The following is a 63,562-nucleotide window of genomic DNA, read 5'->3' as shown; positions in this document are numbered from 1 at the left end:
AGACATCTGAACCTATTATGGGGTAATGTGTGTGGAGAGCAAAACACCTCTCTCCTATCCGATGATTGACTGGGGCATCATTCTGTATCTCTCTGGTCTCAGAAAGGATCAGAAGGGAAAATCAACGAGGGGGCTATGCGTTCTCTGGAAAATAATGAACCATGTGGAAGGTGTGTTCCATGACACACTTTCGGAGTGGAACTGACCTTCCACGGAGTTGCTTTATTTCCCAAGTAACACAAAGAGCCCCGAGCTTGATTGTCCCTTTTATACCATGGCTATAATTTTAACAAATGTATAGCTAGAAATGTGTTCATTTGCGGGTATAAATGTGTTAAACATCCACTGAAGTAGCTAACAAGTTTACAAGATAGTGACCGTAACCAAACCAACAGACTTGCTAGTTTAGCTAACCAAACTATAAGTCCTAGCTTGCTATTATGGAAATCAAATTCACCGATGCCAATAATGTTTTCAATTTGACTTTTGCTTTCAAAAGCAGCTCAAACATAGAACATGCAAGAACTATATCCATTGAATTCATGCTCTAGAATGCCCTTCAAGCCAATCAGAAACGAGTATTCAACAATGCCATGGTATAAGTAATATTAATGAACCCTTCTTCTTCTCACCAACCTAGCCACATGATGCACTTTTTATTTATCATTATCAAAGTTAGCTGACGACACAACAGTGGTAGGACTGATTACCAACGACGATGAGGCAGCCTACAGGGAGGAGGTCAGAGACCTGGCAGTGTGTTACCAGGACAACAACCTCTCCCTTCAACGTCAGCAGGACAAAGGAGCTGGTCGTGGGCTACAGGAAATGGAGGGGCGAGCACGCCCCCATCCACATCGATGGGGCTGTAGTGTAGCGGGTCGAGAGCCTCAAGTTTCTCTGTGTCCACATCACCAAGGAATTAACATGGTCCACCACACGCCCACACAGTTGTGAAGAGGGCACGGTAGCTCCTCTTCCGCCTCAGGGGGCTGAAAAGATTTGGCATGGGCCTTCAGATCTTCAAAAAGTCATACAGCTGCACCATTGAGCGCATCTTGACTTGTTGCATCATCGCTTGGTGCGAAAACTGAAACCACTCGATTGCAAGGCGCTACAGAGGGTGGTGAGTACGGCCCAGTACATCACTGGGGTCGAGCTCCCTGCCATCCAGTACCTCTGTCTATGCCAGGGGTCAGAGGAAGGCACAAAAGATTGTCAAAGACTGCAGCCACCCAAGCCATTGACTGTTCTCTCTGCTACCACACGGCAAGCGGTACCAGTGCACCAAGTCTGGAACCAACAGGACCCTGAACGAACCACAAGACTGCTAAACAAGACCCTTTAAATAGCTAACCAAATGGCTACCCAGAGTACCTGCATTGACCTTTTTTTGCACTGAATCGATGCACACACACTGGACTCTACCCACACATACAGTGCTAGTCAAACGATTGGACAAACCTAATCATTCAAGGGTTTCTCTTTTTGTACTATTTTCTACATTGTAGAATAATAGTGAAGACATCAAAACTAGAAAATAACACATATGGAATCATGTAGTAACCAAAAAAAAGTGTTAAACACTGGTTTGAGACTTGTTTTTCAACAGGACAAAGTTGACTGCTTTTCCTTCACTCTGCAGTCCAATTCATCCCAAACCATCTCAATTGGGTTGAGGTCGGGTGATTGTGGAGGCCAGGCCATCTGATACAGCACTACGCCTTCTTGGTCAAAAAGCCCTTACACAGCCTGGAGGTGTGTTGGAACAATGTCCATTAAACTCAAACCATATGTGATGGTGTATCCCTGCAGAAGTGATTGTGATTGTCCTGTGTGTTATATACTGTATATAACTACAGTATGAGGTTGGAATAATACAGTGAAATTGTGAAAATCCTGATAATGCCCTGATAGTGTAAGAGCTGTTTGAAAAGACCGCCTGAAATTTCTGCCTGCCTGGTGACATTACCAGGTGGTAAATTAGTTAATAGACCAATAAAAAAAGTGAGTTCCAAACCTCTCTGCCAATAGCAGCTAGTAGCAGAGAGGTTTGGAGCTTCATTTCCACTCAGACCACCCCTAGACAGTCCTAGCTAAATTCTTGCTTGAGAAATTGCTCTTTACTAAGAAGCTATTTTTGTTTCTTTGTGACCATTTTATTTTAAAACAATCACAGTAAGATACTTAATTGTTACCCAGAAATGATTTGTATTGAGATAAAAAAAAGTCTGCTTTGGACTTAAAACTGTTGTCTTTTTTGTTTTTCTTTAATATTGTAAAATTACATTTAGCCCTTCTGAGAGTGTTTCCCAATGTATGACTCAATGTATGAGTCAAAAACAAAGACTTCTTGGTTGGTGAAAGGACAAACAGTGAATTGAATAATTGTTTAAAAAAGCACAAATGCCCCTTGTCTGAATACTTTAACTGATGTATTTGAAGGGTGGTATTTGAAGCACTCCTCTGTCCTGTCAGGAATTCAGGAATTCAATGTCCTTCAGGAATGCTCACCAAGGATTCAGGAGCCAACTTGTCTATCATTCCGCGTTCACATGCTGGTCGGAACTAGGAAACTCATAAATGTCCAACTTGCTAACTGGTTGAACGCGACATGTTTATAACTACAACCGTTTAGCAAGTCTTAAATGTCTGAGTTTTCTAGTTCCGACTGGCACTTGAACGCGGCATCATTCCCTCTGCCTGCTGCAGCTGAGCACTTCAGCTCAGCTTCAGCTTCTGATCAATGATTGGCTGGGCAAATAATGGGCGGACTTGAGAAAAAAAATTGGCATTGCCACTGTAGTCCAGCTCCAGTGCAGCTTTTCACTCTTTTACAGTTCAGTTTGGTTGCAGAACAGGGTACTTGTCTTTCTCTCCTCCTCTCTCTCTTTCCTTCTCTTCCTCTGCCACCAACCATGAGGATCACCTTTGTGACAATGGCCACGGCGATGGTGTGTTTGATGGGTGTCCATGGAGACGTGCAGCCTCAGAGAGACTTCGACCTGCAGAGGGTGAGACCAGACTCAAATCAAATCAAAGTTTATTTCTTGCATACACAGAGCGCAATGTTAAAACGTGTTTCGCTGCACCTGCTTTATCTCCAGCAGTGCAGTAAATGTCTAACAGTACAATACTAATACGCACATAATCAACAACAACCAAAAGAAACAAGAAATATCCGAAGGAGCCAGAGTCATGTCAGAGTCCGTGCTGCTTCCTTCTTTCAACTGCTTGCATTAATTACCCAGGGTGCATCAGTGAAGGGCCTGCTCTGCTTCCACAAGACATTTCACATCACATAATCTTTGTGGGAAAGGATTAAGCTCATTTTTAGAGGGCAATGGCATACTGTTGTATTGGTTTTTCATTAGGTGACGCATAACTTTAAAGGGCAACTTCCTGATTTGGCATTGTTTTAGATTTGGTTAATTAAGAAATGCTAGAGGTCATGACTGAATTCAAACATTAGTTGCTTTCAGGGTGTGTTTTGATGTGGTGTCTCGTGTGTGTTCGCAGGTGGGAAGAGTTTTCCAAATTATTAAGCCAATCAAGCGAATTGGCAAAATTGGTTTGACTTTGGATAGCTTGTTATGGGCCGTCAATAAATTACAAAATATAAATGTGTCAATATTTTCATGATGCACAGCTTTGAGCTTTCTCATGAAATGCTTTCAAAATGTGTATATTAATTTCTACAAGGTTGAGGTTTTAAGCCATTGAAATTTGGAGCTATTGGGTTATTTACATATTGTTCCACAGGCAATACAATCGGGTTGTGTGCAGCTGCACTCCGAATTGATGATTACTTGTGTGCTGCCAGCTGTGGGCTTGTCGGCAGGATTGAAACAAACCCAACCTTCATTTATGTTGTGATTCAATCCCGACCACAAAACTGTTTTGGACAACAGTGAATTTATGACCAAAATTATCCTATTTACACGTTATACTCAATTCTGACGGTGGAATACATGTTTGACTCATGTCAATGCCACATAGGCAGTTTCCTAAATGAGAAGTTGTTTTTTAGGGGCAGTTTCTCTTCAACCTCGACCTCTAGTCCGTGAGTCTATTATTTAAATAAGTCATAGACATGTTCCCCGTCCCCACATGTTCAGTACTCATTGGCTGTCTGATAGGGAACGGAACGTTGTATCCGTGTGGTTGGGACGGGACCGCATTAGGACAGAGGCAGAAGCTGAACCCAAAGCAAACAGTGCTAGGGTCAAAGGTCAGGCAGACGGCAGGGTTGCAAAACAGATATAATGACTAGCAATGCACGCTAAGTTCCCATGGCCCATGGACAGACACAGATATAGAACTAACTTCCTTATTAGATAATTATCTACTGTACCAGTCAAAAGTTTGGACTCACCTACTCATTGAAGGGGTTTTCTTTATTTGTACTATTTTCAACATTGTAGAATAATAGTGAAGACTTCAAAACTAAAATATCAACACATATGGAATCATGTAGTAACCAAAAAAAGTGTTAAACAAATGAAAATAGGTTTTATATCTGAGATTCTTCGAAGTAGCCGCCCTTTTCCTTGATGACAGGTTTGCACACTTGGCATTCCCTCAACCAGCTTCATGAGGTAGTCACCTGGAATGCATTTCAGTTAACAAGTGTGCCTTGTTAAAAGTTGTGTTGTGACAAGGTAGGGGTGGTATACAGAAGATAGCCCTATTTGGTAAAAGACCAAGTCCATATTATGTCAAGAACAGCTCAAATAAACAAAGTGAAACAACAGTCCATCATTACTTTAAAACATGAAGGTCAGTCAATCCGGAAAATGTCAAGAACTTTGAAAGTTTCTTCAAGTGCAGTCGCAAAAATCATCAAGCACTATGATGAAACTGGTTCTCATGAGGACCGCCACAGGAAAGGAATACCCAGGGTTACCTCTGCTGCAGAGGATAAGTTCATTAGAGTTACCAGCCTCAGAAATTGCAGACCAAATAAATGCTTCACAGAGTTCAAGTAACAGACACATTTCAACATCAAGTGTTCAGAGGAGACTGCGTGAATCAGGCCTTCATTGATGAATTGCTGCAAAGAAACCACTACTAAAGGACACCAATAAGGAGAAGAGACTTGCTTGGGCCAAGAAACACGAGCAGGAGGTCGCGGGAGGTCCATGGGACGAAGCACAATTGGCCTAGCGTCGTCCAGGGAGGGTTTGGCCGGCAGGGATATCCTTGTCTCATCGCGCACTAGTGACTCCTGTGGCGGGCCTGTTTCCTCCAACACATTGGTGCAGCTGGCTTCCGGGTTGGATGCGCGCTGTGTTAAGAAGCAGTGCGGCTTGGTTGGGTTGTGTACGGGAGTTGTAGCGATGAGACAAGATAGTAACTATACTACGAAAACGGGGTAAAAACAAAAAAAGAATGTTTACATAATGTTTTACCCATTTCATATTTATATACTGTATTCATATACAAGTATATGCAAGTACTGTATCTATATACAAGTACATCCTATTCAACTATTCTATCCACGTATTCTTCAGGCAGGTTTGACTCCCTTTGTGTAGCCTACTATCTCTATGTTATGTTCAGTTTGCACTAAATGACGTATGACTGGATAGTGTTACTCTTATAGAGTAGCTCTGATAGAGCAACTCCAGTGGGTTTCACTCCCTCTGTGTGTTTTTTAAAATCTATTGAACCTGTATTTAGGCAGGGAAGTCCGGTTGAGACCCATGTCTCTTTTGTAAAGGAGCAGCAAACAGTACAAACAGTACTGTCTGCGTGTGGGCCTGGTGTATGACTCCCCAGGCTAGGGCTCTGTTACAGCCACTCTGCTAGGTAGACTTGTGGGTTTGACTCTGTCTATGTGTTCAGTTTGCAGGGAAGTGGTACCGTGTGGGCCTGGTGTATGAGTCCCCAGGCTAGGGCTCTGGTACAGCCACTCTGCTAGGTTGACTTGTGGGTTTGACTCTGTCTATGTGTTCAGTTTGCAGGGAAGTGGTACCGTGTGGGCCTGGTGTATGACTCCCCAGGCTAGGACTCTGGTACAGCCACTCTGCTAGGTTGACTTGTGGGTTTGACTCTGTCTATGTGTTCAGTTTGCAGCAGGAAGTGGTACCGTGTGGGCCTGGTGTATGACTCCCCAGGCTAGGGCTCTGGTACAGCCACTCTGCTAGGTTGACTTGTGGGTTTGACTCTGTCTATGTGTTCAGTTTGCAGGGAAGTGGTACCGTGTGGGCCTGGTGTATGACTCCCCAGGCTAGGACTCTGGTACAGCCACTCTGCTAGGTTGACTTGTGGGTTTGACTCTGTCTATGTGTTCAGTTTGCAGGGAAGTGGTACCGTGTGGGCCTGGTGTATGACTCCCCAGGCTAAGGCTCTGGTACAGCCACTCTGCTAGGTTGACTTGTGGGTTTGACTCTGTCTATGTGTTCAGTTTGCAGGGAAGTGGTACCGTGTGGGCCTGGTGTATGACTCCCCAGGCTAGGGCTCTGGTACAGCCACTCTGCTAGGTTGACTTGTGGGTTTGACTCTGTCTATGTGTTCAGTTTGCAGGGAAGTGGTACCGTGTGGGCCTGGTGTATGACTCCCCAGGCTAGGGCTCTGGTACAGCCACTCTGCTAGGTTGACTTGTGGGTTTGACTCTGTCTATGTGTTCAGTTTGCAGGGAAGTGGTACCGTGTGGGCCTGGTGTATGACTCCCCAGGCTAGGGCTCTGGTACAGCCACTCTGCTAGGTTGACTTGTGGGTTTGACTCTGTCTATGTGTTCAGTTTGCAGGGAAGTGGTACCGTGTGGGCCTGGTGTATGACTCCCCAGGCTAGGACTCTGGTACAGCCACTCTGCTAGGTTGACTTGTGGGTTTGACTCTGTCTATGTGTTCAGTTTGCAGGGAAGTGGTACCGTGTGGGCCTGGTGTATGACTCCCCAGGCTAGGGCTCTGGTACAGCCACTCTGCTAGGTTGACTTGTGGGTTTGACTCTGTCTATGTGTTCAGTTTGCAGGGAAGTGGTACCGTGTGGGCCTGGTGTATGACTCCCCAGGCTAGGACTCTGGTACAGCCACTCTGCTAGGTTGACTTGTGGGTTTGACTCTGTCTATGTGTTCAGTTTGCAGGGAAGTGGTACCGTGTGGGCCTGGTGTATGACTCCCCAGGCTAAGGCTCTGGTACAGCCACTCTGCTAGGTTGACTTGTGGGTTTGACTCTGTCTATGTGTTCAGTTTGCAGGAAGTGGTACCGTGTGGGCCTGGTGTATGACTCCCCAGGCTAGGGCTCTGGTACAGCCACTCTGCTAGGTTGACTTGTGGGTTTGACTCTGTCTATGTGTTCAGTTTGCAGGGAAGTGGTACCGTGTGGGCCTGGTGTATGACTCCCCAGGCTAGGGCTCTGGTACAGCCACTCTGCTAGGTTGACTTGTGGGTTTGACTCTGTCTATGTGTTCAGTTTGCAGGGAAGTGGTACCGTGTGGGCCTGGTGTATGACTCCCCAGGCTAGGGCTCTGGTACAGCCACTCTGCTAGGTTGACTTGTGGGTTTGACTCTGTCTATGTGTTCAGTTTGCAGGGAAGTGGTACTGTGTGGGCCTGGCGTATGACTCCCCAGGCTAGGGCTCTGGTACAGCCACTCTGCTAGGTTGACTTGTGGGTTTGACTCTGTCTATGTGTTCAGTTTGCAGGGAAGTGGTACCGTGTGGGCCTGGCGTATGACTCCCCAGGGTTTACTGCCCCATACAGAGACAAGCTGAGAGTGTCCATGGGCATCCTGAATCCACAGACCAACGGCGACGTCAACCTCACCATGTGGACCCAGAGGTGGGCAGGAACACATCATTAAATACAACACTAGAATGGACATTGTCATTCTGGCAAAATAACCACAGGACTGACATCCTGGTCAGGGCATTGAAAATGTACTAAAAATGGGCATGCACATTCATATCGTATGTTCTTTTTTTTTTGCTTGTGTGAAGATCAACAGGTTGCCGCAGTAAGCTTTACACGTATGAGAAGACAGCGATACCTGGCGCCTTCACCTATTTCAGCACCCGTGAGTCCTCTGCCTGCCAGCACTAATGCTATGCAGCTCAATAACAAACCAGTAATTATACCCCCCCCCTCCCCCGACCATCCGCTCCAGACTAAATCGGCCCATGGCTGAATGTAGTTGGGGACCCCTGCTGTACAGAGTCGCTGATCTTTGCGTCAGTATCGTAGTCTTCTCTTCTTTTTCTGTTTTTGTTGTTGAAAATAATGAGAAAATATATTTGTGTTTTTCCAGGCCATAACAAAGTAAAGGACATCACAGTAGTGGAGACCAACTATAATGAATATGCACTGGTCCTGAAGCACAAGAAGATGGACAGAGAGTACACACAGGTGGCCCTCTATGGTAAGTCTACTGTTTGTGGTAGAGGGGTGACTGACCAGGTTTAAACCAGGGTCTCTCATGCGCCAAAATACCATTTTTTTCTACTTGCCCAGAGTCAGATAAACTCTTTTGTATGTCTCTATGTGAAGTTTGAAGATAGCTTATTCTTAGCTATCGCAAAGACTGGAGGGCAAGGTTCACCTAACCATCTCTGTTGCATAGGCTTAGAATGGGGCAATATGCTCATAAATCAGGCACATTCGAAATTGGACGTCTAGCCATGTCCTGAGGAAAATTCCTTCAAAACCGGACACTTTTGACAACAGTGAGTGCTATTACCATCAAGTAGGCTTGGGTTTTGCTAGGGCACTGTGGACCAGGGTGATGGACGAGCGTAATCCCTTAACTTCAGATAGACTCCAGATCAGAAGGTCAGGTGTTCAATCCCAGTAGTGGACACTCATATTTATTACAAAACGTTTCCTATTCCAAACCTTAACCCTTACCTAAAACATTCTGAATGAGTGCCTAAACATATTGTTTTAACCCTATCCAAAACCTTAACCCTTAACCCTTAACCCTATACCTCGACATTTTGGAGAAACGGAACAGGAGTAAACTCAGTGTCAAAAACACATGGAGGAGTAAACTCAGTGTCAAAAACACATGGAAATGTAATGTTTGTAGCAGCTTTGAAACTTGACATTTGGAAAAACATGGATAAATGTCTAATTCTGGAGTGAGACTGTACTTTTGCTTGCATCAAACGTTGCCATTTCGTCCGTCTGCCTGCAGGTCGTTCTCAGAAGGTAAAGCCTGAAGTGATTCAGAAATTTAAAGACTTTGCCACATCTCATGGATTTCCCAAGGACGCCATTCTGACCCCACCACCTGCAGGTAGTAGCCTAAGTATGGACACACACACAGACACAAACAGTCCCTACATTTCACGTCTCTCAGCTGTACGACTGAAAGCAGACCGTGTGTAACACAATGTTGTCGTGCTCTTTGTTGTTTGCAGAGAACTGTCCTCCATATGGACGCTAAAGGTGAGTCACTGGAAATCCTTCCTACAGACAGTCTATGTTGTGGTCGACTGACTACCGGAACACTTGATATTTGAATAAACTGCAGGTTTTGTTTTTGTTCTCTCCTTCAGATCAGAGCAACATCATGATTACTCATGGATTCGCTTCGCCGCACCAGTTTCCCGGCACTCTCCTTTACACCACACGGTTCCACTGGGCAACAACAGAACCTCAACACGCTTTACCTCACAAGGGTGAAATAGTATAACCACTAATGACAGATGCACTCTTAGACAGCCCGTCTTATTTGATTACCAACATCCTCTCTGATGTCTGTCTGTCTCTTGTCCCCTCGGTACAACGGACAGTTAAATTCGCCTTCCTTTCTGAATCCGATAAACAAGGGACGTCATTGTCTTGTATAACACTGCTATGGCTGAATAAATTCTAGTGTTCCTCTGCCTATGGTGCTACGTGGTGTCTGTGACCTCATTGTCTTTTTCTCTGCCTATTGGATCGCAGCCCTGAGCGCATAAGAGTGTTTCGAGCGATTAAAGGGAGAGAGAGATAGAATTGGAGAGAATGTGAGATAGAGACGGGATACAGAAGAAACTTGGGCGACATATACTTAGAGCATTGTTCAACACAGAGTAGGAACATCGATCAATCAGAGCGGGCCAATCAGGATCCAGAACCCAATAATCAATATTGTTACCCATGGAGAGAGAGAGAGAGAGAGAGAGAGAGAGAGAGAGAGAGAGAGAGAGAGAGAGAGAGAGAGAGAGAGAGAGAGAGAGAGAGAGAGAGAGAGAGAGAGAGAGAGAGAGAGAGAGAGAGAGAGAGAGAGAGAGAGAGAGAGAGAGAGAGAGAGAGAGAGAGAGAGAGAGTGTTAGAGAGTGTGTTAGTGTGTGTGTGTTAGTGTGTGTGTGTTAGTGTGTGTGTGTGTGTGTGTGTGTGTGTGTGGTAGTGTGTGTGTTTGTGGGGGGGGTATGGTAGTGTGTGTTTATGTGGGTTTAGTTCCATATGTTTATCTGAGCAACTCATGTTCATACCACATACATAACAGGTTACATGTTTTTGTGATGAAGAACCACAGGGTTCAGCCCTTGAGCAATAATTGATTTCGCTATGCATGCTACAACTCTGTGGCGCTGAAATGTAATGATTTTTTCCCTCGTTAAATTCCACTTTGATGTCCAATGTTTCAGAAAAAGGGACAAACAGTCAGATAAAGGAGAACTTTGCTCTGCTTGCTGTTTGTTTTCTGCTGGAGTTTGAGGGGGTACAGAGAGGGGTAAATACATATGGGTCAATGCTCTCTGGTTTGCTAGCCTAGTCCAGTGGAGGGATGGAGGGATCTGAGGGTTGGAGGGGTGGGTGTGATCTCCCAGCAGATCCAGGGGCTCAGAGGAAACTCAGTCGGAGGTTCGTATCGGAGACACACAGACAGAATGCAGCAGGGTGCCATACTTGTGGTCCTTTTGGTCCTGGTGAACTCCCTCCATGGTGTGCCAGTGCTTGCCGAACCGCTCTTCCCCACACAGGAGAACTTTGACCTGAGCAAGGTAAGAGTTAGTCTCTTAGTCATCGCGGTTGCTCTTTCTCCCTTTCTCGTAGCCTTCCCAAGGAGTTTGCTCTGTCTCTCTTGCGTTCTCTCAAATATTCTTCAATAGCACAGCCGTAACCAGTTGCACGTTTACAAATGGTGCATACTGGATGGGTAGTTGTCTGATTCAGTTGAGAGGTCAAAATGTGTTTGCTTTTGATCAGCTTGTGCGGTCTAAAGTGTTTCTATGGGTGCCTGTTAATATCAGTAAATACTGCATTGTTGGTCTGTAAAAAAAAAACTCCATCTTGGAACCCAGAACCAAATTATGTTTTGGTTAATCATGCCACATGACCTGGATTTTAACCTTTATTTTAAGCCTTTTCCGGAAATGATAATTAGACCAAAAATGAAAGCAATAATTTGTCTGAGGATAACAAGAAATCAAGAAATGGGGACAGTTTGATGAAAAAGCTTTAAATAAAAGTTCAAATCCAGGTGTCACGTGAGCCGAGTAGTGCATACATATTATGTCTCTCCTTCTCTCTTTCTCTCTCTCTTTCTCTCTCTCTCTCTCTCTCTCTCTCTCTCTCTCTCTCTCTCTCTCTCTCTCTGTCTCTCTCTCTCTGTCTCTCTCTCTCTCTCTCTCTCTCTCTCTCTCTCTCTCTCTCTCTCTCTCTCTCTCTCTCTCTCTCTCTCTCTCTCTCTCTCTCTCTGTCTCTCTCTCTCTCTCTCTCTCTCTCTCTCTCTGTCTCTCTCTCTCTCTCTCTCTCTCTCTCTCTCTCTCTCTCTCTCTCTCTCTCTCTCTCTCTCTCTCTCTCTCTCTCTCTCTCTCTCTCTCTCTCTCTCTCTGTCTCTCTCTGTCTATCTCTCTGTCTCTCTCTCTCTCTGTCTCTCTCTCTCTCTTCCTCCCCCCTCCCTCCATGGGTCAGTTCATGGGGAAGTGGCATGATATTGCGGTAGCTTCCACCTGTCCCTGGATGCAGCGCCACAGAGGAGACTCAGCTATCGGCATACTGGAGCTGCGTGCCGGGGACACTGAAGGCAAAGTCAGCATGAAACGCAGCATGAAAAAGTGAGGTTACACACACACATGCGTGTGTCTCTGAACAGCCTCTAACAGTGCTACTGGATTCACCATAGCTTGACTAAATATATTATGGATGTACGTGTGTGTGTGCGCGTGTGCCTGTGTAGGCACGGGACATGTAAGCAGATCTCCGGTGATTATGAGCTAACAGACACACCTGGAAGATTCACCTACCACGTTGCCAGTGAGTCTTTAATGTCTGTTCATACCCTGAATCCACGAATCAAGTCATATCCCTTACCTCCTGGGCACTTGTAGTTCTGAAAAAAAAACATGTCCCCTCTGATATGCAAGATGGAATTGCAGCCAATGGCTTACACCATTCTAATACTCTCAGAATGGGAGGTAAGGGCCAGAGATTTTAAAACAAAATGTATACCACTGTCTTACCAGCCATATTTATGAAGTCAAAGATGGCAGGTCATTGACAGTATTATGTACTGTATGTCTGTGTTCTCCTCCATGCAGAGTGGGGGGCTGATGTTGATGCCTATGTCGTTCACACTAACTATGATGAGTATGCCATCGTCATGATGAGTAAACAGAAGACAGGTGGCGAGAAGAGCAAGTCTGCCAAGCTATACAGTGAGTGTCACTACTAATATGGAGCAGATAGCCTAGCGGTTAGTGTTGGGCCAGTAGCCGAAAGGTTGCTGGTACAAATATCCGTACAAATCTGTCGATGTTCCCTTGACCTAACCCTAATCCTAACTTGCTCCAGGGGTGAACGGGCTACTATGGTTGACCCTGTGAAGCGACACGTTTAACTGCACCTATCCGGTGTTTCTAACAAAACTTTTTAAAAATATAGATTTTTTTTACTAATGCACCTGTATAACACAACACCACTGAGACAATGGGCGGATTCGATTATGCTGGGCCGCAGGGCCCCGGGCAAAGGCCTGTCACATCATCCAGAAAAAGCAGGGAGGGAGGTGCTCTCTTCTCAAATTGAACCGTAATCTGTGCTGCTCTGTCATTTTTTTCAGCGAGGCATCGTCCAGCATCATATACAACATCTCTTTGCCCTGTGTAAATGTTTGCACTTGTCATTGGGAAGGCACTTTTGCATAGGAAAACACAGAATCCTACTAATTACTACCCATGCTTAATTACATTGCTTTTGTTTTGAGCCAACTTCGCCGAGGCCTTTGAACAGAGCACCTGGCTCACACCTGGGAGGTAGCCTGGTTCAAAATCTGATGCAATCAACTTTCAGCCGATGCAAAACACGCCTACACATGCGCCTGGGTGAGATTAGGAAGGCCCAAACAGAAATAAACAGAAATATGACAATGACTTTAGGAGTTGGCAGGACCACAAACAGATCTGGGACCAGGCAATTCACAACTATAATGACACAGCTATAATGTTATTATCGTATAAATATATATATTTTTTATGGTTAGTCCTGTATATTCTGCAGCAGAACTAAATTAAAATGCTCCCTCCTTCAGGCCGCACCATGGAACTGCGGACCACTATCTTGGACGACTTCAGGAGGCTGGTGAGGGAGCAGGGCATGGCTGACGACACAGTCATCATCAAACAGAACAAAGGTACAGACACACAAACGTGAGCAAAACACATGCGTACACAGGCAGGCAATGTGTGCACACAGGCACAAACACACACACACCTGTGACATCCACTATGTGTCTGAACATTCTTTGACCTTTGAACCCCTGCTGTCTCTCTCCACAGGCGAGTGTGTACCAGAAGCAGAGCCTGTAGCAGCAGAGCCTCCATCTGAGATTACGGCACCGGTACTTCCTGTATTCAATGATTCAAGTTTCAATGTTGAGTTTATACCCCGTATCAGAGACGGAGATTTCATTAAAAAGTGGATTTGGTTAAAGGAATTGAAGAAAGTTAATCAAATTCCAATTCCACATTTTCTTCATTGAAAAGCTTTGAAGATAATTTGAATTGGATTTGGAATTTCAGGAAACTTCCTGAATTGACTGGAATTGAAAGGGAATTGACCCCAACCCTGCTAACTTCTCACCTGTCTGTCTCCAGAGAGCTAAGAGGAACATAGTCCTCCCTGATCCTGCCCCTGTGGAGGGCTCCGGTATGGGTGATGACACCATGATCTTCCGGAGTGCAGGTGAGAGTGCATGATGGGCCTGCTAGCTATGCCATTGACCTCTAAATTGAAGGTTTAGCCTGCACTTTGTGTGGGTCTAGTCTGTGAATCTCTGGAAGCTGATAGAACCAATTATGTATATTACATATACAGTATATTGCATACATAATGTATGTCTATGCAGGGATGGACTGGCCATAGGGAAATTCTGGCAAATTATAATTATTTGGCTAATAACAGGGTCCTCGGAGGGGGAAATTATCCGGTGTTTTAGAAATTCCAGATTTCTGGTCCCAGTCCACCCCTGTGTCTATGGTTAGCACACACAATGCACTGCACTTACCAGACTGTCTGACTAACAGTGCTACACTGCTACCGTGCATCTCTCCTCAGAGTCCTGTAAGGCGGAGCCAGACGCAGGTCCCTGTTTCGGGATGGTGCAACGCTACTTCTACAACTCCACCAGTATGAGCTGTCAGCTGTTCACCTACGGAGGCTGTATGGGCAACCAGAACAACTTTGTAACCGAGAGGGAGTGTCTGCAGAGTTGCCGCACTGAAGGTGAGGGGATAGAGTGTAACAGAGGCGGTTATTCTGTAGGCAAACCACACTCGAGTGATGGGTAATCTTGTGGAAGACCTCAAGACTTCCGTTAGCTCCCCAGAGCTAATGCCTTGACTTTAGCTCTGTGGGCTAATACAGTCTTGTATAGATTACCTCAACTAGCCTGTAGCCCCGCACACTGACTCAGTACCGGTGCCCCCTGTATGGTGCCTCTTTGTTATTCTTGTTTTACTTTTAATTTTAGCCTATTTGGTGAATATTTTCTTCTTCTTGAACTGCACTGTTGGTTAAGGGCTTGTAAGTAAGCATTTCATGGTAAAGTCTCCACTTGTTGTATTCGGCTTAAGGGCTTGTAAGTAAGTATTTCATGGTAAAGTCTACACTTGTTGTATTCGGCTTAAGGGCTTGTAAGTAAGTATTTCATGGTAAAGTCTACACTTGTTGTATTCGGCTTTTTATTTATTTATTTATTTATTTATTTCACCTTTATTTAACCAGGTAGGCAAGTTGAGAACAAGTTCTCATTTACAATTGCGACCTGGCCAAGATAAAGCAAAGCAGTTCGACAGATACAACGACACAGAGTTACACACGGAGTAAAACAAACATACAGTCAATAATACAGTATAAACAAGTCTATATACAATGTGAGCAAATGAGGTGAGAAGGGAGGTAAAGGCAAAAAAGGCCATGGTGGCAAAGTAAATACAATATAGCAAGTAAAACACTGGAATGGTAGTTTTGCAATGGAAGAATGTGCAAAGTAGAAATAAAAATAATGGGGTGCAAAGGAGCAAAAAAAAAAAATTAAATACAGTTGGGAAAGAGGTAGTTGTTTGGGCTAAATTATAGGTGGGCTATGTACAGGTGCAGTAATCTGTAAGATTGACAGTTGGTGCTTAAAGCTAGTGAGGGAGATAAGTGTTTCCAGTTTCAGAGATTTTTGCAGTTCGTTCCAGTCACTGGCAGCAGAGAACTGGAAGGAGAGGCGGCCAAAGAAAGAATTGGTTTTGGGGGTGACCAGAGAGATATACTTGCTGGAGCGTGTGCTACAGGTGGGAGATGCTATGGTGACCAGCGAGCTGAGATAAGGGGGGACTTTACCTAGCAGGGTCTTGTAGATGACATGGAGCCAGTGGGTTTGGCGACGAGTATGAAGCGAGGGCCAGCCAACGAGAGTGTACAGGTCGCAATGGTGGGTAGTATATGGGGCTTTGGTGACAAAACGGATTGCACTGTGATAGACTGCATCCAATTTGTTGAGTAGGGTATTGGAGGCTATTTTGTAAATGACATCGCCAAAGTCGAGGATTGGTAGGATGGTCAGTTTTACAAGGGTATGTTTGGCAGCATGAGTGAAGGATGCTTTGTTGCGAAATAGGAAGCCAATTCTAGATTTAACTTTGGATTGGAGATGTTTGATATGGGTCTGGAAGGAGAGTTTACAGTCTAACCAGACACCTAAGTATTTGTAGTTGTCCACGTATTCTAAGTCAGAGCCGTCCAGAGTAGTGATGTTGGACAGGCGGGTAGGTGCAGGTAGCGATCGGTTGAAGAGCATGGATTTAGTTTTACTTGTATTTAAGAGCAATTGGAGGCGACGGAAGGAGAGTTGTATGGCATTGAAGCTTGCCTGGAGGGTTGTAAACACAGTGTCCAAAGAAGGGCCGGAAGTATACAGAATGGTGTCGTCTGCGTAGAGGTGGATCAGGGAGTCACCAGCAGCAAGAGCGACCTCATTGATGTATACAGGGAAGAGAGTCGGTCCAAGAATTGAACCCTGTGGCACCCCCATAGAGACTGCCAGAGGTCCGGACAGCAGACCCTCCGATTTGACACACTGAACTCTATCAGAGAAGTAGTTGGTGAACCAGGCGAGGCAATCATTTGAGAAACCAAGGCTGTCGAGTCTGCCGATGAGGATGTGGTGGTTGACAGAATCGAAAGCATTGGCCAGATCAATGAATACGGCTGCACAGTAATGTTTCTTATCGATGGCGGTTAAGATACCGTTTAGTACCTTGAGCGTGGCTGAGGTGCACCCATGACCAGCTCTGAAACCAGATTGCATAGCAGAGAAGGTATGGTGAGATTCGAAATGGTCGGTAATCTGTTTATTGACTTGGCTTTCGAAGACCTTAGAAAGGCATGGTAGGATAGATATAGGTCTGTAGCAGTTTGGGTCAAGAGTGTCCCCCCCTTTGAAGAGGGGGATGACCGCAGCTGCTTTCCAATCTTTGGGAATCTCAGACGACACGAAAGAGATGTTGAACAGGCTAGTAATAGGGGTGGCAACAATTTCGGCAGATAATTTTAGAAAGAAAGGCTCCAGATTGTCTAGCCCGGCTGATTTGTAGGGGTCCAGATTTTTCAGCTCTTTCAGAACATCAGCTGAATGGATTTGGGAGAAGGAGAAATGGGGAAGGCTTGGGCGAGTTGCTGTTGGGGGTGCAGTGCTGTTGACCGGGGTAGGAGTAGCCAGGTGGAAAGCATGGCCAGCCGTAGAAAAATGCTTATTGAAATTCTCAATTATGGTGGATTTATCAGTGGTGACAGTGTTTCCTATCTTCAGTGCAGTGGGCAGCTGGGAGGAGGTGTTCTTATTCTCCATGGACTTTACAGTGTCCCAGAACTTTTTTGAGTTAGTGTTGCAGGAAGCACATTTCTGCTTGAAAAAGCTAGCCTTGGCTTTTCTAACTGCCTGTGTATAACGGTTTCTAGCTTCCCTGAATAGCTGCATATCACGGGGGCTGTTCGATGCTAATGCAGAACGCCATAGGATGTTTTTGTGTTGGTTAAGGGCAGTCAGGTCTGGGGAGAACCAAGGGCTATATCTGTTCCTGGTTCTAAATTTCTTGAATGGGGCATGTTTATTTAAGATGGTTAGGAAGGCATTTAAAAAAATATCCAGGCATCCTCTACTGACGGGATGAGATCAATATCCTTCCAGGATACCCCGGCCAGGTCGATTAGAAAAGCCTGCTCGCTGAAGTGTTTCAGGGAGCGTTTTACAGTGATGAGTGGAGGTCGTTTGACCGCTGACCCATTACGGATGCAGGCAATGAGGCAGTGATCGCTGAGATCTTGGTTGAAGACAGCAGAGGTGTATTTAGAGGGGAAGTTGGTTAGGATGATATCTATGAGGGTGCCCGTGTTTAAGGCTTTGGGGGGGTACCTGGTAGGTTCATTGATAATTTGAGTGAGATTGAGGGCATCAAGTTTAGATTGTAGGATGGCTGGGGTGTTAAGCATGTTCCAGTTTAGGTCGCCTAGCAGCACGAGCTCTGAAGATAGATGGGGGGCAATCAGTTCACATATGGTGTCCAGAGCACAGCTGGGGGCAGAGGGTGGTCTATAGCAGGCGGCAACGGTGAGAGACTTGTTTTTAGAGAGGTGGATTTTTAGAAGTAGAAATTCAAATTGTTTGGGTACAGACCTGGATAGTAGGACAGAACTCTGCAGGCTATCTTTGCAGTAGATTGCAACACCGCCCCCTTTGGCAGTTCTATCTTGTCTGAAAATGTTGTAATTTGGAATTAAAATTTCAGAATTTTTGGTGGTCTTCCTAAACCAGGATTCAGACACAGCTAGAACATCCGGGTTGGCAGAGTGTGCTAAAGCAGTGAATAGAACAAACTTAGGGAGGAGGCTTCTAATGTTAACATGCATGAAACCAAGGCTATTACGGTTACAGAAGTCATCAAAAGAGAGCGCCTGGGGAATAGGAGTGGAGCTAGGCATTGCAGGGCCTGGATTCACCTCTACATCGCCAGAGGAACATAGGAGGAGAAGAATAAGGGTACGGCTAAAAGCAATAAGAATTGGTCGTCTATAACGTCTGGAACAGAGAGTAAAAGGAGGTTTCTGGGGGCGATAAAATAGCATCAAGGTATAATGTACAGACAAAGGTATGGTAGGATGTGAATACAGTGGAGGTAAACCTAGGTATTGAGTGATGAAGAGAGAGATATTGTCTCTAGAAACATCATTGAAACCAGGAGATGTCAGTGCATGTGTGGGTGGTGGAACTAATAAATTGGATAATGTATAGTGAGCAGGACTAGAGGCTCTACAGTGAAATAAGCCAATAAACACTAACCAGAACAGCAATGGACAAGACATATTGACATTAAGGAGAGGCATCCTTAGTCGAGTGATCAAAAGAGTCCAGAGAGTGGAGTGGTTGGTTTCGGGGTCAAGGCGATTTAGACAGCTAGCCAGGACATCGGTAGCAAGCTAGCATAGGAAGGGGGTCTGTTGTTAGCCACCTCTTGCGTTCCGTCAGTAGATTAGTGGGTTTCCGTGTGGTAGAGGGGATTAGTCCAAATCACACAACAACAAAAATAAAATAAAAACAATAGATATAGTTATAGAGGCCTAAGAATAAACATAATAATAATAATAAAAATAAATAAATTGTCCGATTGTCTATTCTGAGAGCAGCCGGTAAGACAGCTAACGGTTAGCAGGCCGCAGATGGGCGTTCAGGTAACGTCGAGACGGAGGAGCCAGCCGGATCTCCTTCGGGTAAACAACGTCGGCAGTCCAGTTGTGAAGGCCCGGTGGGGCTCCGCGTAGGCTGTAAAACGGGTCCGGGTCCCATAGGCTTAAGGGCTTGTAAGTAAGCATTTCTCAGTAAAGTCTACACTTGTTGTATTCGGCTTAAGGGCTTGTAAGTAAGCATTTCATGGTAAAGTCTACACTTGTTGTATTCGGCTTAAGGGCTTGTAAGTAAGCATTTCTCAGTGAAGTCTACACTTGTTGTATTCGGCTTAAGGGCTTGTAAGTAAGCATTTCATGGTAAAGTCTACACTTGTTGTATTCGGCTTAAGGGCTTGTAAGTAAGCATTTCTCAGTGAAGTCTACACTTGTTGTATTCGGCTTAAGGGCTTGTAAGTAAGCATTTCTCAGTGAAGTCTACACTTGTTGTATTCGGCTTAAGGGCTTGTAAGTAAGCATTTCTCAGTGAAGTCTACACTTGTTGTATTCGGCTTAAGGGCTTGTAAGTAAGCATTTTACGGTAAAGTCTACACTTGTTGTATTCGGCTTAAGGGCTTGTAAGTCAGCATTTTACGGTAAAGTCTACACTTGTTGTATTCGGCTTAAGGGCTTGTAAGTCAGCATTTTACGGTGAAGTCTACACTTGTTGTATTCGGCTTAAGGGCTTGTCAGTCAGCATTTCACGGTAAAGTCGACACTTGTTGTATTCGGCGCATGTGGCAAATAAAGTTTGATTTGATTTGATAACCTAGTTGATAATGTGGCAATGCTCAACCCACTTTTCTGATACATTATGGTGCTCATGACAGTATCCCATAGGCTGTGTGTAAGACTAGATGGTCTCTAATATGTTATCCTCCTGTCTGGTGGGGTGTGTCTCTCTACAGCTGCCTGCAGAATGCCCATGGATGCTCAACCCTGCACCGGGCAGCCCAAGATCTGGGCCTTCGATCCCAACTCTGGACTCTGTCTGGAATATAAAAAGGACTACTGCCAGGGAAACAGTAACAAGTTCTACTCCAAGGGGGAGTGTGACGAGTACTGTGGGGTGATGAAGGATGGTAAGAGAGATCTATATACATGCTCACACGCATACATGCATCCGCTAGTGACTGGATCGAGTTGCAACAAACACAGTTTTATCTCAATTTCTTCATTCAAAGACTCATTCATGGACGCTCTTACTGACAGTCGGGGCTGCTTTGCGTGATGTAGTGTTGTCTCTACCTTTCCCTTTGTGCTGCTGTCTGCGCCCAATGTCGTCTGTACCCTGTTTTGTGCTGATACCATGTTGTTGTCATGTTTTGCTGCTACCATGCTGTGTTGTCATGTGTTGCTGCCATGCTACGTTGTTTTATGTAGTGTTGTGTTGTCTCTCTTGTCGTGATGTGTGTTTTGTCCTACGTTTTCATTCAAAGGTTAAATTAAAAATAATTGTTTTTTTAAATATACAACTAAAAATTTAAATATGGCAATATATTTTCTTTTGACTGTGTATTTGTGTTACAGGAGAAACTGAGTTCCTGAAAGCTAACTGAAGGAGATTAGAGGTCATAAGGAAGAATACATCCTAACACATGAACACACAGCACAGATCACCGTCTGGGTTAGTCGTCTGACAGAATACGTAGATCATTCAATACAGAATAGAACACAACACAATAAAATGATGGATTAAGCTGCTTGGATTCATGTCTTTATGTGAGCTTTGTCTTTTTTTTTTTACATCAATAGTTGTCATAAAGTGCCTTACATTAACACAGTCTTCATGAATACATTTCATTGAGTTTATATGTGGTTGACCAACATTGTGCTTCTCTTGCTTGGAACACCGAGTGCTCAATTCAATCTGTGGCGCTGAAGAGCTGCGCTACAGTGCGATAGCACTGTAGACCTAGATTCAATCAGATTCAGCTTTAATTGGCGAGAACCAACACCAGCATGGCTGATGGTTTTAGCTGTGTCTGAGGTGGAACTGCATTGGAGCTGTCAAATCATTGATCAGCTGGCTGCTCTTGTGATCAGAAGCCACACCCCTCCCACTCGCATTAGAAGTCCGAGCGAGAAAGTGTGCGCTCTATAGAAATATAAAATATAAAATAATTTACCTAAATAATGAGGATTTCTAAAAGCCTAATTGAGGTGTGTATTACATCCAGGGGTGAGAACAGATTTCATTTCTTACAGATACAGGACACCCAATTGGGCGCACACTTTTTGTTTATGTAGAACAACAATTACAGGGTAGCCTACTCTGCTGACACTGACAAACGGATCAATACAATGTTTTCTTATTTTGACAAAAAGGGTTACACGAACACAATAGCATGTCTATCTACCTTGGAGGAGGAAATATTGTCCAAAAACAGTTTTTCCTTGATTGTATTTTTAAATGATTGCGACATGCCTGGCTGGGTCTCTCAGCTTGTCCCTGACAGTCGCAACTCAACAATCCTCTATTTGGGTAGCGAGTGCTGCAAATACCAAATGGTGGGCCCTTCCGACTGTAGGCTATGTGATGTAAAAACATTCCACAGCTTTAAAAAAAAAAAAGGAAAAGAAGCTAATGATCCTCTGTGGTCAAATCATGCTTTCTGGTGTTGTAGCCTATTATGAATAATTGTATTTATTTCTGTATTTAAGTCTGGCAGCCCAACTGATTGGCAAAGGTACTGCAAATTAAGAAATGTGACTAAACTAAATAAAAAGAAACTACACTATGAAACAAATAAATAATATAAAGAATTGGTAGTAAAAAAAAACTTTGGGGCACCTTAAATGAAATTTTGGTTAAAGACGATAACTCGGCCTCTTCATTCATTGAATCAGATGACTCATTCATCACAAAGCCCACTGATAATGCAAACTACTTTAATGACTTTTTCATTGGCAAGATAAGCAAACTTAGGTATAACATGCAACAAACACTGACACTACACATCCAAGTATATCAGACCAAATTTGAAAGACAAGAATTGTACTTTTGAATTATGTAAAGTCAGTGTGGAAGAGGTGGGAAAAAAATGTCTATCAGCAATGACAAGCCACCGAGGTCTGACAATCTAGATGGAAAATTACTGAGGGTAATAGCAGACGATATTGCCACAATTTAAGCCTAAAAGAGAGTGTGTGCCCTCAGGCCTGGAGAGAAGCTAAAGTCATTCCGCGACCCAAGAACAGTAAATATCATGACACAAGGCGAGACCCAGGTGCAGACACAGGAGGCAGATGGTTGGAGTACAATATTTCTTAATCCAATAGCGTAAGGCAAGAGAATAGTCATGGACAGGCAAAAACGGTCAAAACCTGAGTCCAAACGGTATTATTAATAAGCAACACCTGGAGGAGGTGGAGATAATTACAGGAACAGGTGAAACAGATCAGGGCGTGACAGTAAAGCCCCCTTTACTGGCTCAAATAGCCGACCAATCAGCCTGTTACCAACCCTTAGTAAACGTCTGGAAAATATTGTGTCCAGATACAATGCTGTTTTACAATAAACAAATTGACAACAGAATTTCAGCATGCTTATAGGGAAGGACACTCAACAATCACAGCCCTTACACAAATGACTGATGGCTGAGAGAAATTGATGATAAAATGATTGTGGGGGCTGTCTTGTTGGACTTCAGTGCAGCTTTTGACATTATTGGTCATAGTCTGCTGCTGGAAAAACATTTGTGTTATGGCTTTACACCCACTGCAATAATGTGGGTAAAGAGTTACTTGTTACTTTAATGGAAGCCTATCAAATATAATCCAGTTAGAATCAGGAATTCCCCAGGGTAGCTGTTTAGGCCACTTGTTTTTTTTTCATTTTTACTAACGATATGCCACTGACTTTGAGTAAAGCCAGAGTTTCTATGTATGTGGATGACTCAACACTATACACGTCAGCTACTACGACGACTGAAATGACATCAACACTCAACAAAGAGCTGCAGTTAGTTTGAGTGGGTGGCAAGGAAAAAGTTAGCACTAAATATTTCTAAAACTAAAAGCATTGTATTTGGAACAAAACACTCACTAAACTCTGATGCAATAAATAATGTGGAAATTGAGCAAATTGAGATGACTAAATTGCTTGGAGTAACACTAGATTGTAAACTGTCATGGTCAAAACATATTGATGCAGTAGTAGCTAAGATGGGGAGAAGTCTGTCTATAATAAAGCGATGTCCTGCCTTCTAAACACACTATCAACAAGGCAGGTCCTACAGGCCCTAGTTTTGTCGCACCTTGACTACTGTTCAGCCATGTGGTCAGGTGCTGCAAAAAGGTACTTAGGAAAATTGCAATTGGCTCAGAACAGGGCAGCACTGCTGGCCCTTGGATGTGCACAGAGAGCTCATATTAATAATATGCATGTCAATCTCTCCTGGCTGCAAGTGGAGGAGAGATAGACTTCATCACTACTTTTATTTATGAGAGGTATTGACATGTTGAATGCACCGAGCTGTCTGTCTAAAATACTGGCACACATCTCGGACACCCATGTATACCCCACAAGACATGCCACAAGAGGTCTCTTCACAGTCCCCATGTCCAGGACAGACTATGGGAGGCACACAGTACTACATAGAGCCATGACTACATGGAACTCTATTCCACATCAAGTAACTGACGCAAGCAGTAATATTAGATTTCAAAAACAGATGTTCTTGTTTTAATTTATTTATGGAAAGCCAGGGGCACAGTCTAACAATATTTTACAAACCAGATCAGAGGCAGTAGGGATGAGTTCTCTTAATAAGTGTATGAATTTGACCGTTTTGCTGTCCTGCCTGAGCATTGGAAATGTAACGAGCACATCTTTTCTTTCTGAATGTTGTCAAGTAGAAGTAAAAGAAATAGAGTAGAGAGAGAGTAAAAAATATATATACCTTCTCAAGTAAAGTACCAGTAACCACAGAACTGTTGTATGATTTTTTAAATGATTTAAAAACGTTTGAATGAAGTTGTATAAGCTTTTAATTCAGCTACTGCTGGTTCTTATGTTGCGTTTTAAATGAAAATGCAATTTAGCCTAATTTTATAGCGCATTTTAAGCTAGCCCTCCAGTCAGTCCTGACATAGAAGAAGGCCTGTATGCTCCCCACTTCAAATAGCGATTATAGGCGCGCAAATATTCGTCCCCAGGCCAAATGCGCATTATTGGAGTAGATTGCTGAAGTGAATTCACTAAAGCACAATTTAGGGGGAAGAATAGTCTGCTGGTGAACGAGATAAGCGGGAGCCTGACAGAGCTGCCAATATAATTTGACAGACCATTGATATCCATGCAAAACACTCGCCAGATACATGTTATTCAGCCACGAAGGACAGAAATGTAACGCCGTGACGTAACAGACACTCAGAGGTTATTTCGTTTTCAAATTATTGAGCTGGGCTGTATCAAATATGAGGCAAATTTTATCACGTTGAACGTCAGACTTTATTTATTTGTTTATTTATTTATTTTTGCCAACATCAAATGTATAATCTTTCACAAAATCGCCTCTATGACATACGTCTTTATTACGACGTGGAAACTCGATTTCAGAACCTTGGACAATTCTGATGGTCACAACCATAACAGCCTTGAACTCAAAGCACTGGACAACCCGTCTTTATCTTTCAATTAACAAAAATATACAAATATCTTTTTTACATATCAACTTGAAATCAGTGAGTAATATTTTTGTTTCACTTTGGAATGTTATATTGCTCATGTTTATGAACACAGAGCACTAATGCCTATGCTTAATACTGTGATTTAGAATCTGTCCCAAATGGAACCCTGTTTCCTGTATAAAGCACTGCTTTTGACCAGACCCTTTTGGGCCATGGTCAAAAGCAGTGCACTTTATATGGAATAGGTTGCCATTTCAGAGACAGCCAGAGGTGTGCTAGCTAGGCCAACCGAACTGATGCCATGCATTTCATTTTGCTAATATTGAAGCATTTTGTTTTCCACAGGCACTATTGACCATGGGAACCGCAATGTCTATCTCGCTCCGCAAGAAGGCAGTCCTCTTCAAAGATGGGCCGGACACTGTGGGCTACTTGATGGAAGTCCAGACCGGTAAGAGCGCAAAAGACAAGACTCTGAAGCGCTACTCACCATGGAGGCGGAGTGTGAAGAAGAAGAGCTCCAAGAAGGTGCAGGCCCATGAGAACACCAACCAAAACAACATTGCCCATCTGAGAAATGAGAACCTGGAGAAGTCTCAGTCCTTCTCCAACCCATCCACCCTCACCCTGGAGAAGTCTCAGTCCTGTGACAAGCTGTCCACCCAGGACCAGAGCACTCCAGCCATCTCCAACAGCTCCAACAACGCCGCCTTGTTGGTCGAGACGGCCCCCTTATCCAACTCAAACATGGCCCCCAACACGCCCCAGATGGTGACCATCCAAGACCTCGACACTCCCAGGAGGCTGGTGATGGTCCACGCTACAACCGGCGAGCTGCTGCGCTGCCTGGGTGAGTTCCTGTGCCGGCGCTGCTACCGGCTCCAGGACATGTCTTCCATGGACCCGGTGCTGTGGCTGCGGGTGGTGGACCGTTATCTGCTGGACAACTGCTATCAGAACCAGAGCTGCATCAATCCGGCCGCTGTGGTCTTCCTCTACATGCTGTGCCGCGAGGCGGTTTCCTCCGAGGTGGCCACCTTGCACGAGCTGCATGCTGTGCTGCTCACCTGCCTCTATACGACCTGCTCCTACATGGGCAACGAGATCGCCTACCCCCTGAAACCCTTCCTGGTGGACACCTGCAGGCAGACCTTCTGGATCCGCTGCATGACCATCACCAAGCTGATGAGTGTCAAGATGCTCCAGATGAACACAGACCCTAACTTCTTCTCCCAGGTGTTTGCTGACCTGAAGAACGAGAGCCAGAAGGAGGAGAAGAAGAGTCGCCTGCTCAGCGGTGTGTACAGCACTCAGTGAGGGGCCTTGGGTATAGGGGCCAGGGGAGGGCGGGTGCCAACTACAGTCTGACATTTCAAAATGGGAGGGAGGAGGAATGGTTGAGGGAGGGGGCAGAGGGTTAGCTTTGATGGGAAAATATGATTTATAGATTTTAAGGGTTAATGTGAGGGTTAAAAAAACACCCTATGGAACAACAGGAACTGTGAAGCAAAACAAACATTATCACACACACACACACACACACACACACACACACACACACACACACACACACACACACACACACACACACACACACACACACACACACACACACACACACACACACACACACACACACACAACGTACGCACTATACATACACATGGATTTAGTACTGTAGATATGTGGAAGTGGTGGAGTAGGGGCCTGAGGGCACACAGTGTGTTGTGAATATTTTGTAATGTTTTAAAATGGTATAAACTGCCTGAATTTTGCTGGACCCCAGGACGAGTAGCTGCTCCTACAGAAACTAACATGGATTCATAATAAATACAAATACAAATGATATTCTGCGATTGTCATTAGGCCTACACTTGTAGCCTGAATTGATGCATCATCCACTGTTGTCCACGCGCACCTTGGTCTCGGCCACTCATATCCGCCTCCACAAAATGTAAGTGTTCCCCACAAACCACAATGCAATTTGGAGAGTATGCCAACCGGTTTCCGATCAATTCACTAATCTTAATCTTAATTGCGTCTGACATGCAGTAATGTTAAATAATGGTATAATAGCATATAGTCTTCTGGACATGTTGTATTAATTGTGAAAGGCTCACGTTTTACCGGTATGGCATACCCACATAATTTATTTTACGGGACGCCATACCGGACCATATCGCCTTACTTTCACCCTGTCACGAATGTTGTTCCATGAATCGGACCAAAGTGCAGCGTGGTTTGGGTTCATCATCTTTCATTATGAGAAGCGGCACAAAAACAATAAAGAGCAAAGAAACGACCGTGCAGCTTTGTCGTGCTCAAAGGCAACAATACAAAAACAAGATCCCACAAAAAAAACAGTGGGAAAAGGCTGCCTAAATATGATCCCCAATCAGAGACAACGATAGACAGCTGCCTCTGATTAGGGACCATACCAGGCCAACATAGAAATGAAAAAACTAGACTACCCACCCTAGTCACACCCTGACCTAAGCAAAACAGAGAATAAAAAGGATCTCTAAGGTCGGGGCGTGACACACCCCTGATTACATCTCAGATTCAAGTGTTTGAACTTGTAAACAAGGCTGCATAGGATTTCTCTTATTGAAACTCCGTGCAGCCAATGTCAGTGGCGACACATTTTTTGTTGTTGTTGGTGTGCCTGTTGTGCCTGTTTTGCATGTTTTTTGGACATTAATATATGTCACATATCAGTTTGCAAACAGTTAATAAAGCTGCATACAAACATGGTCACTTTTTTTGCTTTCTTGAGTAAGGCATCCCCAAAATGCAAGTGTTTCAGCCAAGCTCAGTGCTTTCTGTGGTGGCGATTGGTAATGTTCTCTAGTTACGACATGATTGGCTCAGTGTTCTGTCACTCATGGGGACACTCCCTCACCACAAACTCTATGGGGAGAGCTCAAATATTTAAGCACATTGGGTGCAGCCATAGAGTTACATTAGAGGTGCCCATCCAAGAAGGATCAAGGTCATTGGCCACAGAAAAAAATAACGTCAAATCACATCATATCTACTGTAACTTTGATTGGACTGATTATGTCAACATAAAACTTTCAAAATCTTCATCATCATGAATCAAGTTGACAATCTACTGGGAAATCCTTTTAAATCCTTGTCACATGAAGAGAAATTATGAAGAGAAATTATAGATAAATCGTATAGTGATCATCGGCCATTGGATATAAACATTACACAACAATTTGGAAATCGCAAATTCAACAATGAGTGGTTTGGAAGGACTCAGTGCCTAACTGCAAGCATTGCAAAGCAATCACTAGACTGTGGTCCAAGTCTGGGTTTAAGGGTCTCTTTTCCAAGCTTAAAAGGATAAACATTCAACATAGGCCATGCTGTCAATCCAGCATGACCTCTGTCGCGTTCAAAACAACTGGAAACTCGGAACAGGGAAATCTCAGACTTCATTGAGTTCAAGACAACTGGGAATTCTGAAAAAACGAGGTCCGACTGGGAAAATACATTTTGAACAGTCACCCAACTCTGAGTTCCAAGTCGAGAACTCGGGCCTCTTTCTAGAGCTCCGACGTCATGATTCCTACCTGTTTTTTTCTGAGTTCCCAGTTGTCTTGAAAGCACCATAAATCCAGAGAATGCCAGACTTTGATGTCAAGGTTTGATGACAAAATGTGCCCACGAAGAACCGCCGTGCCACCTTCCTGTTCAAATGAGCACAGCACAACAAGGTGAATCCAAAGCTTCTCAATTCACATCACAAATAGCATGGTAAGTGCAGTTAGTATGAGTATTCAAACACAGCTATTGTCTTACTTTTGTATGACATCATCACTGTGGTCGGGCACCTTGCTGGAGAGGGAGGCGGAGGGTAAAGGAAAGCGAGACGGTGGATGGTGGTTGGAAGAGCGCTATTGATAAATACGAACATCAAGACAAAGCAGCTGCTTTATAAGTGGGATGCACTGTTGAGCGCTACATCCCGAGGGGTTCGTGCTGATTGTACGGAGATTGTGACAGCCAGTTAAATGGCTTCCCTTAAGAAGGCAGGAACAAGATATATGTCAGGAGAACTGCAGGATTATCATAAGGAGACGTCTACTTGGAATACGGAGGAGGAATGGACGGAAAAAGAGAGGCCGAGGAGGTCTAAGAGAGAGAGGGAGGAGGACGGTGAGCTTGAAGTCGGTTAAAAATGTCAGGGAAAAGGGAGATGGTTTGTAAAAGAAGATTGGTACAAAGAATAAGCAGGGTGAGAAGACAGGAGGAGAAATTGAAGTGAATGTATGGGCGAGGTATGGGTGTTGTGTGGTGAAGCACCGGGGGTGTCAGGATAAAGATGAGTCTGTGACAGTAGGAGTGAAGTTTCTGGGAAAAGTGGACCCTTGCCTTTTGGCAGATCCATTTGTGGTTTTGGGGTGGGCGAAAACAGAGTGCTGGAATTGGTGAGGGTAACCAGAGCTGGTCTTGTGATAATTGTTTGTGTTTCTGTTGGTCAGAGGGAGAAGGCGCTCTGGGTTAAACTAATGGTGGCAAGAGATGTGAATTGTTTTACGCTCAAGAAAAGGGTGCCATTGAAAGGAGTGAGTTCTGACTTGGTGTACAGGGAGAATACTGTAAGAACAGCCCATGTTCTGAATTCTGTCACTGTACATTCCAAAAGTGTTGAACAAATAGTTATATTGACCACACTCGTCCTAACTCGCTCATTCATGTCTTAATCGAAATTACGGGTTGCCTAATATACGCCAGTCGTCCCCTTATGCCATAGCTTGTACATATGAATTGTCAGTAGAACCCACATTTGTTTAAGCAAGTCAGCCATATAAGCTGTTTTTTTAAAGGCAATAAATGAGGCTGAATGAGCTGTTTCGCTGATAGCCAGGTGTAGCATTGGTAAGATTTTGGGACTGCTGTTGGGACAGCTTTATGTAGGCCCTAACAGTTAGTTGGGCAATGAATGTATTGTTTAGTGCTGTGTTGTGCTTTCCTGGCATGCATCACATGTTTTTGTTTTTGTTTGCCCCACCAAGATCTACATGCTAAAATCACCAGTGGTATTGGTCATAAGGCTATTGCAGATGATTCATTGATAGCCAACAACTAACATCTCATTTAAAAGTCAATTAAATATTTGATTGTCCCAGTAGAGGAATTCATTGTTTACAAACTATAAAGAAACTACAACAACAAAAAATACATGTGGGTCATTGTGGGTTTAGGTCTGACGTATGTGAATCAATAATCAGCAGAGGGAGATGTGGCTCCAGTAACAATTGAAGCCCTCGAGTACTCCCACCTAGCCCCAGCATCAAGCCCTCTCCGCCACCTCTCCTCCCCGGCTCTGCTTTGCTCCGATTGGTCCAACCAAGGAACAACTGGAGCGGTGCTAGCTTCCTGCTCCTGGTTCCCAGAGTTCCCGGCTCCTCTCTGCGCTGCGTTCCGCTGGCCCGTAGAATGCTGGGAATATCCGGAGAGGAAAAGGGAACTGACAGCATCGAGTGACCTTCCGTACAAGGGCACATCACCTGGTTGGACTGAGAGAGGTGCCAAATAAATACACCACTGGCCCAGCTCGGGGCTTTTTCACAGACAAGTCTCACACAACTACTAGCACGTACACATGGCTCAGGAGACCCTTGCAGTTTAGCTTTCACATCGAAATAGAATAGAATACACGTTCACTCTCAGGCTCGAGACAATGATGCATTCACACAGACGTGCACAGTCAGTGCTTTAGCATAGTCTCTCACTTTTGCATGCAAACATGCTCTCAGTGTACGTGTGTGTACATCCAGTGCTTTCAGAAAGTATTCACACCCTTTGACCTTTTCCAATTTTTGTTGTTGTTACAGCCTGAATTTAAAATGGATTAAATGTAGATTTTGTGTCACTTTGCCTACACACAATACCCTATAATGTCAAAGTGGAATTATGTTTGCATCGACTGTGTGTGCAATAATAGTGTTTAACATGATTGTTTAATGGCAACCTCATCTATGTACCCCACACATACAATTATCTGTAAGGTCCCTCAGTCGAGCAAACACAGATTCAACCACAAAGACCAGCGAGATTTTTCAAGAAGGGCAACTATTGGTAGATAAAAAAAAGGCTTCCCGAGTGTACGCAGCAGTCTAAAGAGCTGCAGTGCTTGAGGCATCACTACAGATCCGGGTTCGATCCCGGGCTGTGTCACAGCCGGCTGCGACCGGGAGGCCTATGAGGCAACGCACACTTGACCCGGGTTAGGGGAGGGTTTGGCCGGCTGGGATGTCCTTGTTCCATCACGTTCTAGCAGCTCCTGTGGCGGGCCGTGCGCATGCACGCTGACACGGTCGCCAGTTGTACGGTGTTTCCTCCGACCCGTTGGTGCGGCTGGCAGTGTGTCAACAAGCGGTGCATCTTGGCCGGGTCGTGTTTTGGAGGACGCATGGCTCTCGACCTGCGATGGGACAAGACTATAAATACCAATAGGATATCACGAAATTGGGGAGAAAAAGGGGTAAAAAAAAATAAAAAATATTGAATATTCTTTTGAGCATGGTGAAGATGTTACTTACACTTTGGATGGTGTATGAATACACCCAGTCACTACAAAGATACAGACATCCTTCCTAACTCAGTTGCCGAGAGGAAGGAAACCGCTCAGGGATTTCACCATTAGGGCCAATGGTGATTTTAAAACAAAACAGTTTAATGGCTGTGGTAGGAGAAAATTGAAGATGGATCAACAACATTGTAGGGAAGGAAGCCTGTACATAATACAAAATATTCCAAAATATGTGTCCTGTTTGCAATAAGGCACTAAAGTAAAACTGCTAAAAATGTGGAAAAGAAATGTACTCTATGTCCTGAATACAAAGCACTATGTTTGGGGCAACACATCACTGAGTACAAGCATAGTCGAGGATGCATCATGTTATGGTTATACTCGTCATTGGCAGATAGTTTTAAGGCTAAAAATAAACTGAATAGATCTTAGCACAGGCAAAATCCTAGAGGAAAACCTGCTTCAGTCTGCTTTCTAACAGACACTGGGAGACAAATTCACCTTTCGGCAGGATAATAACCTATAATACAAGTCCAAATATACACTTGAGTTGCTTACCAAGACAACGTTTAATGTTCCTGAGTGGGCGAGTTACAGTTTTGACTTAAATTGGCTTTAAAATCTATGGCAAGACTTGAAAATGGCTGTCTAGCAATGATCAACAACCAACTTTACAGAGCTTGAAGAATTGTAAATATAATAATGTGCAAATATTGTACAATCCAGGTGGGCAAAGGTGTGGAATAAGTCAAGGGGTAAGAATACTTCTGAAGGCACTGTACACACACACACACACACACACACACACACACACACACACACACACACACACACACACACACACACACACACACACACACACACACACACACACACACACACACACACACACACACACACACACACACACACACACACACACACACACACACACACATATATATATATACACACACACACACAGAACAGAACACTTTCAGACTGACCAAATATGCCAAGATACACACTCACAGAGCACACATACTAGACATACATGGTGAGCAAACATACTAGACATGCAGTTTCGGGACTGTCTTTTTCAAGTTGAAGTACCTACCCATTTTATGTGTGAATATAAGTATATCGGGGATGGGCAACGGGCAGCTTGCGGGCCAAAGGAATGCGGAACCCTTTTGACGGCCCTTGGATCAATGTTTTGCGGGAACTCAGTTGGGCTCTCAACTTACTGTTGCATGTTAGAATAGTAGAATACACAAGGTGTCATTTCGAAATTTGGTTATGGATCAGCGCTTTTTCTCTTGTTATGTCACTCAATTAGCCCATGTCATCAAAACGTTTTGGTAAGTTAGGCTAGCAGTCAGCAGTGCAAGTATTCATGGATGCCAAGGGAAGCCAGTCTTCCCCAAGCAATGTACCAATAAAAAAATAAAAAAATAATTGACCTTTTGTCTCTCTGTGTTTCATACATTTCCTTAAATTCGCAAGAGTCTGAGTGCATCTCACAGGAGAATAAATCAGAGAGAGCAGAACAGCGCCCCTCTGTCTCTCTATGTGTAGACCATCTATCTGATGCTGTCTGGTCCAAACTAGCACAACATCGTTGCTGTCTGTAGCATTGAAGGCAAGGGAAGCCAGTGAGTTAAAAAAAAAAGTACATTTTTTTTTTCCAATCGGCATTGATCTAAGCTGAGCGAGCTCAACTGTAAATGGTCAAGAAAAGTGTCAAGGGAAGCCGGCTTGGATTCGGCGTCACTCCTATCAAATTCCATTGAGAGCATACGTCATTGACAGGAAAAACTTGAATTACTGCATCTCGTTGTGTTGTTGTACTCCGGTGGCTAGCTAGTAAGCTAGCTAAAATTGGCCATTTCCTAAATTAGCTATGGATTGAGATAGGGATTTGAACTTGTGGTTTTACTTAATTCTTCATACTGGCCAATGATTATAACGGTGATTCTGATCCAACCATTAATTCATACATTGTTGTGTCCCTGGCCTGAGAGGATGGAAGTTCAATATGTAGCTAGATGTAGAAGGTTAATGTTAACTAACAGTGCCCATTAATGGAAATTAGGCTAGCGAGCGAGGATTTTAGCCAGGTAGCCTCGGACAACAAAAAAATAAAAGCGTGTACTGTATGGTAGAGTGATAGACGTTTTGTCAACAAGAAAGAGAGGAGGATGGCATTGGTGTTTCTCTACAAGTAGGGTGAATCAAGATGTTTTTCTACTTGCACAAACGTGCACGCACACACACGCGAAAACACAAAAATCAGAACCATGGACAGCCACTTCATTTAGCTTATGTTGATTGGACTGAGTTGTTTTAGGTATCTTTTAGTTGCCACTGTATTAGACAAGCAAAGGTGATTTGATATTGTTGAAATGTTGAAGTTGAAATGGTGCTGGAATAGCGGAGGCAGCTCCAGTTTTCTTTGCGACTTGCGGTAACTCTCTTTGGTTCTAAATCAATATTTGTTTCGTGGTCCAAAAATGTAGGAAACATTAACTTGCTTGACCGTGTCATGAAACTGTCTGTTACTGCACATGCAATATGCTTTGTGGACTTCACTGGACAGAGGTTGCTATCAGGTTTTGTGATAAAAACAAAGGTGTGGTTGAATTTATTCTGCCACTGTGTCTTGATATTGTCTCGGCCTTTAGGACTACATATCATGGTCGAAAGGCATATGAATTAGCAAGTTATAGAGCAAACAAGGCAATTATCACAACACACAGGTTGTAATATGGCTTCTTTTCTTTTTGATGGGGCGGAGGACATCCCCAGTGATTTTACGCACATGTAGGTACGCAAGACCTGTGAGCAACTGTGGCCCCTCACGATGAGTTTGGATTTTTTTGTGGCCCCCACCCCCATCAAAGTCGCCCATCCCTGAGGTGCTGTGTATGAAAACAACCCCTCCACGCTGATGTATGCCTCCTTTATAACACTATTTCAGTATTAGCTATTGCACTCGAACGTTTCGGTCATTGGCATTAAAGTAGGCTATTTCATTGTAGCTGGGCCCCCTTTTTCAACACTATTTCAGTGTAATGTTTTGAGTGAAAAGAGACTGTGAAGGAAGTAATGAAAGTGCCGTGTCCCCTCTCGGTTTACAGTAGCCCTGTTTCTCGTGTGAGACTGGCACACAAAGTGGCACAGGCAGACATTAACTGACAGATATGCCCACAGTATTTGCTCTCTGGCAGAAAGAAAGAGTTCCCATGGAAATTCTCAAGATGTTTTCTAACAGCTTGAGCAAGTGGGACCGGCAGAAAGCAAATACACATGAAACTGTGAGACTGAGACATTTTGGGCAGAAAGTGCCCCTCTTATCACCCTTGTGGTTGCTTTCTCACGGTAGCCTGATAAAGAGTCTGTGTCTGTTTGTCTGAGTTGAGGAATGGTACGGCAGTGTAATGGTGGGCAAATATCTGTGGAAAGAGAGAGGAGAGGATCCAAGACCAGTAGACTGGATCAAAAGACTGGGCTATCTACTGCTTGCCTGCCTGGTCTATCCTGCCTACACACACAAGGGTTCCCTTGAGTTCTCCAAGGCACCGAGGGACACACACTCATGCATGAGAACAGTAGCACAGTTAGCGGGAGTGATGAGCTCTACAGCAGGCTCGCACAACTCAATCGCTAGTCCAAAAGATAATAACCTTCTGGGACTAACCACAAACATGACCAAGCCTGACCTGCTGAAGAGTGACAGACTCCATCCTGGCTGGAAGGGTGCTCTCATTTTATTTATCAATGTAGACAGGGCTCTAATTAATCTAGTTCCTCAATGAGATAGGGTGCAGGCCAGGCAGTAGGCTGTTAGCAAGCCTGCCAGCTTAGTGGAGTCTGTCCCTAGCACTGTCAGTTTAGTCAGCCCAGTTTTCCCCATTGAGATGTGTCTGTGCCTTAATGTAGGTCAGGCAAAACTATACATGGTGGTGTTTGCCTTAGCAATCTCACTGGAATAAAGACCTCCTCCATTAATGTCATTAATTCAAGAGATTGTGATAATACCTTACATCTCAAAATGGCACAACTTAATATTAGATAAAACACTTCAATGGCAGTCACAGTCAATGAACTAATCACTGATCATAAACTTGATGTGATTGGCCTGACTGGAACCTGGTTTAAGCCTAATTAATTTACTGCGTTAAATGAGGTCTCTCCTCCTGGTTACACTAGTGACCCTATACCCCGCGTATCGCACAAAGGCGGAGGTGTTGCTAACATCACTTTTTATAGCTACTGTTTACAGACCTCCTGGACCTCGTCGTCATGGCAGATTATATTCATGTTTGGTGACTTCAATATTCACATTAAGAAGCCCACAGACCCACTCCAAAAGGCTTTCAGTACCATCATTGGCACTCCACCAAATTGGAAGTCTTCTGACTAGCTTGAAAAGACAGTACTGTGCAATAGTCCCTTACTTCTGCTCGATCAGCCTACTTTTCTAAGCTGATTGAGGAGAATAAAAACTATCCAACATTTCTGTCGCAAAGCTAACTTAAAAGTAGCTTTCTCCAAGTGAAGATTGACTTCACTTCAGCAGTGATGAATTCATGAACTTCTTCGACGAAAAGATCATGATCATTAGAAAACAAATTACGGACTCCTCTTTGAATATGCATATTTTTCCAAAACTCAGTTGTCTGCACAGAACTGCAGGACCTCGGATCAATGGAGACACTCAAGTTTTTTAATCCTGTATCTCTCAAACATTCACTAAAATGGTCATGGCCTCTAAACCTTCCAGCTGTCTACTGGACCCTAATTCCAACTAAACTACTGAAAGAGCTAATTCCTGTGCTTGGCACGCCGATGTTAAACATAATAAATGGATCCCTATCCTCTGGATGTGTACCAAACTCTCTAAAAGTGGCAGTAATAAAGTCTCGCCTGAAAAATCCGGAATATTCAAAGCACTATCGGCCCATATCGAATCTCCCATTCCTCTCAAGAGATTTTGGAAAATCCTTTGCTCACCAACTCACTGCCTTCTTGAAGACAAATAATGCATAAGAAACACTTCCGTCTAGGTTTAGACGCGATCATAGCACTGAGACCGCACTTGTGAAGGTGGTAAAATGACCTTTTAATGGCTTCAGACCAAGGCTCTGTGCTCGTAGACCTTAGTGCCACTTTCAACACCATCAATCACCATATTCTTTAGATTCGAAACCCTAATTGGTCTACGAGGACAAATTCCTCCCTGGTTTAGCTGATCTCTGTCAGAAAGATATCAGTTCATCTTTGTGGATGGTTTGTCATCTGACAAATCAATGGTAAGTTTCAGTGTTCCTCAAGGTTCCGTTCTAGGACCACTATTGTTTTGACTATATATGCTACCTCCTGGTGATGTCATTTTGAAACACAATGTCAACTTGTACTGCAATGTAGACGACACACAGCTGTACATTTCGATGAAACATGGTGAAGCCCTAAAATTGGGTTTAGAAATTAGGAAGTGGATGACGGAAATGTTGTTACTTTTAAACTCAAACAAAACAGAGATGCTAGTTTTAGGTCCCAAGAAACGTATGCTGTCAGATCTGACAATGAATTTTGATGATTGTACAGTCGTCTCTGTATCCTGATCTCTCTTTTGACGAACATATTTCAAGAGCAGCTTCTTCGTAGCATTGCAAAAATCTGAAAAATTTGTACAAAAATGATGCAGAAAACCATATCCATGCTTTTGTCACTTCAAGATTACAATACTTATCTCTGGCTACCAGATATAAGGCACTAAATAAACTTCAGTTAGTTCAAAATGTGGCAGCTAGAATCTTGACTAGAATCTTGCCTCTAGCCTGGCTTCCTGTTAATGCTAGGGCTGATTTCAACGTTTTACTGTTAACCTAAAATCATTACATGGACTTGTTCCTACTTATTTCTCCAATTTGGTCCTGCCATACCTACACGTACATACCTGCTGTACATATATATACTTCATTTCAACTCTTATTTGTATTTTGTACGTCTTATTAAATATAATATCTTATGTTTTTCTTGTCTATAACTGTTCTGTACTTTGTCATGTATTTGTATGTTTTACAGTGCATTTGGAAAGTATTCGGACCCCTTGACCCATTTTCCACATTTTGTTATGTTACAGCCTTGTTCTAAAAATGCTTAAATATTTTTTTCCCTCATCAATCCACACACAATACCCCATAATGACAAAGCGAAAACAGGTTTTTAGAAAATGTTGCACATTTATTAAAAATAAATAAATGAAATACCTTATAATACCTTATACCTTATCAGACCCTTTGCTATGAGACTTGAAAATGAGTTCAGGTGCATCCTGTTTCCATTGATCATCCTTGAGATGTTTCTACAACTTGATTGGAGTCCACCTGTGGTAATTTCAATTGATTGGACATGATTTGGAAAGGCACACACCTGTCTATATAAGGTCCCACAGTTGATAGTGCATGTCAGAGCAAACACCAAGCCATGAGGTTGAAGAAATTGTCTGTAGAGCTCTGAGACAGGATTGTGTCGAGGCACAGATCTGGGGAAGGGTACCAAAACATTTCTGCAGCATTGAAGGTCCCCAAGAACCCAGTGGCCTCCATCATTCTTAAATGGAAGAAGTTTGGAACCACCAATAATATATAATAATAATATATGCCATTTAGCAGACGCTTTTATCCAAAGCGACTTACAGTCATGTGTGCATACATTCTACGTATGGGTGGTCCCGGGGATCGAACCCACTACCTTGGCATTACAAGCGCCATGCTCTACCAACTGAGCTACAGAAGGACCAAGACACTTCCTAGAGCTGGCCGATTGGCCAAACTGAGCAATCGGGGGAGAAGGGCCTTGGTCAGTGAGGTGACCAAGAACCCAGAGCTCTAGAGTTCCTTTGTTGAGATGGGAGATCCTTCCAGAAGGACAGCCATCTCTGCAGCACTCCACCAAGATGGAAGTCACTCCTCAGTAAGAGCCACATGACAGCCCGCTTGGAGTTTGCCAAAAGGCACCTAAAGACTCAGACAATAAGAAACAAGATTCTCTGGCCTGATGAAGCCAAGATTGAACCCTTTGGCCTGAATGCCAAGTGTCACGTCTGGCGTAAACCTGGCACCATCACTACGGTGAAGCATGATGGTGGCAGCATCATGCTTTGGGGATGTTTTTCAGCTGCACGGACTGGGAGACTAGTCAGGATCGAGGGAACGATGAGCGGAGCAAAATACAGAGAGATCCTTGATGAAAACCTGCTCCAGAGCTCTCAGGACCTCGGACTGGAGCGAAGATTCACCTCCCAAAAGGACAACGACCCTAAACACACAGCCAAGACAACGCAGGAGTGGCTTCGGGACAAGTCTCTGAATGTCCTTGAGTGGCCCAGCCAGAGCCCGGACTTGAACCCGATCAAACATTTCTGGAGAGACCTGAAAATAACTGTGCAGTGACGCTCCCCATCCAACCTGACAGAGCTTGAGAGGATCTGCAGAGAAGAATGGGGGAAACTCCCCAAATACAGGTGTGCCAAGCCTGTAGCGTCATACCCAAAAAGACTCAAGGCTGTAGTCGCTGCCAAAGGTGCTTCAACAAAGTACTGAGTAAAGTGTCTAAATTCTTATGTAAATGTGATGTTTCAGTTTTTTTTATTTGTAATACAATTGCAAACAATTCTAAAACTCCCTGGGCCAGGAATTTGTTTTTGTTTTGTCATTATGAGGTATTGTGTGTAGATTGATGAGGGGGGCTATTTAATACATTTTACAATAAGGCTGTAACATAACAAAATGTGGAAGAAGTCAAAGGGTCTGAATGCACTGTATGTGGACCAGGGAAAAGAACCTGTTACATGTGGAGTAGCTAATGGGGATCCTAATCAACTATTCTAAACAAACAGCTGGAGGCAGGGCTTTCTCCTATAGAGCTCCATTTTTATGAAATGTCCATGTGAGAGACGCAGAATCGTTCTCCACCTCTTCAGTAGATCCTATGATTGAGTGTAGTTTGGCCCAGGGGTGTGAAGGTGAACTGCAAGGCACTGGAGAGACGAACTCCCCTTGCTGTCTCTGTCTGGCAGGCTCCCCTCTCTCCACTGGGATTCTATTACAGGGGCTGAGTCACTGGCCTGCTCACACTAGGAGGGTGCATCAGGGGTGTGAAGGTGAACTGCAAGGCACTGGAGAGACGAACTCCCCTTGTTGTCTCTGTCTGGCCGGCTGCCCTCTCCACTGGGATTCTATTACAGGGGCTGAGTCACTGGCCTGCTCACACTAGGAGGGTGCATCACGTCATGCCAAGGTTTTCCCCTCTATACTAAACCTGAGTGGGTTGAGTCACTGAAGTGATCTTCCTGTCCGGTTTTGCACCCCCTCGGGCTCGTACAGTGGAGGAGATATTCATCGGCTGTACTCTTAATAAAAGGTAGGCATATGGCAGTGGTTGCCAACCGGTCGATCTCGCTCGATTGGTCGATCTTCAAACATCCAAGGGCCGTAAGGGCCGTCCCCTTACTTCAGCAAAATATGTTTTACCTAAACCCTCCCTTGACACTTAAAAAAATGAACAAGTAACCCTCTCCTATACCCAAAATAATAATTAAAACATTAAAGTGGATAACAGAGAACATGTCTACCGTTTACCCTCTCTTCTTGGACAGACCAGAGTCTTAGATATGCAGATGTCCTTTAAGCATTATATGGCAATGCAGGAATTTTGATTAAACACAGGGCTGCAGGCCAGAAGGTTGTGGGTTCACAGACCACTATGGAGAGATCGTGGAAAGATCTCCTTTATAGTAAAAGCATTGCATGAAACTATCATCGTATTTCATGCAATTCTATGTCATTTTACATATTAGATTAATATTTTTGAATACCACACAAATGACCTGAAATTACAGGGTAAGAATGGACAGTGGTAGGTCTATGTGTCATATGTCTCCAACGCCAAATCAGTGTATTGTTTGCAACAAAACTGTCCCTGTTTGCAAATAATTACATCTGAGACGTCATCAGAAATCCGAGCATGGTACTTTCAAAAGTTAGGCCTATACCTTTCCACCCCATCCTCCTGGTTACTCTTCTTCTGTGGCTTAATAACCCAAGGAGAGAAGGTCACAAGTGTTTCCCTAAACGCTATCTGGGTTTCAACATCTATTGTTCAGGAAGTGAACAACTTAATCAGTTGATAGTGACAGAATTAGATTCCCAAGCAGTCCATTTTTTGTTTCCTCGGCTATAGAAAGTTGTGTTCAGCCTCTGACTGTCAAAGAAACGAAAAATCATACCCCCACCGGAGTAAAAGTCTTCCCCAGGTATTTTACAGTTTGTTTCTAGCATAAAGCATCTCGGACTAAAGCGCTGTTGTGGACCACTTTAAATAATCGGATCGGTTTTTATTTTCTCCACAATCTTACGTTAACAGGGGATAGGCCTGTGCATTTTGCCATTTTCTTTAATAAAAGGTAGGCATATGGCAGCTCGATTGGTCGATCTTCATAGATCCACCAAACATGTCTATAGAAAAGCCAATGATAAATAAAGGCTTTTACTCTCCTTTTTTGAAATGCATTGTGCGCTGTTGGACGGTAGGTGCACTTGATTCGGATGCCCGGCGCACAGGTTAAGCAAAGTGTTCCCATTTTGAACCATTTAAACTCTGCCTACCCGGCAGACCTGTGGCTAAATCCAGTGTGGCTACTGCACTGGCCAATTGGATAGCTCAAATCACTGTGCCTGCAGAGCTTCCATGACCCCAGCCACAGTAAAGTGTGATACTAGCCTACATACACTTGAATAACTTTTAAAACCATGACCACAGAGAGACTGTCGAAGATCACAGCAAAGAGTGAGTTCATGTTAAATTCATTTATTTAGCACATTTATTCAACACTATTACGAAATGGAAAACAGGCTTTTCCCTACTTTCCCCTCGCTGCAGCCGCAATGGATGAGTAGCAAGGCCAGTGTAGCGATAGCTCTGCGTTTTTATTAATATTATTAGCTCATTGTGTCTATTTTAATATCGAGGATAATGGTCATAGGAACAACATTAATTTACGCATGAGGCAGATGCAGTACGACTCGTGGCCTCTCCCTCTGCTGAGATGAATGCCATGGTTAAAACAACTGGGAACAGCAGAAATCTCAGACTTCTAAATTCAGTGTGTTCAAGACAACTGGGGAGAAAAACATCTGGGGAAAATTGTTTTAAATAGTCATCCAACTCGGATATCCAAGCTGGAAACTCTGGCATCTTTCTAGACCGAGTTCTCAGTTGTCTTGAAAGCACCATGACCATCAGACGCAGGCACCGTCAGTTCAGTCAAATAAAATGTATGCTCAGCTGTGCCTCGAAAGTGCTGTGCCTCAAAAGTGCTGTGCCTCAAAAGTGCTGTGCCTCAAAAGTGCTATGCCAACTGCCAACGTTGCTCTGCGCTTTTCCGAGCGTACACTTCGTAGCCTATCGCCTGTAGGCTATGGATCATTTGATTGAGACCACACGGATAAGCCTACAAGCGCACTTGATATTGCAGGCCCAGCAGAGAATCAGAGTTGAGGGGCAGCATCGGGCACACATCAAGACATAGCCTAATAAGCAACTCATTCTAAAACACTGAGAAATATTGACATTTCATCAATTACAAATGACATGACCCTCCCCTGGACTAGATTTAAATAATACTAAACCCTCCCCTTGACGGAAATTGAAAAAGCATGACCCTCCCTTATTTTCCTCCAGGTACCCATTTTGTACATTTCGATCCATCCAAGACAGATTTCAGACAAAGCAAGTGACCACTGGGAGTGTCTGTGCACATGTGTTGCAGAGAAAGAGGGACTGGGGATCGGCGCATGGGGCATAAGGAGGAAGAGCAGGAGGAGCAGGAGAAGAAGGTGTGTGTGTGTGCATGAACACTATGACACTGATACGTTTGTTGTGTAAGGACAACACAATGGACTGCCCAGTCCCAGCAGAAACTCCCATCCCTCACGTTTTGTCGAAAATATCCCTGGTGTGGGGACTCAACTCAATGGCAAATCATTTAGCTTGTGCTGGGTTTGTGTCCTGTTGTAGTCTATATGGCCCGATTGCCCCATTGTGGGTGTTGTGTGTTTCTTGTTGAGTTTGATATAGTGGTGTTGAGGGATTGTGATGGGTCTGATGATGTAACTGTCTCTAACACACACACACACACACACACACACACACACACACACACACACACACACACACACACACACACACACACACACACACACACACACACACACACACACACACACACACACACACACACACACACACACACACACACACACACACACACACACACACACACACACGATAACAGAAGAAAGGGGCGCAAGGCTGCCTGCAAGGCACTGAATATTGTTTGAGAAAAAAACAGCGAGTGTCACTTCTTAAACCGCTTACTGCACAACATTGTTAAATGCAAATGTGCCAAGGTTTTTCAGAGGAAAACAGAGTCGGGTTTAGAGACGAGAGTTTAGAGTCAGGAGGCGTTTATTGCTCCCGGTGGTTTCTGTACAACGTTCTGAAATAACAAGGCACCCGATTTGCGAAGGTTGTATTCTTTCACTGAGGATCACAAATAAAACAGTCGCAGAAAACATCTGCGGAATAGAGCGGTTGATATGATCAGATTCATGTCCGAGGAAAAGAGAGTTTTACCAGATATGCAGAATTATAAAGACAACAGAGGGATGGGGGGAGATGGGTCGAGATAGAGGGAGACTGCATCTCTGTTTCTCACCCCTAGCCCTCCTCCCCCTTTACCCCCTCTATCTCTTCTTGGCTCTTCATTCTTCTCCCCTTCTCCACACCTCCCCACTTCTCTCATTCAGCGTCTCTGTCCCCCCAGTCCCGCTCTCTCTCTCCCCCTCTATTTTCCTTCAGGCCTCCCCTCCCGGCCTCACCCTGAGTCCCAGCAGTGTTGGGGAGAGGGGGGCCAGGGGTACTGAGGGGGGATGACAATGGGGAGAATGGGAGATTGCGGTAAGGGGGCATGGTGAATAGGGCCATTCAGTGTGTCCAGCCAAACAGAAAAGCATCTCCCCTCTCACTTCAAACCCTGAGTTTCACTCTGTACAACTAGCCCTTTATTCTCCGTAATTACTCTCCAACACACATGGAGCCATGCACGCGCAAACTCTCTCTCTCTCTCTCTCTCTCTCTCTCTCTCTCTCTCTCTCTCTCTCTCTCTCTCTCTCTCTCTCTCTCTCTCTCTCTCTCTCTCTCTCTCTCTCTCTCTCTCTCTCTCTCTCTCTCTCTCTCTCTCTCTCTCTCTCACACACACACACACACACACACACACACACACACACACACACACACACACACACACACACACACACACACACACACACACACACACACACACACACACACACACACACACACACACACACACACACACACACATAAAGAAGTGCAAGCACGGCGAAACACAAATGCAACACGATGTAGCCTAGTAGTATATGCTACATATGTATCATGCAATATACAGTATACTGAAGTAAAAATATAACGAATCCTCCTACATGTAGTTTAATACCCAGTGTTTATGACACAGTCATAGACTACATAGTATCATCCACGTCATGAGTGTTGGAGCCATCCATCTAAACTCTCCTTGTTAGCTATATATGTGCATGAAGTATATACTGAAGTACAAATGTGAACATAACTACACCCATCCAGTGTTTATTGCATAGTGCTACACTACACAGTACACAGTAAGTATCATCCACATTATTCATGAGTGTTGATACGGTCCAGTTAAACTCTACTGAGCTCGTTAACCTACATTAAGACCATGCTTATAGGCTGTCATGTCTAGGGCTGTTGTGTTGGGATGGGGGCTAGCTGATCCTTGTGTATTAAGTACATAGAAAGAATCATTGTTTCACTGTAATTATACATGCTTAATATTTGGTGTGGTTGGCAGCATATGTCATGCAACGCGGGAGAGAGGAGCATAGATTTTGGCGTATATATCAACAAACAGTAAATACAAGGGTGCAGACAAATGGCATACTCTTAATGATCTTTCAGAAACTTTGACACAACCAATAAATATTTCCAGCAATGTCCATACAGGATCCTTGCATCTATTTATATACTTTCCCCCTTCTGATGACCAGGTGGCGAATCGCATCTCTGCATGTCTGGCAGACATATCAGTGTGGATGACGGATCACCACCTCAAGCTGAACTTCGGCAAGACGGAGCTGCTCTTCCTCCCGGGGAAGGACTGCCCGTTCCATGATCTCGCCATCACGGTTGACAACTCCATTGTGTCCTCCTCCCAGAGCGCTAAGAACCTTGGCGTGATCCTGGACAACACCCTGTCGTTCTCAACTAACATCAAGGCGGTGGCCCGTTCCTGTAGGTTCATGCTCTACAACATCCGCAGAGTACGACCCTGCCTCACACAGGAAGCGGCACAGGTCCTAATCCAGGCACTTGTCATCTCCCGTCTGGATTACTGCAACTCGCTGTTGGCTGGGCTCCCTGCCTGTGCCATTAAACCCCTACAACTCATCCAGAACGCCGCAGCCCGTCTGGTGTTCAACCTTCCCAAGTTCTCTCACGTCACCCCGCTCCTCCACTCTCTCCACTGGCTTCCAGTTGAAGCTCGCATCCGCTACAAGACCATGGTGCTTGCCTACGGAGCTGTGAGGGGAACGGCACCTCAGTACCTCCAGGCTCTGATCAGGCCCTACACCCAAATAAGGGCACTGCGTTCATCCACCTCTGGCCTGCTCGCCTCCCTACCACTGAGGAAGTACAGTTCCCGCTCAGCCCAGTCAAAACTGTTCGCTGCTCTGGCTCCCCAATGGTGGAACAAACTCCCTCACGACGCCAGGACAGCGGAATCAATCACCACCTTCCGGAGACACCTGAAACCCCACCTCTTTAAGGAATACCTAGGATAGGATAAAGTAATCCTTCTCACCCCCCTTAAAATATGTAGATGCACTATTGTAAAGTGGCTGTTCCACTGGATGTCATAAGGTGAATGCACCAATTTGTAAGTCGCTCTGGATAAGAGCGTCTGCTAAATGACTTAAATGTAAATGTAATGTATTTAATTGCTGCCATTCAGTCTTCATTTTGTGGAGTTTTCAATACATTATAGGCTACCTAATCCTGGAACCCAGCACCAAGTCTTGGAACACAGCTTGACACGTGAGACGAGCTCTTGAAGAAACTTCAAACTATGTCAATGTTGTGTTGTTACCGAGCTGAGTGTGCTTGGGATCGGCAGACCTCCCCACCACACATACACACATCCATGGTGTCCAGCTGGGCCCGGGTCAGGAGACAGAGATCCCCACAGACCCCGGAACATGTGTGGGGGGGTGGGGGTTGACCCTGCCCTGCGAGGGAGCTTCATACCATCAGGCTCTCTCCAACCCCCTCCAGCCCATCCAGGGGTGGACTGGGACAAGAATTCGGCCCTGGCAGTTTATCCACATTGCGCGTGCCCCCACCTCCCAGGCGGGCCACCAGCCTACACACACACACCTCATCCCCACACGTACACCCTTCATTCTTGCCCATTCTGTAATGCCCAAGTCATTTTTACCGGGTGGGAAATTTTCATTGCTCCAAATTGGTGTAAAACTGGATAATAAAGGGGATTCGCCCAGGTATTGCTGCACCTCGTGCCATATAGTTAGAGTGTTTTTAACAACGGGATTAGTAGTGTTCTTCTTTAGCTTCTTAAAGGGAGTAAAGTACAAATAATGGTTTTAGCAGCCCCCCCCCCAAAAAAATAAAGTATGTTTTGAGTGAGATGACAATGCAGAAAGTGCTCGTTCTACGTTTACAGGCACCCTTTCATTTTTTTGGGCTGTCTAACTGATGACAGAGCCTCCTCCAGCCCCCCAGCCTTCTGCGGTATCCCCTTCATGGGCTCCTTAGGGAAGGAGGCCCGGAGAAGGTTGGGTTGGGGGATAGGGGTATGGAGGGAGGGATTGAGGGAGAAAGGAGGGGAGTGGTGTCTGATCAAATGGCCCTGCTGCAGCCTGTTGCATGGATGTGGCCCAGACCAGACGCTCTGTTCTGTGCACGAAGGAGACCCACATACTCATAAGCGTGTGCGTGCGCGGGCACAAAAGAGGGGCTGTGTAGGAATGAGCCAAACAGTGGCAGAGAGAGGAGACGCAACACAAAGGGCGGGACAAAAGATGCAGCAGGCAGCAGGAGAGTACCGCGATGTGACGTGGGGGGAGAGGGCCAGTGGGTCAGGGGGGAAGAGGGAGGGAGGTTTGATGCTCCATATGGGCGCTCCCCTCGCCTTCCTCGCCCTCTCTGTGCAAACAGGCAGATGTCACATGGGCCGGCCCCGCCCCTATGGGCCAGCGGGTCACGACACACACAGAGGCATGGTGGGGTAAATAACAGAGCAGGAGGAAACAGGAGAGAGAGGGGCTGGGGCCCAGCCCAGCTGCCTGCCTGCCAGACCAGCAACACCACAATACACACACACATGGTTATAGTCATACACACACAAATGCTCATTTAAATACACACACACATACTCATACACACAGGCTGGCACGCATACACACATAATCACACATATATGCTCATACGAACAGACATACTGATAGACACATACGCACACACAACCATATACATGCACACAAACAAATGCACATAACCATGCATGAAATACGCACACACACAGAATAAGCACAACCACTATCATCCTCAAATGCATCCACTAACGTTCCCTGATGTCACTAGAGCATGACTCCGCTTCCAACTTTTTCTATCAACCGCTGATCATTATTTGACTTCCTTCTCGCTATATCTCTCCCTCAACTTGTCAACTATGTACCTAAAATAATGCTCGGCACAATAACAGAATGTAAACTAAATGAAGAGCTCCCTCAGCCATATGGCGTGTTGAAGAAGGGGGTAGTGTGTGTGTGTGTGTGTGTGTGTGTGTGTGTGTGTGTGTGTGTGTGTGTGTGTGTGTGTGTGTGTGTGTGTGTGTGTGTGTGTGTGTGTGTGTGTGTGTGTGTGCGTGCGTGCGTGCGTGCGTGCGTGCGTGCGTGCGTGCGTGCGTGCGTGCGTGCGTGCGTGCGTGCGCTTTCCGCGTGTGTGTACGTTTGTGTGTGCACGCACACACACAAAAGGCTTGAGACAGGTGTCACTTAGTAGGCTTGAGTAGGGTTACTTTACACACTGCAGTGACAGCTCTCCTCTTAACACCAGAGTATAAAACGGATTTGAATGAGAAAGAGGAGGACAGGGGGAGAGGCACGGGGAGGGAAGTGGGGCGGAGGGGGGGGGGCACGGGGGAGGGGACTCCCCTTGTGTAACAGGTCTGCTGCTCGGAGCCTCCAGCATGTTATGGAGATGGAGGAGAAGAAGGGTCACCCCTCTGTTCTGTTCACTCTCACTCTCTCTATCCCTTTGCTGCAGCTCTGCTCTCTTCCTTCTCTCCCATCCCTTCCCTTGCCCGGGCCGTCCCTCTGCTCATTAGCATAGCAGCTGCAGAGTGCAGGGTGGGGACAGGGCAGGTTTGGGAATGGGGGGGGGGTCGCTGAGGGGAGGCAGGGAGTTTAGACGGGGCTCCAGTCAATGGCACGGCGTCTGGGTCTTGAATAGAGCTGAACCAAGACCCAGCAGCCCAGACAAAAGAGGAGGGGAGAGAAGAATGAATGAGTGAATGGGGGCGGCTTGTCACTGCGCTATGGAAAAGCACAGAATGGAGTGATAGAATGAAAGTAAAAGTTCAAAAAAGGAGCAGAGGGCAAGGAATGAACCGGCCTGGCCACCTCTCTCTCTCTCTCTTCCTCCGTATTTCTTTTTCTCTCTTTTTCTTAGGAAGTGAGCAGAGCAGTCTTTGTGGTAGTCGAGTGTTTAGCGACAGACACGTTTTTGTTTTATTCTGGGAGAAAAGTGCCGAGGTCAGCGCCTTTTTAAAAATGCGCTGATAAACCCCCCCTGTCAATCCCATGTTTCAGACGTGGTGATTTTACTCAAAAGACAGCTTCACAGTACGTATCCAATCACATGTTAAATGCCATAGGAAACCCTTTGCAACTAGTAGAGAGGAAGTAGTTGAACTCAATCCACAAGCTTGTATTCGGATGAATCTTTAGCTGTTTCTGCACAATCCTCAATACATTGGTGGAATGTGCCTGCATAAACTGCACATATGATCCTATTGACAATAGCAAAGAATGATCAACAGTTGGTGGTTTGTTGACCATAATCATGTGTGACTTGTATGGCTATGGTAATTTGCTACAGTAGTTGTAATAGATGGATCATTTAATATGGTACTATATCCTAATATAGTTTCTCTCTATAGGTCACAAAGCCCTCATCAGCCTTTAATACTTGGAAACACCACATACTCGATGTGATAAAGGGTTTCTCATGTTGCCTACCAACCTACCTTCTTAAAATAATTTAACATCTCTGCCTGCCCACTTCCAATTGTGTCATAAAAACAGTCCTTCAATTGATGAGGAAGTGATTTGAATTTAAAATCCAGACATTTAATAGCCTTTGACAGAAATAGCTTCTCCTTTCCATCTTATAGAAGTTATTGAAAATAGTTTTTACAACTATTGAATTGGTATTTCAATCTTCTACCAATAAAAGCCAAATCTGGCCATCATACCATCATGGCCACCTGATCAGCCCCACCTTCCATGTGGCTAACTATTCCCCAGGTTGTTGCTGTAAATGAGAATGTGTTCTCAGTCAACTTACCTGGTAAAAATACAGGTTAAATAAAGAATATAAACTGACTGCCTTCAATTTTAATTCACCCCAACCCTGCATAAAAACATTTAGGCCTATTTGCTGTGTGTTCGGAAGTAGATGCCTGAGGAACAGTTCTCAGAGAGCGCAAGATCACAACAAAAGTGGACATTCAGGATTTGCATGCATGGGTTTGGCTGTAGATAATGCAATCCTCTGGAGGTGCTGGCTGTAGGAACAATTCAGTTCAGTTCCCCATGTTCGTTCACCGCTGCTGAAGTATGAGAGAGCCTGACAACAGTGCTGCTAACACATTCACCACCCACCCAAAGAAAACACAAAACATGGATTGAGCAAATTAAACCACCGGCTGCATGAGATCTCTGGCAGATAGGTTTGAGTGTGTGTACTTTCACACCCAGCTTCTTTCAGGCAAGACGAACACACACCCCACTGAAACACACACACCGGCACAAAAAAAAGTCATTTTCTCTCTCTCCCTAGCTTCAGTCTCAGCTCTCCCATTCGCTATCTCTCTCTCTTTTTTTCTCATTCTCTTTTTATTGGGTGGACTCGGCTAAAATCATTTCCAAATCCCTGCTCTGATGTGCGACGGGCAGGGCAGGCACATGAAGAATCTATTAGCGGGCCTCTGCTCTGCTGTGTAGCTGCTCTGCTCTGGGACAGTGGCCAACTCAGCCGGCGGACAATAGGAATTCAACTCAACAAAAACATCCTGCAGAAGTGAGGGCGAGCGAAAGAGACGAATAGAAGGACGGGGGGGGGGGCAACACAGATAGAGAGTGCAAGAGAGAGAGAGGGAGAAGGGTGGTGCAAGCAGGAGAGAGCGAGAGGGAGGGAGAGACAGAGGGGAAGGCAGAATAGAACAAGCAGCCACTATGTGGTCTCGAGCCAACAGCAGGAGTGAGTTTGGTCCTTTAACGCAAAGCATGAGTAATCCGGGTTTATGTCACATGTATCAAGAGCTACACACCGTGCACGCAGACAGAGTACCAGATCATTTAAAAGCAATAGGCAGATATGAGTCTAGAGGCATCAGACCAAGTCTAAGAGCAACCGTTGCTCATCACACCTCTATAACTATGCACTGTACTAGTATAAAACGTGTACGCATTCGTTTACAGAGGACATGCACGACTATGTTGTTGCCCTCTAATGTTGTATGAGCATATAGCAGACGGCATTTTCTGAGACTTCAGAAATGGTACGCATTTCAACTTTGTATAAACGAGCACCCCTAGTAAGCCCGTAAACAGGTTTTATGTATGTATATGCAAAGTATGGGTAGTGGAGTAAAGCTACAGAGGAAAGGAGACACACAGAAAGGGAGGGAAAATGAGAGAAAAACAGACAGCGTGCACAGGGGTTTAACGGAAAAGCAGAAGATGGATGGTGTTGCAGAGCCACTGAGCTGAGCTAGGGACCTGCCCCAGTCTACACACACACACACACACACACACACACACACACACACACACACACACACACACACACACACACACACACACACACACACACACACACACACACACACACACACACACACACACACACACACAGAGAATAACATAAAACTTGCACAAACACACACACTGGGGAGGGAGCCCCGCCTTCTCTTAAACCAGAACTACCCACAATCCTGTGCATATCTCTTTTATCCAGAATGTGAAAAGAAGGAGGCCGACTGAATGACAAAAGGAGAGAATGGGGATCCGGGCGAGGCTGGGTCTGAGAGAGAGGGGGAGGGGGGTGAGGTGGTCTGTGCCCCTCGCCATTCTTCTCTACGGGAAACAGGGTGGGATGGCCCGCCTGGGCTGGGGGTGGAGTAGGGAAAAATAAACATATGCATAGACACAACAGAGAGTTTAATGATTTCTTTACTGGCTTGTACACAAACGTACAAAAATATTACAGCACTCATTTCCTCACCACACATCATCATGATCACAGTGTTGCAAATGTTCAAAAAAGAAAATACAAACAAATAGAAAAAAAATGTCATCACACTCAAAATCAAACACGATGGAGCAACTGCATCACTCAAAAAAACTCACGACATTTGTTTTTGTGTCGCTCGAAAAAAAAGCTAAACAAAAACAGAACTTGCCCCCCCACCCACCCGGAAAAATATGTCAGCACTTTACCTCATTCATTTACACCTATCCAGGCATCAACTCTTGGGCCATAAATGTTATGACACTGTTGAGTAGAGCATCTATACACCGTGCAATTTCTTTATGTAACAATGATCTTACCATCAAATGTATTTTACCACTTTCATAACAACAGGAGGAGGACAGCACTTCAAAAAAGAAAGTGCACCAAGATATTTTTTCAGTGTATACATACATACGTATATATATATATATATATATATATATATATATATATATATATATATATATATACCCGATCACAGAGATACAAACAACCTTTGCAAAAACAATATTTCACAAAGTTAACAAACAAAAGACATTACAACCTTGAGCCTTTTTTATACAATAGTATTTTGTTGTGTTCCTTTTTTTCTATTCAGAAAAAAAATGAAATGTTGACTTGATAAAAAGCCAAATCAACGACAGTCATCAGTGCAATATTAAACAAATATATATATATATATATATTTTAAAAAACGATCAAGTTTAAGACCAGCGATGCATATTTTTTTGTTCCGCTAATACCAATCTATCCCTTGCAGTTTCTTTCTATTGCTCTAGTTTGTTTATCCAGGTATATGGAAGGACAGTCCTTATTCCCTGATGTCCCTCTACTCATGGTAGGCAGAGCAGACCAAGGTCGCAACACAATGCCACACACAGGAGGAGAGGAGCAGGCCTCACACACACAGGCCTGGGCAGGGGGACAGCTCAGCTCGCTCAGGACACAACCGTCAGATGTATGCAACACACACACACACACACACACACACACACAGACTCACACACATGAACACGCGCACATGCATACATACACACATGTACACTCTCACACAAGGCTTCTCATTAAATGACTGTGATGCTATCGGATTTTATATATCTTTCACTCACTGTTGGCCATTGAGTAAAATCAAAAATAAACACAGATTAAAAAGTAACATACAAGCAGCATAGAAACAAATATTAGGGTGACATGACTTTCAAAATGCAGCAGGCAGTTTTTTAAACCAATTGTTTTTGATATCCTGCAATAGTCATGTTGATTAATAATAGGTTTATACTCCTGCTCAGTCGGAACTCATTCTAAGCCTCGGCTCCTGCAGTTACCCGGACAAGCACCAGGGGGGAAGGGGTTAAAAAGCTCCGCATTTTGTGCAATAAAACTCCCTGTATTTATAAGTTATGCAATAAAATTCAATTCTTGTGACTAAATAGAAACTTTAAAAAGGATGACGATATAATCCGTTCACCGATTAAAAAAAAAAACATTTGCAATGTGTGTTTGCAACCATACCTTTACAGAAAGGCAAACCCCTTTGCTTGTCACATTACCATTTGGTAGTAGTGTGGGAAATACATTGTCCCCGTTTAAGATGAGAAAGAAACTGTAAATAGTAACTATTGCTTTGCAGAACAAATACCATAGTTGTCCCCTAGCCTAAATCTGTGGTTTGAATAACATTGCCTTGGGGCCTACTGCCAAAGTATCTGTTACTTGGATGTCTGTGTGAGTATGCTCATTATGTTGGCCTAGACAAGGTTGGGGATAGGCAACAGAAATCTTTGAGTGACTTCCTATATTGGAGTGTTGTGGAGTAAGTAAGAGTCCAATGATTTTGAATACTTTACAGTCGAGGTAGCTGGTAAAGAAAACCAAACGTGAAGTTCATCAGAGAAAATAATAGTCTCTCCAGCGCAGACAAATTTAGGCTAATTGGGACATGATGGGTTCTCCACACGGGACAGTTTATACTACGATACGAGAGTCCGAAGCAGCTTTATAGGTCACCCTAAATATTTTAAAACGTAATAGATTTGATTTGAGAGAGAGCAGAAAAAAAAGAACCACAACATATTCAAAATGCATCTTCTCAATGTACCTTCATAAATAGAACCCAGCCTGTATTCACAGTGATGACCAGGGGGTGTTGTTCGTTAAAATACTGAAAGGAGATAAAGTGAATTCCAAAAGCGACTTTCCTGACGTTTTGATACAAAGCGAAAGCAGCGGTTTAATAGTACATTAACCATTGACACTGGCCGCACTGGCTTGAAAATACGTTGATGCCAGCCAAGCAGCCTGTTTGATGAAGGCAGAGCGCATTTAGCTACTTTTATATATATATATATATATATATATATATATATATATATATATATATATATATATATAAAGAAACAAAGTAAAGCTATTGTGTACAGTACTTAACAACATTAGGTACATTGCTGTTGCAATGAATACACATCTGGAAAAGCAAATTGGATATATCATAATGCCGCACTTTGAAATAGATCAAATCCTCTAATTGAAAAAAAGAAATATAAAAGCCAAACAGATGATGGCATTCATTCCCCGTGCTCACCTCTTCTTCCCTTTCATGTAGGCTATTCCAGCATGCAGCCACAGCATCAAGTGCCATCTTTTAGTATATCAAATCATTTAAAAGGGTCCTAACAAGTGAACAGCGTAGCTACAGGTCGACACCTCAAAAACAAAGCCCAATAAAGAAGCGTTTCAATGAAACAGCGGCAACAAAGATGGAACGTCCATCGCCGCGTAAAACTAGGCTGCTATCTGGCCTCGGGACCCAAACACCGGCTTAGTTATTTTTATATGTCCCAATCTATTATACACATTCAAGAAAAAAAAAGCTTTAGTACCAACCCACCAAAATGGCGTTTTTTTTTTTTCAAGATTCATGCTGAAGCAGATACAAGAACCATGTGGTGTTTGACTCACGAGTCAGAGAGACCCGGATTTGGTTTTGATGAAAGGTAATTTACTGTGTGTTTTTAGGCTGTAATTTGGAACAACTATGTACAGATCGAAACGCAAGTTTACAAAAGCCTGGCTTTCCGTGTGTTTACCTGACAGCAGTGTAGCAGATCACCGTGCGCCAGAGGAGTACTTTGCCTTAGTGATGAGGTATAGGACTATGTCTTGGTGTCCTCCAAAAGCGGCAATGTGTAAGGCACTCCACCCTTCCCTGTTCGCCAATCGAATATCGGCTCCGAATTTCACCAGCAGTTTTACAAGTTCGAGATTCCCGTCGATGACTGACTGATGCAACGCCGTCTGTCCTTCGGGCCCGAAGGAGTTGACATTGAATTCGCAGTTTGTCATGTTCTGGAGCAACGAGTGAAGTTCCTTTGTGTTGCCTTGCTTCACCGCCTCTTGGAATACTCTCTGAGGCGCTGAGCAAGTTGATACATCCCCCTGACTCATGGTGAAACCGGGATTAGGTATAGCTCCTGTGTCGTTCTATGTGATAATCACTGTATGGGTCTCTGGTGTGGGAATAGTGCCCAGATACTGGATTACTACCAGTTATGAGGCTCTTAAAAAGAAAATGCGTATGCTATAGATAAGATAATACGAACACAATATATCCCAAACAGGACATAGACAAAATAACACACTTGGTGTGCAAAAGGTTGTCAATGGTTGCGAAATCCAAAATCCCGTCGCAGTGTGTAGCCTAGTCTCCTCTTGCCTTCGTTTCCCTCCCTTGTAATAGCAGCACCAGGTCGTATAGGCTATATTGCAGAGATGGAACAGAGCGACAGTTGAAACCTTTCTTCTGTTGGTATACTGGAAGAACAGCCACGGTATCAGTATCTCCAAACGTGGTGAATTTACCCTGCAGGATCCTGGAGTCGCGGCAGTTCGTATGGCAAAGGTAGCTGTGTGAGACAGGTACGATCCACATAAGTACACTGAACAGGGCTATGTACTCCCTGACGTTTACATTCCAACATCGACATCAAAAACACGTTTTATACACACTTTACACATAAGGTTCAGATACAAAATCCAATAATTGATGTTGTAGATTAAATATAATATATTTCGGTACTTGCCTGTGAGAATTGGACGGATCCTGGCGGCGACGTAGTATGAAATTCCCCCGCGTGCCCCGTGTTGCGTGTACTTCGTGCGGTCCCAGTGAGTCTCTGCTCCACAGTGCGCACGATGGGGATATTTTACGCGTCGTTTATTTGCATAACAATGGTACACAATATAATCAACTCTTGTGAAATGTGCGGAAACCGAGGGAGGTAATAGGCTACTGGGTCCGTTTGGGGAGGGTCTAGAAGCGGGTGAAACCGTAGAGCAAGGCGTGGTCTCTTGGAACCAAATGTCCCGTAGAAATAAAATCAAGCGGAAGATAGAAAATTGTCACTCTTTTCTTTTTACTCACTCAAGGGAGAAACGCACTCACATGAGAGACGTGACTCAAACGGGGAGTATGGTGTTGACAAAATGCAGAGAAAAGCAATATAATGCTGTAGTTGTTGAACAGCAGATCGAAAGTATAACCCGGAGTAGGCTCTTGCGCATGGAGTCATAATACACGTTCCAAAAACGTATTATTATCGATGAACGACTAGTTAAACCACAGACGATCCGATTAAAAAAATTGTCAAAAGCAGTACTACTGAACTGTGAAGGACCTGTTACGCGTCACGTCTCTTTGATGTTTTGTCGTTGTGTTTAATTCAGGGTCAGGTTTTAAAAGTTACGTACTAGCGACGCCGAGGTGTAGTTTGCTACTGTGTCAAAACGACGCCTTACTTTCTCTGAAACACTGACAACAACAAAAACACTGCAAAAGTCGTAAGGGATTGTCACGGATGGTTTATATAATCAAATATTGTGCCAATAGATCTGTTCATGGCATATTGTACACATAAAATATATATGATAGGCTTCCAATATTCACTACTATAAAATACTAAAAACCAAAACTTTGTTAGTTTTATCCCAAACAATCAGATAATGTATACTGTAGGCATACCATATCTGATATGAAAGAGGGTGACAAAAAAAACGCATAGGCCTACATTAGGACATACACGCATGGCCATATTAATTGTCAATAACAAACTTCAAATTGGACAGAGAAAAACAAATGTCCACTTAAACTTCAAAAAAAAAATGAGACCAGATCACAAGTCTAGTCTCTAACCCCCATCCATAAAATCAAGCCAAGGGATACCTCTGTGGCTGTTACGAGCCGTCGAAAATAGCAACGCGGATTTTCCAATTGTTTTATAGAGACAAGAAGCAAAGGAACTTAACAAATAACAAAAGCCTGTGCGACTTCCTTTAGCAAGTGAAGGTGACATTGCGCATAGAATGACATGCAGTTCCACAGCAGCAGCATAGCTACCGTGGGAACCGGACGGCTGCAATTATGTGCGTTATTCTCGCGCCTTGCTCTTCTCACACGACTCTGGCGTGGAAACCACACCGTTATAGCTTCACTAGCCTGGGAGTCCTACACATATAGACCGATCCGTGATACTCTAACCACCATGTCTTTTCAAAGTGAAGCAGTTTCAGTTTGTCCACAAGTTCCCACGAACTCAACTGTACATTTGGTGCATGTACCCACTGTGATGACTCATTATGTTGTGTTCAGTTAAAGGGGCCTATATCTGATACACAGGCATAATTTCCAGACTCGCTCAAGGAACATGTATATAGTCTACAAACATTTTTTTTTAAACTCATAACTTTATTGGCTATGTTAGTCATTCAGGGAAGGTGGAGCAGAGCGTTGTATCTACCGTCGCTTTGATTGGACTGATCATGTCAACATCATACTTTCAACGTTTTAGCTAGCCAAGCAGTCATAATCACGAATCACGTTAACAATCTACTGGCAAATCCTTTTCAATACATGTCATATGAAGAGCAATTATAGATAAAAGGTATCGGTGCTCATCGGCCACTGGACAAACATTACACAACAAATTGGAAATCGCTTATGCAACAATACGTGGTTTGGTGGGAATCAGTGACTAACTGCAAGTGTGGCAAAGCAATCACTATTTTGCTTCCCCTGCCTGTTATTCGGGTCTCTTTAACAAGCTTAAAAGCATAAACATTCACACGCAAAACCATGGGCCAGAAAAGGTTGAATACATTGGCCATGCTGTCAATCCAGCATGACTTCTGCTGCATTCAAAACAACTGGAAACTCGGAACTGTGAAATCTCAGACTTCAGTGAGTTCAAGTCAACTGGGAACTCAGAAAAAAAACTATCTCCGACTGAGAAAGTACATTTTGAACGGTCATCCAACTCTGAATTCCAAGTATTGTGTTCTTCTGCATAAATTATGTAATATGCCAGGAAGATATGTATATTGTAGCTAAGAAAGTAACACTAAGTGTATGTTGTGTAGTAAGCTGTTAGTAGCCCATGTGCCTCACCTAAATAATTTGGTCCCTTTCCCCCTCATAATTTAGCCTACTGTTCTGACTTGGTAGTGCACATGTAGCCTATAACCTGTTTTAGAGAAATGTAATCATTGAATATTGTAAGAGCATTCATTGTCTGCTTATATGCCCCCTTTATTTATGCTATGGTTCTGACTTGGTGTACAGGGAGAATACTGTAAGAATGGCCGATGTTCTGAATTTTGTCGCTGTACATTTCAAAAGTGCTGAACAAATAGTTATATTGACTACGTCCGTCTCATTAATGTCTTAATCACGGTTTGCCTCTTATCCACTCATTGTCCCCTTATGCTGTTGTTTGTACATATGAATTGTGAGTAGAAACCACATTTGTTTAAGCAAGGCAGCAATATCAGCTATGTTTTTTTAAAGGCAGTAAATGAGGCTGAATGAACGGTGCCCCTAACAGTGGGCACCGTTTGTCACCATTATCGTGCAATTCATGTATTGTGTAGTGTTGTGTTGGGTAGTGTCTTTGCTTGCATGCATCTAAAACATTTTTGGGAAGTTTGCCCTACCAAGATTTACATGCTAAAATCATCACTGGATGTTCTCATAATAACGATTAAGCTGACAATAAATTCACATAACAGAAAAACCCTAGATGAATTGTTGAATCATTCAACATATGTGGTGTTTACAAGTGTGTGTTACTCGTCACACTGCACACATTTCCATTTACTTGTACCATAGCTGAGAGAAGCAGAGTGCATTTTGGTAGCACACATCACTAAGGTGCAGCCCTTAAAGGCCTTCCCACACTGTATGTCAGATTCAGTCTTTTACGATTATTACATGTCACACTACGCGATGTTACCAAAATAAAATCTTGATATAAATGGCCAGATTGTACAACTTTCTTCAGTTCTGTCGTCACATTCTGCGATTGGCTTGCGAGCCTACGTCAGCCGACATAAGCTACGTAAACTGCAGCTGTGTATTTGATCTGCGGACAGCAGCGCAACCCTGCCAAGTGAGTTCGGAAAGACTGAAAGTATGCAACAATTTCTACGATTTTGCTGAGTTTACAGTTCATATAAGGAAATCTGGTGTGACCACCATTTGCCTCATGGAGCGTAATATCTCCTTCACGTAGAGTTGATCATGCTGTTGATTGTGGCCTGTGGAATGTTGTCCCTCTTCAATGGCTGTGCGAAGTTTCTGGATATGGGCGGGAACTGGAACAAGCTGTCGTACATGTCGATCCAGAGCATCCCAAACATGCTCAATGGATGACATGTCTGGTGAATATGCAGGCCATGGAAGAACTGGGACATTTGCAGCTTTCAGGAATTGTGTACAGATCCTTGCGTCATGGGCCGTGCATTATCATGCTGAAACGCGAGATGATAGCGGGGTGTTCCAATGGACCTCAGGATCTCATCACAGTATCTCTGTGCATTCAAATTGCCATCAATAAATGTAATTGTGTTCATTGTCCGTAGCTTATGCCTACCCATACCATAACCCCACCGCCCCATGAGGCACTCTGTTCACAATGTTGACATCAGCAAACCGCTCGTCCACCCAACGCCATACATGTGGTGTGCAGTAGTCAGGCCTGTTGGACGTATTGCCAAATTCTATAAAACAATGTTGGAGGCAGCTTATGGTAGAGAAATTAACAATAAATTCTATGGCAACAGCTTTGGTGGACATTCCTGCTGTCACATACCAAGTGCACTTTCTCTCAAAACTCCAGACATCTGTAGCATTGTGTTGTGTGACAAAACTGCACATTTTAGAGTGGCCTTTTATTATCCCCAGCACAAGGTGCACCTGTGTAATGATCATGCTGTTTAATCACCTTCTTGATACGCCAAACCTGTCAGGTGGATGGATTTTCTTGGCAAAGGAGAAATACTCACTAACAGGGATGTAAACAAATTTGTGTACAACATTTGAGAGTATACGTTTTTTGTGTGTATGGAACATTTCTGGGATCTTTTATTTCAACTCATGAAACATGGGACCAACACTTCACATGTTGCGTTTATATTTTTGTTCAGTGTATATTGGAAATAGTTTTCATATGTAAGATTTATGCAGTGGGGCAAAAAAGTATTTAGTCAGCCACCAATTGTGCAAGTTCTCCCACTTAAAAAGATTAGAGAGGACTGTAATTTTCATCATAGGTACACTTCAACTATGACAGACAAAATGAGAATAAAAATCCAGGAAATCACATTGTAGGATTTTTAATGAATTAATTTGCAAATTATGGTCGAAAATAAGTATTTGGTCAATAGCAAAAATGTATCTCAATACTTTGTTATATACCCTTTGTTGGCAATGACAGAGGTCAAACGTTTTCTGTAAGTCTTCACAAGGTTTTCACACACTGTTGCTGGTATTTTGGCCCATTCCTCCATGCAGATCTCCTCTAGAGCAGTGATGTTTTGGGGCTGTTGCTGGGCAACATGGACTTTCAACTCCCTCCAAAGATTTTTTATGGGGTTGAGATCTGGAAGTAGTAATGCAATGGGTAGGTTTGTGGCCAGCTGAAAGTGAGTGTATAGAGGTAATGTGTCACTATGTAATGCACTGGACCAACTCTTGTTTACCAGTTATGGAATACCAGCAACACACTTGCACAATGTTTTCTTACGAAGCCACTGCTTCGTTTCCCGGGTGGTGTGTTTGGGATCATTGTCATGCTGAAAGACCCAGCCATGTTTCATCTTCAATGCCCTTGCTGATGGAAGGAGGTTTTCACTCAAAATCTCACAATACATGGCCTCATTCATTCTTTCCTTTACACGGATCAGTCGTCCTGGTCCCTTTGCAGAAAAACAGCCCAAAGCATGATATTTCCACCCCCATGCTTCACAGTAGGTATGGTGTTCTTTGGATGCAACTCAGCATTCTTTGTCCTCCAAACACGACGAGTTGAGTTTTTACCAAAAAGTTATATTTTGGTTTCATCTGACCATATGACATTCTCCCAATCTTCTTCTGGATCATCCAAATGCTCTCTAGCAAACTTCAGACTGGCCTGGACATGTACAGCTTAAGCAGGGGGACATGTCTGGCACTGCAGGATTTGAGTCCCTGGCGGCGAAGTGTGTTACTGATGGTAGGCTTTGTTACTTTGGTCCCAGTTCTCTGCAGGTCATTCACTAGGTCGCCCCGTGTGGTTCTGGGATTTTTGCTCACCGTTCTTGTGATCATTTTGATTCCACGGGGTGAGATCTTGCGTGGAGCCCCAGATCAAGGGAGATTATCAGTGGTCTTGTTGTCACGATCGTCGTAAGAAGAGGACCAAAGCGCAGCGCGGTGTGAATGCATCATTTAATAGATGACAAAAAACACGAAGTAAACTGTACAAAAACAATAAACGCCGGAGAGGAGGGACGTTGGCGCAGGTCTCCTACCTGGCATCGCCACACTTCCTGTGTGCCCCCCCCCAACATTTTGGGGCTGACTCTCGGGCTTCCATCCATGCCGCCGTGCTGCCCCCTCATACCAGCGCTTCTCCGCCTTCAGTGCCTCCAGCTCTTCCTTGGGGCGTCGATATTCTCCTGGCTGTGTCCAGGGTCCATTTCCGTCCAACTCGTCCTCCCATGTCCATTCCTCCTTGCGCTGCTCCTGCTGCCGCTGCCTGTCACCAAGCCGCTTGGTCCTTGGTTGGTGCAGCGCCGGAGAGGAGGGAGACTCCAGCAGCGCCGGACAGGCGGGAGAGGAAGGAGGCTCCGGCGCCTCTGGACTGAGGGGCTCTTGCGCCTCTGGACTGAGGGCGGAAGCTCTGGCAGCGCTGGACGGAGGAGCTCTGTAGGGATGAGACGGAGAGACAGCCTGGTGCGGGGGGCTGCCACCGGATGGCTGGTGCGTGGAGGTGGTACTGGATAGACGGGACCGTGCAGGTGCACTGGAGCTCTTGAGCACCGAGCCTGCCCAACCTTACCTGGTTGAATGCTCCCGGTCGCCCTGCCAGTGCGGCGAGGTGGAATAGCCTGCACTGGGCTGTGCAGGCGAACCGGGGACACCATGCGCAAGGCTGGTGCCATGTATGCCGGCCCAAGGAGACGCACTGGAGACCAGATGCGTAGAGCCGGCTTCATGGCACCTGGCTCGATGCCCACTCTAGCCCGGCCAATGCGAGGAGCTGGTATGTACCGCACCGGGCTATGCACCCGCACTGGGGACACCGTGCGCTCCATAGCATAACACGGTGCCTGCCCGGTCTCTCTCGCCCTCCGGTAAGTACGGGACGTTGGCGCAGGTCTCCTACCTGGCATCGCCACACTTCCTGTGTGCCCCCCCCCAACATTTTGGGGCTGACTCTCGGGCTTCCATCCATGCCGCCGTGCTGCCCCCTCATACCAGCGCTTCTCCGCCTTCAGTGCCTCCAGCTCTTCCTTGGGGCGTCGATATTCTCCTGGCTGTGTCCAGGGTCCATTTCCGTCCAACTCGTCCTCCCATGTCCATTCCTCCTTGCGCTGCTCCTGCTGCCGCTGCCTGTCACCAAGCCGCTTGGTCCTTGGTTGGTGGGTGATTCTGTCACGATCGTCATAAGAAGCGGACCAAAGCGCAGTGTGGTGTGAATGCATCATTTAATAGATGACAAAAACACGAAGTAAACTGTACAAAAACAATAAACAAATAACGACCGTGAAGCTATCATAGGAACTGTGCTGACACAAGCAACTAACATAGACAATCACCCACAATCAAACAGTGAAACCCAGGCTCCCTAAGTATGATTCTCAATCAGAGACAACTAATGACACCTGCCTCTGATTGAGAACCATACTAGGCCGAAACATAGAAATCCCAAAATCATAGAAAAACAAACAGACTGCCCACCCCAACTCACACCCTGACCATACTAAACAAAGGAAATAAAAGGTCAGAACGTGACACTTGTATGTCTTCCATTTCCTAATAATTGCTCCCACAGTTGATTTCTTCAAATCAAGCTGCTTACCTATTGCGGATTCAGTCTCCCCAGCCTGGTGCAGGTCTACAATTTTGTTTCTGATGTCCTTTGACAGCTCTTTGGTCTTGGCCATAGTGGAGTTTGGAGTGTGACTGTTTGAGGTTGTGGACAGGTGTCTTTTATACTGATAACAAGTTCAAACAGGTGCCATTAATACAGGTAACAAGTGGAGGAGAGAGGAGCCTCTTAAAGAAGAAGTTACAGGTCTGTGAGAGCCAGAAATCTTGCTTGAAGGTGACCAAATACTTATTTTCCACCATAATTTGCAAGTAAATTCATTACAAATCCTACAATGTGATTTTCTGGATTTTTTCTTCTCATTTTGTCTGTCATAGTTGAAGTGTACCTATGATGAAAATTACAGGCCTCTCTCATCTTGTTAAGTGGGAGAACTTGCACAATTGGTGGCTGACTAAAAACTTTTTTGCCCCACTGTATGTCTGAACAGAACCATATAAGCTTCCCAAAAATAACCCGATCATTGTGATAGAATGTTTATTTAGTTTGGAAATGTTGTGCATTTATCAAAATCCAGTCAGATGTGTCATGTTAATAAGATTATTAGGGAACTAGTTTTTCTTGCAAAGCATGTAAATGTTTAAATCAAACTATTATATTAATCTGACTATTCATGAAAATAATCTTATTGTGTGCGATCTAACTGCTAGCCGTGTTCCTATTCGTCTGTCACTGCGATCGACTCGTAACACCAGCCAAACTACTCGATAAATGCTCATAATTTCGGACACTGCCAGAACTTAGTCGGAGCCTACGACCATATTTTGTATTTAATTGAATTTATTTAACTAAGCAAGTCAGTTAAGAACAAATTCTTATTTTCAATGAAGGCCTAGTGGGTTAACTGCCTTGTTCAGGGGCAGAAGGACAGATTTTTACCTTGTCAGCTCGGGGATTTGATCTTGCAACCTTTCGGTTACAAGTCACTAGGCTACCTGCCGTACTTAGTGGTACTTAATCGACAGACCTAGACCCTGTCAAACATGAATGAGCCAAGACATCTGACAATTTTCCCACAAAGTAAACATTTTGTCTGGGACAGCACAATCATAAGCATAAGATGACTAAACTGGTACAGTCTGTGCAGGCCTTTAGTTCTTGTTGAGACAGAACCAGGGG

The 63,562-nt window shown here is 44.3% G+C and overlaps 4 protein-coding genes across 5 annotated transcripts; 3 read left to right on the top strand and 1 right to left on the bottom strand.

Moving 5' to 3' along the window:
* Positions 1-2,817: 2,817 nt before the first annotated feature.
* Positions 2,818-9,828, top strand: ptgdsa (prostaglandin D2 synthase a). Of its 2 annotated transcripts, none has more exons than XM_046369504.1 (7): positions 2,818-3,014; positions 7,641-7,783; positions 7,942-8,018; positions 8,250-8,360; positions 9,135-9,248; positions 9,361-9,388; positions 9,499-9,828. In XM_046369504.1, the coding sequence occupies exons 1-6, from the start codon at positions 2,919-2,921 to the stop codon at positions 9,384-9,386; spliced, it is 567 nt and encodes a 188-aa protein (XP_046225460.1). In that variant the 5' UTR covers positions 2,818-2,918; the 3' UTR covers positions 9,387-9,388; positions 9,499-9,828. The 2 variants fall into 2 exon arrangements, with proteins under 2 accessions (XP_046225460.1, XP_046225461.1); XM_046369505.1 differs by having other exon boundaries at positions 2,820-3,014; positions 9,135-9,236.
* Positions 9,829-10,765: 937 nt separating this feature from the next.
* Positions 10,766-20,838, top strand: LOC124048576 (protein AMBP-like). Its single transcript, XM_046369503.1, has 10 exons — positions 10,766-10,932; positions 11,846-11,988; positions 12,111-12,187; positions 12,472-12,588; positions 13,461-13,562; positions 13,708-13,769; positions 14,026-14,113; positions 14,486-14,653; positions 20,044-20,217; positions 20,666-20,838. The coding sequence occupies exons 1-10, from the start codon at positions 10,819-10,821 to the stop codon at positions 20,692-20,694; spliced, it is 1,074 nt and encodes a 357-aa protein (XP_046225459.1). The 5' UTR covers positions 10,766-10,818; the 3' UTR covers positions 20,695-20,838.
* Positions 20,839-24,391: 3,553 nt separating this feature from the next.
* On the top strand, positions 24,392-30,268 carry LOC124047652 (cyclin-dependent kinase 5 activator 1-like). Its single transcript, XM_046367967.1, has 3 exons — positions 24,392-24,823; positions 25,115-26,082; positions 30,067-30,268. The coding sequence occupies exons 1-3, from the start codon at positions 24,716-24,718 to the stop codon at positions 30,266-30,268; spliced, it is 1,278 nt and encodes a 425-aa protein (XP_046223923.1). The 5' UTR covers positions 24,392-24,715.
* A 23,159-nt stretch (positions 30,269-53,427) lies between these two features.
* nrarpa (NOTCH regulated ankyrin repeat protein a) lies at positions 53,428-54,921 on the bottom strand. The gene has a single exon (XM_046368078.1). It carries the CDS (start codon positions 54,462-54,464, stop codon positions 54,126-54,128), a length of 339 nt encoding a protein of 112 aa, XP_046224034.1. The 5' UTR covers positions 54,465-54,921; the 3' UTR covers positions 53,428-54,125.
* Between the last annotated feature and the right edge of the window lie 8,641 nt (positions 54,922-63,562).

This window comes from Oncorhynchus gorbuscha, linkage group LG11, assembly GCF_021184085.1.
Source record: "Oncorhynchus gorbuscha isolate QuinsamMale2020 ecotype Even-year linkage group LG11, OgorEven_v1.0, whole genome shotgun sequence".
Classification (NCBI taxonomy): domain Eukaryota; kingdom Metazoa; phylum Chordata; class Actinopteri; order Salmoniformes; family Salmonidae; genus Oncorhynchus; species Oncorhynchus gorbuscha.
This window is presented reverse-complemented; position numbering and strand designations above follow the sequence as displayed.

What these genes read in the sequence shown, in the direction of transcription:
- LOC124048576 (XM_046369503.1), top strand. Translation starts at nt 10,819, where the DNA reads ATGCAGCAGGGTGCCATACTTGTGGTCCTTTTGGTCCTGGTGAACTCC. An exon ending in AGAACTTTGACCTGAGCAAG is followed by an intron (nt 10,933 to 11,845) that starts GTAAGAGTTAGT and finishes TCCATGGGTCAG; the next exon opens with TTCATGGGGAAGTGGCATGA. An exon ending in CATCATCAAACAGAACAAAG is followed by an intron (nt 13,563 to 13,707) that starts GTACAGACACAC and finishes CTCTCTCCACAG; the next exon opens with GCGAGTGTGTACCAGAAGCA.
- ptgdsa (XM_046369504.1), top strand. Translation starts at nt 2,919, where the DNA reads ATGAGGATCACCTTTGTGACAATGGCCACGGCGATGGTGTGTTTGATG. An exon ending in GAGACTTCGACCTGCAGAGG is followed by an intron (nt 3,015 to 7,640) that starts GTGAGACCAGAC and finishes CTATGTGTTCAG; the next exon opens with TTTGCAGGGAAGTGGTACCG. An exon ending in CACACAGGTGGCCCTCTATG is followed by an intron (nt 8,361 to 9,134) that starts GTAAGTCTACTG and finishes GTCTGCCTGCAG; the next exon opens with GTCGTTCTCAGAAGGTAAAG.
- nrarpa (XM_046368078.1), bottom strand. Translation starts at nt 54,464, where the DNA reads ATGAGTCAGGGGGATGTATCAACTTGCTCAGCGCCTCAGAGAGTATTC.
- LOC124047652 (XM_046367967.1), top strand. Translation starts at nt 24,716, where the DNA reads ATGGTCACAACCATAACAGCCTTGAACTCAAAGCACTGGACAACCCGT. An exon ending in TACATATCAACTTGAAATCA is followed by an intron (nt 24,824 to 25,114) that starts GTGAGTAATATT and finishes TGTTTTCCACAG; the next exon opens with GCACTATTGACCATGGGAAC. An exon ending in AGCGGTGTGTACAGCACTCA is followed by an intron (nt 26,083 to 30,066) that starts GTGAGGGGCCTT and finishes ACTCCCACCTAG; the next exon opens with CCCCAGCATCAAGCCCTCTC.